General features: G+C 44.7%; 4 protein-coding genes across 7 annotated transcripts in view; all 4 read right to left on the reverse strand.

Moving 5' to 3' along the window:
- The window catches only part of znf800b (zinc finger protein 800b), a 16960-nt gene extending 4185 nt beyond the window's left edge, over positions 1 to 12775 (reverse strand). The window contains exons 1-9 of one of the 2 annotated variants that reach the window (XM_041072389.2): positions 11108 to 12775; positions 5391 to 5495; positions 4401 to 4725; positions 2433 to 2528; positions 1993 to 2136; positions 834 to 1014; positions 572 to 761; positions 270 to 432; positions 1 to 73 (exon numbers count right to left, since the gene is read on the reverse strand). The exon at positions 1 to 73 is cut by the window's left edge and continues 271 nt beyond it. In XM_041072389.2, the coding sequence (XP_040928323.1) occupies positions 1 to 73; positions 270 to 432; positions 572 to 761; positions 834 to 1014; positions 1993 to 2136; positions 2433 to 2528; positions 4401 to 4725; positions 5391 to 5495; positions 11108 to 11317 (1487 nt within the window). In that variant the 5' untranslated portion in view covers positions 11318 to 12775. The other variant, XM_055512151.1, reaches the window with a different exon arrangement.
- A 5183-nt stretch (positions 12776 to 17958) lies between these two features.
- atxn7l1 (ataxin 7-like 1) lies at positions 17959 to 39303 on the reverse strand. Of its 2 annotated transcripts, XM_029162787.3 has the most exons (12): positions 39120 to 39303; positions 38603 to 38677; positions 34150 to 34254; positions 28524 to 28722; positions 27999 to 28399; positions 26344 to 26426; positions 25046 to 25296; positions 24351 to 24564; positions 23580 to 23701; positions 22688 to 23224; positions 22149 to 22398; positions 17959 to 21351 (listed from the first exon to the last, which is right to left on the reverse strand). In XM_029162787.3, the coding sequence occupies exons 1-12, from the start codon at positions 39214 to 39216 to the stop codon at positions 21334 to 21336; spliced, it is 2352 nt and encodes a 783-aa protein (XP_029018620.1). In that variant the 5' UTR covers positions 39217 to 39303; the 3' UTR covers positions 17959 to 21333. The 2 variants fall into 2 exon arrangements, with proteins under 2 accessions (XP_029018620.1, XP_029018619.1); XM_029162786.3 differs by lacking the exons at positions 38603 to 38677; positions 39120 to 39303 and adding an exon at positions 29196 to 29306.
- A 1090-nt stretch (positions 39304 to 40393) lies between these two features.
- On the reverse strand, positions 40394 to 46475 carry sypl1 (synaptophysin-like 1). 2 transcript variants are annotated; one of them, XM_055511475.1, is made up of 5 exons: positions 43761 to 43781; positions 43106 to 43224; positions 42830 to 43034; positions 42567 to 42758; positions 40394 to 42201 (listed from the first exon to the last, which is right to left on the reverse strand). In XM_055511475.1, exons 3-5 carry the CDS (start codon positions 42965 to 42967, stop codon positions 42070 to 42072), a joined length of 462 nt encoding a protein of 153 aa, XP_055367450.1. In that variant the 5' UTR covers positions 42968 to 43034; positions 43106 to 43224; positions 43761 to 43781; the 3' UTR covers positions 40394 to 42069. The 2 variants fall into 2 exon arrangements, with proteins under 2 accessions (XP_055367450.1, XP_029018364.1); XM_029162531.3 differs by lacking the exon at positions 43761 to 43781 and adding an exon at positions 45177 to 46475 and having other exon boundaries at positions 40399 to 42201.
- Positions 46476 to 46627: 152 nt separating this feature from the next.
- Positions 46628 to 59457, reverse strand: nampt1 (nicotinamide phosphoribosyltransferase 1). Its single transcript, XM_029162530.3, has 11 exons — positions 59293 to 59457; positions 56077 to 56233; positions 54984 to 55087; positions 54768 to 54896; positions 52210 to 52368; positions 52006 to 52142; positions 50288 to 50513; positions 50077 to 50196; positions 49850 to 49990; positions 49596 to 49730; positions 46628 to 49455 (listed from the first exon to the last, which is right to left on the reverse strand). The coding sequence occupies exons 1-11, from the start codon at positions 59344 to 59346 to the stop codon at positions 49345 to 49347; spliced, it is 1473 nt and encodes a 490-aa protein (XP_029018363.1). The 5' UTR covers positions 59347 to 59457; the 3' UTR covers positions 46628 to 49344.
- Positions 59458 to 60948: the final 1491 nt, after the last annotated feature.

A 60948-nucleotide genomic window follows, 5' to 3' on the forward strand; every position in this document is an offset into this window, starting at 1 on the left:
GCTTTGGTGGCAAAGGTTTTCAGGCACACTGGGCAGGACTTCCCAGTAGGTGTGCTGAGAGTCCTCGGCCGACCTCCAGCAATAGGAACAACAATTATCAAACATTTATTTTGAAAGGCAAAAAGATCAGTACATGAAACTAATACAACCGATCACACTTTTGTACAACTGACTCAATGAATTGTGTGATAGATAAAGGAGTTTATTCATTATTTTACCCTTAAATAGATCCATGAACAAACACAATCTTTACTGGGCCTGACTCTTACCTTTCACCATAGACAGCAGGCTTGTAGGAACGGTCCTTGTCTCTGTGAATTTCCGGAGCTCCTCAAGTTTAGTTTGATGCATTTTGCGGCAGTGACGCCTGATGCTGCGACGAGAATTAAAGTCCTGGCCACAAAGGCAACAAGATATCGTCACATCCTCGACCTGAGCGCGACAAGGGCAAGGTGTTAAAGTTAGTTGATGTGTAGCGTGCAGGTAAAATGATTGCTTATTTTAAATATGTATGATGAACTGATATCATCTTCATATTTATTGTGTTGTCCTGGGTTCATAAGTCACATACCCCACTGGTGGCCTCCTCTTCCTCAGGCTGTGGCTGGTCCTCTTTAGTCTCCTCTTCAGGCTCCCATCTTCTCTGTCCCGGATTGGGCCCTGGGCTGCTGTCACCATCTTGCCCACCAGGCTGGCTCGTCTGGTTGTTGTCCTCCCCCTCCACTGGTTCTGCAGTCCACGCAACTGGACTCTCTCTGGCACTGAGAAAAAAAACAGAAGGCCTAAGAATCTGGATGGAAAAGTAAGTTATGTTTATGGCAGCAACAACATACCTGGGGGTACGTGAGGGAAACTTAGTCAGCTCCTCCTCTGTGGTGATGTACTGGTACACAGCCTTGGTGGTGGTCTGAATGGGCTCCAGTCGGACCACGTAGTCTGGACGGTCCGCTCTGGGATATATGGTATCCAGTAAATCCTTCACAGCTACACTCTGTCTGTCATCACCTGGTGAACCTAGAAAAAGACATCACAGCCACAGAAATCCCTTCAAATGAAGATCAGAGATATTAAGACTGTTAAAAGGTTCCTCTGTTTGTGAGCATGGTTGAATCATTTGAAAGGAAAAAACATTTTGTGTATCCATTAACCTCAACAATTAATGCCCAACGGCTCAATGGTGAAAAAAAAGACACCAATTAAGTCATTTATCACAATAACAACACAATACACTCTCAGGCACTAGTAATAGACTTCTGATTGAGATGAATAAAGCCACTGATGCAAGGAACAACTGACGGTGAAACAAAGTTGTTTTTTCACAGCGATCATTACAGTGAATAAACCTGAGCGAAATATAATCGACCATTTGTGCAGACATTGATTTCTCTTTTAGGGAGAGACGAGAGCTGAGTAAGAGCCTCAGACTACACCCAGTCTTCCTACCACCTCTAGGCAACAAAGAATAGACACACGGACACAGAGTCTGGCTAATGAGAAGCAGATGAAACACACACATTCCAGATTTAAGTTATTGGGTGTATCTGATGCGAGGAGAGAAAGTGCTCTTTAAGTAAGCGACTGGTGGATCGAGCATGTTACAGTCTTTATGTGGGTTTGCGTGCACATTAAGGATAGAGAGGATAACAGGAGAATGATGAGGAGGAGACAGATGGTCTAAGCGAGTGACAGAATGTGAAATTGAGATGGGAAGAATATTCTGATCAGGATTTAATGTGTGTAGACTATAACGATGTGCAGTGGTGCCTAACTTAAATCCCAACTTGTTCAGAGAGTTTTCCTTTGACATTTTTCTTTGCATGTCTTCAGCATCGGCATGCACAAATAAGTTCACCCCAGCTGTTCTGCCTGTTGGTTGTATTATTGAGTTCATAAGCGTTCGTGTGTTTTGAGCAGGGCTCAGGATGCATTAAATATTCCAGACGTGTTCATATGTGCATGTATGTCTGCATGCAAATGTGTTGTGCCACTTACCGTCAGAGTCAGGCAGGCGGGAGAGACAGTAGTACTCTTTATGTGTAATGAGGTTGGGCAGGCCTCTGAACAGACTGCGACACACTTTACACTCAAAGATGGTGTCCACTTCTCGCAGCAGCATGTGTTTCAGCTGGCTGGTGCCTGCAAGACCATGAATAACAAGTACAAGCACCTTTAGTGAATTCAGCAGGACTAAAATATGTACTATACATCATGTGCTCATTATATTTGCTTAGCTAAAGGAAAATCGACTCCTGAAACACGTCACAGATCATCCAGCATCCTTTTTCTTAACTTTACAGTCAATGTAAACAAATACTTCCCGCTGAACTGGTCACAAATTATTTTACTCGACATCGTTAGTTTACATTTTACACCATCAAATAAAAGGGAATGAGACTGTAAACTGACTAGTAAAAGACAACACAGATGCAAACCTGAGCGGAAGCATTCAATTATCTGCTGAATTCCAGACTTGGAGGTCTGCAAAGGCTGCTGGAGCAGGGGAGGATCGCCAGGTTCAACACACACACCTGAAGAGTGAGAAAGAGAGAGAGCATTTTTCTGTAATTATATCACAGTATGACAGTCTCTGAGAAAAACGACAGCATCATGGGATTCTCAAGCCCTGGCAAGACACCAAGTATATTGCGTATGAGTGCTGGAAGGGTAAAAGCAATCACAGTGGCACAATGTGGTCTGCATTGGACAGCGATCGACCTCATTGCCTCTTTGAGTGGGCACACTTGCGTTCCACACGTGCACTCCCCCACTCAAGAACAGGAGAAAGCAGGTCATCTATTTTTGCTCTGAACTCTACTCTAGTGTAAAATCTTCCGCTAACGCCTTTTTAGGCAGCTATGGCTCAGGTGCAGGGGGTGAGAGGCAAGGTGACTACATTTTGTGATCAGAACCTGCACAGTGTCTGATACTTCAGTGTGGGTGTCACATGGAACCACTTCATTAAGCAGAGCAGGAACGAGACCAGCAGGACCTCAATCAAGCAGGAAAGCTCCAGTCTCAGCGATGGCAATGATTCAAGGTTTTGTCTGATATGAGTCCACTTTATTAATGTTAATCAGTCGATAACTTGTAAATAAGGCAGAAATATACTGTATGTGCAGTTTAACAGTACAGTTTATTTATAACAACTATTTCAACCTCTAGTTTCTGAACTTAACTGCCATAAATGTAACAAACAAACCTTCAGGGTGTTGTTCTTACTTATTGATCTAAGTGCCACGGAACTTTATTTCTGCTGCATAAAACATTAAATATAAAATAGCAAGAGTGGGCCTTTGGTTCCTGCATTATTGATGCAATATGACTTGGGCCCCATGACTCATAATGGGCTAAAGAGATAGATTACCCCAATCCAATGCATTTCTTCCTTCAAAAAGATTATATTTTACTTTTATTCTGAAACAGAGAAAACAACAATAACACTCACAACCTTACTACACTGAAAAAAGGTGCTGTGTGTGTAAGGATGTATGTGTAGGTTGACAGCCAAAGACGGCTGCGATGCGTTTCAAGTGCAAAAGATGGAGATTATGAGTAATGTGTAACAGAATGCGTTCTCATTTTCCCTCCCCCCACATATTCTCCCAGGCAAACGGCTTTAATCCCAGCAGAAAAGGTCAGTAACACAGCGACCTCCAACCCCCCTACAAGAGGGTCAAAGGTCAACCAATTAGAAATGCTAGTCAGCGCTAACAGCTTCCTTTTACTATAGTCCTTTTTACCCTGTTGAAGTGGGATTAGAGTGGCATGTTTAACAGTGCACATAAGGGAAGCCGTTGAAGTTGCAGCATACCACGTACAGCTCCCGTAAAAAAATAAATAATAAATTTATTATTAATAATAAATAATAATAAAAAACAATAATCAGTACTGCAACTTAGCTTTTAACACTGGAATAGTTACACACCAAATATAAATGATTCATTTTTGTAATTCAACAGTCACCATTTTGTTTGTTTGTGCCACAAACCAAAAACTTGTGCAGGCTGAGATAAGGACATTTGTGAGTCCCATGTTCTAGCTCTTGGCAGCAATAGATGTACTTGAGCCTTAAGGCAGTTCAGTTAAAGCCCTTCATACCTGCAGGCATGAACTCCCTTCAAACAGTATTACAGTTATATAAAAGCATCTGTAATTAATTAGGCTCCAAATAAAAATGTTTGACAACATGGGCCATTCACTGATGTTCACTGTGCTGACGAAGGCCAAGGGCTGCTTTTACTTTTAGCTCTCATTTTCTCTGAGTGAATGTCATTTAATAATAAAAACTATTCCAACTTTGCTCTTATAATCTGGTTCTAAAGTATCACATAACAGGTTTTAGCCTCTACCTGAATGAACCGACGCAGCAGCAGGTACAGAGCGGGACAATCTTTACCCACCTGTGTTATGGCCGTGGCTGGTTTCATCAGTTTGGCAGCTCTGGTCCCTGGTTTCAATGGTGGTGTAATGGCAGCGCTCAGGCAGCAGAGGGGGAATGGGCCTCCACAGAGGCTTAGCCTGGGGCTGGGTCTGGGCAGCGGGATCTGCCTTTTCCTGGACATTCATTGGAGCGTCCTTCTGGACCCAGTTCTCCAACAGAGGCTCACCAGAGGCAGTAGTCGGAAGTTGGATTTGATCAGAAGACTGATCTCCCTCCTGGGGCAGCATCTGTGTTGGATGCTGGGTGTCTGACTGGCCTTCCTCCGTCTCCATCTGACCACTATTCTGTTGGAGAAAAGATGTAAGATCATAAGCATTTAATAGTAAATTCTGCTGCCTTGCAGTTTCAGGAATACGACATGACTACATAAAAACATGCAAACCTTGATATATAATTATTTCATGCTAAACAATATGCTGCTGCAGGTGAACATTTCCCTTGTCACACACATCCACCTTCAGCAGATAAGTGACTCTACACTACTCTTCATTGTGTGCACATACACCTGTCTGAGCGCGAGCTTGGTGTGTGGTTCTGTCTCTTGACCAGCCCTGCAGTCCCTCTAAGTACCCAATCTCTTCTCCTCTCCCACCTACCAATTTATCCTCATTTTCCTTCTGTCTCTGTCTGTCGCTCTCGCTCCTTGTGTTCCCGCTGCCCTTGAACAGGGATAAATGACTGCACTGTTCAGGCACATTACAGCGCGTCATCACAGGATATGTGGGCCACTTGGACATTGTGTCACCCCCCCCCCCCCCCGTGCACGCGCACTCACTGACACACTGTGCACACCGTGGCATAATCAAATCACCACTAAATGTCTTATGTGCTACAGATGCCTAGTGAAGCATTGTAGTGTAGTGCAGCACATGCTGCTCCAAGAAACACTGAACATGGTAGCAAAGAGACGTAGAAAACATTGATCAGATTACAAAAAGGCATCCAGTACCTGTCTGCGGAGGCAGTGAGAGCTCTTCCTCCCAGATGACTTCTGGGCCTTCACCATGCTGCCAAGGCTGGCCTGCTGCGCCACACGTTCAGTACCAGCACACACCTAGGACCAAGGGTTTAATGAAGGGTTATAGCTGGTGAGTGTTTATATCTAGCTTTTATGTTTGCTGATACACACATTCATACATATTACCTCACCTTCGCCTGCAACAAAATCCCACCGTGCACATTAGGCGTCCCTACAGTGATGCCTCACCTGACATGCTGCATCAGTAATATTGAACTTTTCTTGAAAGACAAACAGTATTGCTGAGCTAATATTTGTAGTCAAAGCATTTACGATCTATTGGAAAAACACTGCTGAGGTTATAATTTGTCTTTACTGGAGGGATGACCTGGACCTGCTTGGATCACTTAATTTGTGTGTCCTGTACTATGACGGTAATAAAGTGGTCCTGTATATACACTTTTGAATCAAATATGCTGCTTATAAAATTTAAATGATCACAATTCATCCACCTTATTTAAGCTAGTATATTATCATGTTTGTTGCTGCCCTCTGGTGGCTATTTTAAACACCTGAACAATTCACGCACATTAAGGAGAAAAAAAACCCACAATTTAGTAATAGAAACAGAACATATTTTAGAAAACTGTTGAGTTGAGTTCACACTTCCGGCGAAGTGAATCACCCTTAGATGCTTCGTGACACAGTTGATGTCGTACAATCGTGTTGTAGCTCTTCTGAATCCCCAGCAGAGGGAGACAAAGGTCGTGTATAAAGTGTGCTTCCACTTGAAAACTCCTCGATACTCGGCACCACCAGACAAAAGCGTCACAGAAGCGTGTGAACAGATCAGATTGAACATGAACAAGCTAAAGAAGCAAAAAGGTACATTTTTACAACTGCATGTACTAGATTACCTGCAATAACAGTGTTAGAGATAAATGACTAAACGCTGACTGTTCTGATTAGAGTTACATAGTAACACTAGTCACAGCTGCCTTAGGACTCTGTCAAGCAGCATTTGTTTTCTTTGTAGTCTTTTCTTCTGTAGGGTCTTAAGACCTCCCTTTGTAAAGTGTGAAGGACACAGTATTTAGGAAATTGACGAACAGAAATGATTGAAAATGAAGCCAAATATGCAGAGAACAAATGTGGGCAGTGTTATGTTAGGTGAACTGCATATCATTTATCCAGACACAGACACGTAATGTGACAAACCACAGCGGCATCATAACATCAAGACAAAGAAGACATGCTACAGGTGGTCTATGACCTGAGGGCGTTAAAGTTTTCCAAGAGAAAATAATTTCTGTTCTCACACAATTAAGATCAGACTTATTCATTTGTTACGCACCTACGTTCTATTTATAGCTGGCAGGGAGATTAACACTAGCCAATACCTACAACGGGGAACCAGGACCAGCCAGTCTTAGCCTGTCTACCACTACACACTCATATGGCAACGGGCCACTACCCCTTACTGCTTAGAATCATGGTACAGAACCAAGTCTTCTTCATTTACACCCACAGCATCTGTTTCATATGGTGATGGATATGGTTCATCCCGGGAATCTGATACGGACTGTACCACAGCGTCGAGATGGTTGCAAATCTCAACCCTGGACCAACGGCAGCCAATTAGTGTTTCAGTAGCAGATCTGCTAGCGCTCACAGCCCCCCCCCTGCGTGGACAAGCAGTACAGAACACTTACACTAGTTCCTTAGATCACAAGATGAACACACACAGGTTTAACCATCCAGTCACACATGCTAATAATATACTCACTCATACTAACAAAAAGGACTCTCCCGTTTCCATGGTGACAGACAGACGTGGTTGTGATGTAGTGACTCCCATTCTGACACAGGTAATGAGAGTGAAGGTATCCTGGACTCGAACTGAACATTAGGGGAAGCATGGCATTCTTTATCCAACCCCCAAACTGCACTCGGCCTTTTCCTTATTACCGAGTATTTGGAAAACAGACACATGGGATATTGGGCTTTTGTTCATTCGTAGTGTCCTTTAGATAAATTAAACCAAAACATCTAACACTTACACACTGGACAGCACATCATCAATGATAGCCTGCTCTACATACAGATTTCAAAAACACATCCAGACAACATCCTGTATCTGAGATGACGTTGAGAAAGAAAACGACTTCCTGTTGCATACGAGACAGTTTCAGATCAATAACAAAATTGTTTGAAAATGCCATTTCCTTCATTCTTCTTCAGTCTATTATGTGTTCAACAACTGCTGATGATGAGGGTAACATCAGAACAACGGTGGACAACATGAAGCTCTTGAAGACATGATAGATTTATAATGTCTGATTTTTTACTATCCAACAATAACTCTAAAAATAATCTTCTCCTTTCCTCTACACCAATATAAACTTGAACAAATCACCTGGTAACTGACCCAGCTTCATGAGTCACACCATCAGTACCCATTTCACTGAAGCTAGACTTTCCAGGAAATCTCTTGGCCTTACATTTTTCAGGTTATATTCACATACTGGACCAGCACGATATTTGACATTTGCTGCAGAGAACGTCTGATGCACATCCTAACCATAATACTCAAATATACTCAAACAAAGATTCACTGTCTAGTGCTACATCTTTTATAAATATGTTTACATTTGATCTCCAATGATAATCCACAGTGAATTCTGTTCCTAGACAGAAATCAATTTGTTTAAGCCATTTCCATTTGGGAACAGATCTTCACAGATCTCATTTGCTCCTTAGCAGACAACACATAAGGAAGAACGTTCGCTTCACTTAAATCACAGCAATAAAGACCAATAAAGAACCATAAGTCATTTTTCATTCAGTTATAATATTGTTTTTAAACGTTTGCATGATCAAGAGCTGATACTTGGGAACCAGTTGTCAGTTGGCCTCTCAGTTAATTCAACTGGATGCACATGGATGGTCTGGCAGCACATCCTCCTAATGAAGGGAGTCCACAGTCTCTGACATGATGCTAACTTCTTACAGACCAGCGCTGACAACTGACCTGAAGACAGGTGTGATGTGACCTAATTACAGCTCATAAATTTACCTCTTTTTGGCATTAGCAAATAGTAGAGGTCCTATGACCTTTCACCTTTCTCTTGCTTTATTTGCAGCTTGCAAGACAAGTTATTATTTCTAATCTTTCAGGTTAGTGATGATGAACATACTGTGTAAGCACATATTTTACTATATTGTTAAATCATAAAATACATTTGTATTAAGAAGGTGCTGCATTACTGATATAATACAACCTTAATGCACAAAAGGCCCAAAGTACCTCCAGTGAAACCACATTACACTTAGAGTGAAATAAAACCTATCAGTGATGGGAGCTGTTTCTAAAAGTGGACATTTTATCACTATGCTAATTCTCTCACTAGACTTGTAGACATGTATACGTTTATTAAGCTTCTGCTACAAACCAGTGTAAATGACCACCAGTTAAATACACTGGCTAATTAAGTAGGCTGATTCACTGTAGATGACAAAAAAAAACAGTACAGTGGCTTTCAATGAATTGGTCTCACTGATGATGACGCTGTGTGTGTGCTTTAAATAATCTGATATAAACACACCAGTTGCCCCTGCGTATAGAAATATTACACTACTATATTGGGAAACACCATTAATCCATACTGCACAGATTTGTTTTGAATGGGGAAACACCCGAGGGTACACAAATTGCAAATTAAGTTGTGAACAAATATGCAACGCTGAAATACTATAGCAAAACAACTGAGAGCCAAAACATCTGTTTCTGAACACATTTCTGTAGTGAAACATGAGACGAGTCAAAGTCCAGGATCCACTTGATTTGTTGTAATAGCGTTCATCACCTGATCATGCCACAACACAGTCAGGGACCTTTTTCTAAAACTCACTAACATAATTTCACATAATACACTGAGTGTGTAGTCTTCATGAAAAGCAAGAATCAAGTAAATTAATGCAAAACGAATAGGAAGTGGGAGCAGATCTGAATGAAAATACGGAACACCTAATGAAGAGTTCAGACCAGGGCTGTGAGAGCAGCACGATATTTCACTTGTATATGATGAGAGGGAACTTCAGATGGCAAAGTAACAACGCAATTCCTGTGGTCTGGAATCCTGCCCTGTAACAAGGGACATCTATTATGAGTTTGCTGGTGTGTTTTCAGCACAGGCAAACTTTCTCAACAATCTTTCCTAACAGCCAACACAGCAAACACTTCTTTGGGCTGTGTTCTTACACCTGCCAAATAATTTGTGAGCTCCTGCAGGTGACTGGACTGACTCAGCCTGAACCACGAGTGGACATGGTAGATGACACTGATTTTCTAGTTGCCTGGTTTCCATACTTAATAGTTACATGACCAGGAAGTCAATGGGTTTGTTGATTGACTTAACCTGCACGCTGGCTTGACAAGCTGACTCAGTGACTGAACACAACAATACATCATTAAACTGACTGAATCATACGCTGACATCATTAAACTGTTGCAGTCAGCTTCCACTGTGTTACCTTAGAATGTTCATTAAAGCAGACAGCCAGGTTGCATCCTGGTTTGACACATACACTAAACATGGGTGGTTTTAAGGATGTGTTAGGCCTAGAAATGCAAATGAGGTGTGTGCCAATAACATTCTCTCATCTTCAATTAGTAAAGTATCACAAATATGCAGCCTAATACTTTGACCAAACTTTTTATTTTAGTCCGGGATTAGTGGACTAAAGTGCCAAGTGACAAGTGCGGATTTGTTATCCGCACTTGTGTCCTACATACCCATTCATATTCCTCCTCAAGGTTAGACTGGCCATCTCCATTGTGTCAGAGTGGAACAGAGATATGCTCATTCACACATGTACAGCATGAACGTCTGTACATTCCAACTGAACAAGGACTTGGTCTCAGTTCTCAACCTGAACCAAAACCAGAACCCTGAATTGTCAAACATACAAAAAGGTTGAATATTGTCTTAGGGTTTCATACTGTTTTAGCTTCACATGTAAATATACTTATCATACTATAAAAACACACTACAACTTTGTTTCAATTAAATAAATTAACCTGCACAACTCAAAATGCATTAGTTCTGCACATCTTATACCCATTAAGGTATAACTTCAATTATATAAACATTTTACTCATATAGTGTGTCTACGTGCAACGGTTTCTACATTACTTGTTTGTCAATAGAAGCACGTGACCATAAAACCCCAGCTCCTAAATCTAAAACTGGACATATTTTGTCTCCACCTGACTTCTACGCATATCCCGCTTCGATCGTTTCAATACTTTCTGCTTTATGAACAAGTTCTGGGAGCTCCGCTGGGTGAAACCGTGCGCAGTGTCCAAAAGCGCAACACCAGCAAACACGACGTTCCTGGAGATAAACGCCCCGCTGATCTCCACACCAGAAACGCACGGCGAGTCGTGGATGAAACAAAACAACGCGAGTGTGGATCCAGTGACCCCCCCCGCCCCCCCTTCGTAATCCATCATTATTAATAACGGCGCTGTTAGTCGCGGTTTTACGGTCAAATCATCGCGATCCACGCTCGTCCACGCATGAGCGCCTCCGCCACAAGCACATGCACCGAGCACCATGAGGAGAGGACCGGACGGATGTGCTCCTCTCCGACTGGCCTGGCGATTCTTAAAGCGCTTCAACCAGCGTGTGCACGCATCCACTTACGCATCCGAGACGGCGCGATGGAAACGCAACCATCCCGACGGCGCGGCGCGAGCTTCCGCGTTCACACACAATCCGAAGTCGGTGTCCTGCTGGAAAGTGGACGCGCACTGGGGGTGTTGCCGCCGGAGTCCGTATCTTTGCGTTCGCTTTCAGCTGGGGCAGCGTTAGCACACACACACACACACACACAGTCTCCATTTGCAACTCCATCGCCCCCCATGGGCGTGCGAGGCCGCGGGCTGTGACGCAAATGGCACTAGGTGATCTGCAAATGACAGATCTTCCTAATTCGGCGTAGGCGCCACGAGGACCGATCCGGACGAGCACACACTACACGCAGACGGATCCATCCGACGCGGGGTGGCGAGTAAATAAAGGCGGACGAGGAGTTCGCTCTACGGAGATGCGGTTGCATAACTCAGGAAACTTAATAAAACGTGCACAGGGAGCGCGACGCGCCGTCCCCGTGGCGGGTGTTCGGGGGTTTGTTTCGAATGGATCGTGATGCCACGGAGCTCACGGCGACTTTTGGCGAGAGGAGGAAGCACGCAGAGCGCGTGCACGGGGAGCCGAGTGGCCTCGCTATGGTGGATGCGTGGTGGCCAGTGCGAGGACGCATGCACGTAGCTGACGGGGACAGACAGGACAGCCGGAGCGGGACTCAGGAGCACATTCACAGGCCATAAAGGCCCGCGTGAATACTATTGTGCTCCTTTATCCAAGAGTCCCCAACTATTTACAAAAGGTTGGCCAACACACACACTAACCATCGCAGCGAAATGGTGGCGGCGGTTACAGCAGCTGCCACTGTGCTCTGCGCAAAGCGGCAGCACAATCGTTGCGCAGCGCCGGACTTCCCCAGTTTCGTGCAAACTATGCGCTTCGCCCAAAAGACTTTTATTTTTCACCTCTTTCACGCTTCCCCCGGTCGGCGAGCGGCGACGCGGCGCGCGGGGCAGCCGCCGTTCTCATGGCACGATTTGCATCGCCCCCATTATCCGCGAAAATCTCCTTTTACACGGTCATATTGTCGGGAGTAAAAACGCCAGTATTTTGAGCAACAAAGAGGCAGCTTAAGTTGATCAAAGGAAAAGCCAAGTATAAAACGCGCCCGTCAAGCCGGAGGAGAGAGGCCCCTCGCAACGATTGCAGCATGGCAGGGGAGTGCGGCGTAAAAACGAGCTAACCCCGACGAAATACACACAAAGACAAGGTGCAGCGCTGCCATTAACACGCCGTCACCATTCCGGCAATAACACTAAAGCATCCCCGGCCATGTGGACCGGCCCGGAGCCGCCGAGGACGGCGTTATTGTCGGTGTAAAAGCCTGCGCCGTGCGGCTCCGTGCCACCTTTTCCAAGAGGCAGCCTGGCGCACAGGACCGGTGACCCTTCCATCTTTGCGCGTCCTTCCACCGAGCGGAGCCGCGAGCGATCGCACCATTTGACGACGTACAAACGGATCGAACACGTCGCAGCACGCGATTCCGTGTCGCGCGAGGCCGGCGCCGCGTGTATGCGGCGTTACAAGTCCCCGAAACTCGTGCTCTCCCCGCCGCGGCCAGGCAGAAACAAGAGGGCGATGACGCCATTTTCTGCAAAAACAACCACGCTCGGAGAGCCGACGCGGAGGAGCTTTAACCCGCTCCGCCGCCTCTCCGTGCGGCTCGAACGCGTTCGAAACAAGTCCTTACCTTGGCTCTCCTCGGCGGGCGGCGGAATGGCGTGTTTGCGGGGGCAGAAGCGAGCGGCTGCGCCTGCTTCGTGTCCGGAGATTGTTTATTTCGCCTCCCAGCGTCCCCGGTTCACTCTGAACAAGTTCCTCTGCGAGCCGCTGCCTTTGTGCACCCAGCGGAGCCGCTCGGCACTGAACCGGTCCCTGCGCAAAGGTGCGCCTCTCCGTCCAATTTGAGCCGAGATACCGGCACTTTGGAGGGAGCTCGCGGAAAAGGGAGGCACGGCGTCTGTTTTGATGAAGGGAGGCGTCCGCACTTTGCCAGCTTTCAACCAGAACCCGCGGGCGCGGAGGCGATTTAGCCCCCAAAACGCACAGCCTTGCGAGGACACGGAGCTCTCCACGCGAGTCCACGGCGCAAACGCAAATGGAGAGGGCTGCTTCCACCCGCCGAGAGCTCGAACGCAGCACATCGAACACTTTTTACGCCCGTTCAATAACGTGCCCACTCACTTTCCTAAGTGAACTCGTCAAAACGGAACAACCAACAGCCAGAAACGCGCGGTTAAAGCAAAGGTGATTCCCATGAAATAAAAACACACGTTGTGTTTCGTATAGACACACGTTCCAAGACGCACCCCAAGCAGCTCCACCTGAACCCTGTGTAGATGGACGACATAAACTAGAACTTGAGTGAATCACGGACACTAGTTGCACTGGCTTTGTTTTCAAACATCCTTGGGGGAAACGTAGAACATTTAGAAAACATTTACTGCTTTAACTGATCCACAGTAACCAGTGGACAGTTGTTGTGTTAACTCCAAAAACAAACTTTTGTGTTAGAATTTAACATACATTCACAAAAATCCACAGTGGCGTGGAGAGGAGCTTCCAAAACATTCTACAGTTCTTAGACATTTTTAATCTGAATATTTAAGATAGACAATTCCATTTAACACCACACTAGAAAAACTAACATTAAATTACTATTAGCTCGCTAAGTAGCGAGCTAATTTGTATAAAAAACCGTTTATCCTCACTTCCCTCTTATGTACTGTCAGCATAAGTCATAAACAACTATACACAGATCGCTGTGAAGTTTTATTAGTGATATAAAAACAAGACATGACTAAAGTTTACAAACTCAACTTTGTCCAATTTCTCACCAAAGCTAACTAGCTTAGCCGCAGCTAGCTAGGTTAGCGCACATTTGAAGTTAGCTCAGAAAGACAGTGCACTGCAGGCTAATATTCTTTAGAAAAACCTTATATAATTTTAGCTTTTACAAGTACACAACACTCTAAAATAAAACAAACCCTTACCTTGTGTCAACCCCGTTGAAAAGAAGCCAATATGTCCAGCCCATGACTTTGTAACAGACAAAACAGCCAAGTAAAGCTGAGTAAACTAAACTAACAACCAACTAACGAGGATGTGAATGAAACTCCAGTAGTTACAATAATGAGTGACAGCTGCTACGAACCTATTCTCTACTGTAGCACTGTGTCTGCAGGTGTGCTGATGAAGCCAGATCACAGAGGAGCTCATTTAAAGTCAAGTTTTTAGTGTCAAATAAAGTTTGTTGGTCTCTGAAAACCATTTTTTTGCTTTGGAACTAATTAGAAGTAATATTAAAAAAGTAATTAAAATCATTAAGTACTTACAGTGTAGTACATTAGAAGCACTGTATAATAGTAGTGGTTGCCAGGGCAACACAAATAACTGGAAGCTTTCTGTAACTGTGCACAAAACTTTTTTTTATTATTTAACTAAATTGTTAAGATACAAAATTACACCTGTTATTCTGGGATGCTTTATAAAATATGACATTGAGCCCTTCATAAACACATTAATCAGGCTGTGCAGCATGTAGACATAGTTATACAAACTCTTCCTACTAAATCTCAAGCCTCGTCAAACTGAGGAAAATGCTCAAGTCATTGGTTGCAAAGTGTGTTTAAAGTGCGGCTGAGAATTGGAGTTCTGTAAAAGTTATAATCCTTTCCAGATCTTTCCTTCAGGCTCATGAGAGCCCCCCAACAAAAGATGCCCACCACTATCGCCTATACACAATTAAGTTAAGCACCAGCATTATTGCATTATCATAAGAATGCTGTTTGCAAAGGGGGGAGAACCTCCTCGGCATTCATGGGTATGGCCCAAAAGAGCAGGGAGCTTTTATCTTCCCAATTACATGCAGGCTGCATTTATCACACCACCTAGTGACACGTTTGGACACTTCTTGTGCACGACAAATAATTTGTTTACGCCGGTAATTCAAACAAGCAATTTTTTCAAATTATAAGTATGCAGCCTAGAGGTTTGGAGGCACCAGAAAAAGAGGCGGGAGATTAGGACGCAACTTGATTCCAGTGGGATCCACTTAGTCAAAGAAAAACATGACGAGCAAATTAGTGGTAAAATACTTGGTTTGTCCCTGTTAGACTCCTTATTAGAGGAAAATAGTATGATTGAGGCATTTAAATAAAGTGTACAAGCCTCAAAATAATCAGATTTATGATCATATTCCCCATTAATTAATGACTATTTACTTGTTTTCCTTAGTCTCAACAGATTTATGAACATCAGTGGAAGTTGCACGTTGGCTGCTGTAATTAAGACCTGAGCAGTAAATTGTTCAAGCCACAATGCCAATCTGAATAAATAAAGACTATATAAGCTTTAGAACACTTGTTGTGCATTTGGGTTGTTTTCAACCCATGTGTGTCCGATGAGAGTTTGGGTTGTTAAAGGTAACTGGCCACAAGGTGTCAATGTTGTTGGGAATGTATTTATTTGTCTGCCCCGTCGGTCCGTTAATGCAAAAATGAGATGGTAAAGGAGCGGGTAGAAAGCGGCTGCTGGATGTTATGCTCAAATAAATCTAATGAATGCAGCGATTTGTCTGGAGAGCAGTATTAGTCGGCAGCGCAGCCATCTGCACATGCAGCCACCGCCACTGATTCAGTGCCGTTTACTACATTATGTTTGCCCAAGCAGTTATTTAGACTAGTTTACACAGGCCTCTCTAATTTCAGCCTGCACACATTAGGCTTCAGCCTTAGCATTGTCTGACATTCATCATAAGACAAACATGAGCAGTTTCTTGCATTTCATCTGTTGTACCTTGTCTTCAAGCACTTTCTCCTATGTGGCACGGACCACAGTTGTGTGCGCTATATATTAAACACAATCATAATTAAAGCTACTAAATATGGAAATATTTTCACCCAGAAAAAGATCTTGTGATGTGTCGAGCGTAATGTTGATCAAATAAAAGACTGTACAGGAGTTTTTGAAGCATCCAATGTCAACCGCAATCACAGCGCTGAGCTTTCTTTCACTTTCACGTGGTGAAATGAACGTTTCACCCACTCGTTTCAATACTGACCTTTGTCACAGATAATGATGAGTTTGTGCTCTATGACAGGACTCAGGGTTTAGTCAATCTGCATCACCTTTGTACAGGTGTTTTCATGGAGGAAATGTTAAAATTATAAAATGTTTTTGTTGTGAGCGGATCATTGAATCAGGTTTTTTCTTTGAAGACTTTTTAAAGGTTGCACAAATAATCACCAGCATTTCATTGGAGCAATTCTTTCCTCTCTGTTTTCATTATGATTTATTATAAACAGACATAGTTCCAAATGTTTTAGCTTTAAAGAATGTGGGAGCAACGTTCACCAGTGCTTCCATGCGACCTCTTCATGTTCGTCCTGTTTCTGACTGGCTCAGTCCCTAGTCACTAGTCTCCAGGGGTCTGCAGTCATATCTGAGTCAGTCCTTGGGAAGAATTAGCTGTTCACAACAACTGTAACGTCGAGCGCCCTGCAAAGAAGACACAAAAGACAGTCCTCAAGACAAAAAAAACATGCTCAAAGAATATTTTTTCTTATAAATCCTACTGTATACTGAGGTAGCTTCATGTCCAACAAGTTATTAAGAAGTGATTTATCAAATTAGTTACAATAAATCTCATGAGCAATAAGCATTGCAGAAGAAGAAAATTAGGCCTTTAATGAAACTTTGGAAGTTAAGGAAGAGATTCTTCCATTCAGTTCACACAGTTGCTAGTATATTAATATCATGTTCTCATATTCTCCTCACATCCTTCCATACAGTAGAGGACACTGAATGTTCAGTGCTGACCAAACGCCTGATTACTAACTGTGCTGTCGTTTCTCAGGCCGAGTAGCTGGAGTAGAGCTGATAAAGCCTCAGTAGCCCATTTCCCACCATAAACAATAGTGACATAAAACCAGAGCATTGAAAGACACGACAGAACAATCTGACTTCATATTTAATCATAGACTAGAAATGAGAAATAAGAGAGCACATGTTCAAGGTGCATCATGAAAAAGTAATTCACCGAAGGAAAATTTCTTCCTCTCCCAATATGCATGTCTTTAGTCTTTTAGTGCTTAGTGGCTGACAAAAGGTTCAATATAATATTATCTCAGCTCCTAAAACAAGCATAAAAAGGGATTCCCCACAGATCACTTGTTCTTCTTAATTACAGTATGTGCTTTGAGAGATGTGTTCCTGGCTTCGTTTTCCTGCCAGCGTGGTGATTCAAGTGTCAGGAAAAGAGATATTTTGTTTGCGTTATCAGCGTCTGGGGGTGAACTTTGACCTGGGGAGTCGCATTTTGTGGAGAAGCCTCAGTCGCTATCAGAGACCTTTCAAAGTTCAAGACAGGCTTCCAACGGCTGGAAGGTGAGCTCACGGTGTATCATAGTTTATCAATGATGTGCACTGTGAAAAAAACTGTTGACTTTACTGTAAGTGTATGATCCTAAACAAAATATCCAGGAACCACTAATTGTTAGTAGGATATATCCTCTGGACACCATGAACAGCTGTATCAAATTCAAAGTCAAGGCTTCTATTATGAGGAAAACTAATAGGATTAACACGGTCTGCAGAAATGATTCTCTTCTTCTGACTGTTGTTGACATACTTGAGTGAGGACAAAGTGAACAACATCACCAGAATCATGGAAAAATATAATGAGGAACAAATAAAAAGTCAGGAGGAGAAAAGCAATGGTCAGCATCAGTCATCAACGATGAGCTGCCTGGTCAAGACTGAACACAAAGCGCCAATCATTTTCCACTAGAGCATACAAAACATGCATCAGTGGAATCTGACATCTTGCGATCCAAGTAAAACAGAGCCCACTTTCAATCGTTTAATAAAAGCTTGAATATAAGACCATGTACAGCGTTTACATTGTTTTGATGGGAAATCCTTTTTTTTGATCCAGCTGCAGGGAAACTGAACAAACCCCTAAATTCATAAAAGGCATCTTTCAGACATTCAACATCCACCACAGTTTGGATCAGTTACAATAAACAAAAACAACACGCTGCTTTAGGGGTCGACTCACCAACAATACACTTTATGTCTTCTTTTACTGTAGTTGCCAAAAAACACTTTTACAAATATATATAGATTTGTTTAATATTTCAAATATTTATATAAATAGAAGATTGATTAAAAATCTGGGCTTTATGACAAAGTGCAAAAAAGGAAGAGGGAGGGTTAAAAAATCTTAATACCTCTAAAATATTAAACAGCATTAACAATATACAACCACCCTGAAATCAACATCCAGGAGCTCTGTCTTCATTTTAGCTGCAACAAACTGTAACTTCTGATTTCTGTCTATGAACAGTAGGCCAGGGTGTCGTTTCGCCCCAAAAAACATCTCAGCACTCCGTCACTTTCTTCTGTAGATACACGTGTAAGGAGACAGATGTTCCACCTGCACTCTGGCTTTAAGCTGCTTAACCAACACAGACCATCTATATACGGATGCATCCGTTGGTCCTTCATAGCAACTGTGTGGTGATTTTTTTCCATGTGTGAGCAGGGCAGGTGGCACAGGCTGCAAAGGGAGAGAAGACTGAAAAATGCATGTTAATATTCTAACTGTAGGCATGTTAACTGTACAACGTGTGTATCCGGGTAAACCATGTGTACCTCCAGTAAAACAAAGACCACCAAGCTGGCATCACTACGCTGATCTAATAGCTGTAACGATCTCACACTGATGAATAAAGTGTCATCAAGGGAAGCACTTTGAGTACTTGGAAACGCATAACACAAATACAACTATGTACAATTCATTCATCGTTAGTGCTTAGATGATTGTGAGAAGAAAGACAAATCCTAGAAGATATTTCCCCTGAAACAGTTGGCAAGTACCAGGTGTGAGCTTTGCTCTTGGCTTCAGGGTGATGTCAAACTAATCAAAATGCTTTCAGTTACTTCAGCCTCATCAGCTACACCAGATGAATGGTACTACTGAGAGGTTTTATGCTTGGTTGGTGGATGTACTGTGATGGCATCCATCGCCAAAATATGAATACTTCTTTCCTGGATTTAAAAGTTGTCAGAGGCTCATGGGAATGACTGAAAGCATTTTGACTTGTGCCTGACTGGATGTAACATAACGACCAAGCATAATCACACTGAGACTGGACCAATGGGTCCTGGAAGATAAAGGCAGTTTAAAAAAAAAACAAACAAAAAAATAAACACAGTTTTTACTATTGGAAGAAGTATGAAAAACAGGTGCAACCACAGCTGGACAGGAATGCGGGTGGATGACAATACTAATCAGGGCCTGGTTTCACAAAACCAAACTTCATCAGTTGTATGACAAATACATAAAGAACAGAGGAATTTCTATCCTCCTTGAATCAGGAGGGAGGGGTGCGATGAGGTCATTCAACTCTGACTTTCATTATCAGTATATCAGTAATTGTTTGAAATACAACGCAACTGGTGAAAGCTCATTTTTCAAATAAAAGTGTATATAACCATCTGTTCTCATATCACCAATGTGCTAAGGTCAGGTATTGACACCCGAGCCATCTCCATGGCAACTGCGTAAACGCCATCTATTGCTTAAGACTGCAACTAGGTACCGGTTCCAAAGTACATGGTCATTCTAAATAGGTTTGAATATATAGTTATACACAGAGCGCATAGAGTTTTTGTCTGACGTTCATGAGCTCTACCAACAGATGCAGGCAGTGTTGAGACAGTATCAGGAAGAATAAAAGGTTAAACAAAACAAGTTCCTTGTTTAAAAATGTACTGGCTGTGGCTTTAACAGCTGTTGATACTGTAAACAATTAATATGTAGCCTTGGACAGGACAGGTGGAATAAGGCGCAATAATCTCTAACCTGTCTTGGGAATAATGTTCAATTTGATAATGAACAACATTTTGAAGGCTTTGTGAAACCAGGTTAATTTTATCGATATTAATAAAAAGGTGTATGGGAAAGAACCCGCTCTTCTTCAGCTCATGAAAGGGGGCAATTAATAAATAAAAAACTAACAACAGATATGTACACATTTTCAATAATATGACAATTCTCATAATACTTTTAACATTTCTTCAAAATGCCATAGAAATTATTTTTTGATCAAAAAAAAAAATCTATTCTGTGACTTAAACCTTAATAGTAATAAAAAAAACATTTAAGAATGATAAATTATTGTACAAAAAAAAAAAAAGATCCAACACCGTAGTAATAAATTGTTTTTGGATGTCCTGGCACACAGGCAGGAGTTTGTGTTTCTTGCAACAATAAACCAAAACAACACAATCTTTACATAAAATTCTTCCTATTTTGAAAATACAATGCATTGACACAGTGTCCTTGGTAACACAGACACTTTTTTTTCCTCCCTTGTGTCAACAGGTCCTTGTGTGGCACTGCTGGAGACTGCTCTGGAGTCAGTGAAGAAGGAGGCAAGGGGAAGCAGGGGCAGTAAGTGCACTTTGAACACAGTCATGCTGGGACAGGAGAGAGGGTGAGGAAGTTAAAACGAGAAACAGACTGTTGTTTGCTGTCGGACACAGAAAAATAAAAGAAAGAAGAAGAAGAAGAAGCCATGAGGAAATGAGAGGAAAAGGTTGGATAAAACCCAACTAAAACTGCTGGTGTCTCTTCCATTTTTCAAGAAAGAAGAAAAGCTGAAGTTTAAAAAGAATATGGGAAGAAGGGGCATTTGCGGTGGCATAGCTGGAGTTTGAATCCTACAGTAGTCGTGTCAGTAGGTCCTTCCACAATTAACTCCCCAAAACAACCACAGGCCTTTTTCCTTGTTCTGCAGACCAAACACAGAAAACAGGAAAACGGACTGAACTAGAAAAGAAACTCTGTCTTCTCAAAAATTGTACAGTGGTGGCATTATTAACAATGTCTGGAAAACTCGGTGACGCTAATTCCCTTTTCAGAGTTTTTGGATTCTGTCTAAAAAGACCATGACCACAGTGATGCATTGCAGCTTGTCATAAACATGATCCATAATTAGGGACAGGGGAGCGGAGGCAACGGTCAGCCTAACTGTGACTCCAGAGCGCCTGTGTCATAGTGTGTGAACTGATCCGTCATCGGGTAAACACGGGTAAAATCACGAGGACGTCGCTGCGTGATTGGTGCCGTCAGTGAAGTAGTGGTGAGGTTAAAGGTCACAAATGACAGTGGCCTGCACAGCTGCCCAAAGGTCTGTCCATGAAACAGGTTTCTATCAGTGCTGCAACTTGGCCTGCAGAGAGGACAATAGAGGCAAATCAACGGGGTTGTAAAAGAAATTCATAATTTCTTTACAGGACACACATAAAGCTGAGCAGCGAACAGTTATTTGCTGATTTATGAGACAGATTAATGCTCCGTAACTGTGTCATATCCATATATCTTGTGTTTTATTCTCCGTGCATCATTACTGAAACTTGGCAAAAGGCTTACATTCAATCTCTAATCGTTCGTTTGAACTCAATTTTTACAACAGATTCACATCCAGTGGGTGGACATTGTAAAATCCCTTGTGTCTGACCTCCTGCCTCAGTAAACGAAAATATGTTAAAAATAAATGTCACAAAAATAAGCCCCTTTTTACAGCATTATAATTTACACCAAACTAACAGAAGCCTTTGAGATGAGGCTGTCTTTTCCTAAAACGTTGTAGTAAAAGCTAACGTCTGTGACTCTGTTAAGAGGCTGATGTTAAGGATACAAACATCTGCTGATTAGCACTAAACACAAAGTACAGCAGAGGCTGGCAGGAACATCACCAGCTTGGCCCTTAAAATTTTGAGAAGATTATTGTGCTGCCTGAACAAATTGGGGGATCTCCAAAGTCATCAGGATACCCCCTCTGAGGGACATGGATGCCCGAGCTTCATAACAATTATTCGGATGGTTGCTAAGAGGTTTCTGTCTGGACGAAAGGGGAAGAGCAACAGTGCTATGTCTACAAATCCTGGCACTGCCTGTTTTAGTAATGTGTGTAATAGACTTAAATATGCTCCTAATAGTGATAACGTGTGTGCATATAACACCTACCTGTCTCGAAGAGTCAGGCCCCAGAGACAGTATTCCCCCGCTGTCGCCGCTGTTCCCAAAGAGGCCGTCCAATCCACCCGATCGGCTCAGCTTGGCCTTCCCCCTGTAGGAGCTGGGGCTTCTCCTCTTCCTTCCCTCTGCTCCTCCCCCATAAGCCAGTGGCCCGGAAGGGGGGGCCAAGAGGTGATGGGGGGCAGAGACCGGTTCGCTATCGGGTGAGTAGGGTCTACTGGTGGGGCCAATATCACGACTGGAGAGGAGATGAGGAGAAACCTAGATTCACTGAATTGCACTTCAACTGGTCACTATTGACACCATGTTCTCACTTTACACACAGTTGTAGTTTTAATGAGTCACCCTCTCATTGTAAGCCTAACAAATATTTTATTTACATTATTAAACATTAAACCAGTGAGATCCACTAGATGGAACTCCATGAGTTTGAACCCCAAGTAAATTGTTTACCTGGGTGTAAAGATGTTTTTAACAGTAGTTTCAAGCTTTAGTTGAGGAAAACCTTCAGTCAAATAAAAAAATACCTGTTCTGAGAATTGTGGCTTTGGGACACGACCGATCTCGACAGCCAGTCATCTGCACTGTGCCACAGCCCGCTTCCCCCACGCCCAAGTCCCTTTTTCTTGGCTGGGGAGGCAGCTGCCCCCCCTGATCCTTGTAAGGTTTTATGACAGCTGCTGCCGTTCCTCTTGTGATTATCCACAGCTGGAAACAAGGAAGATGAAGAGGAGGAAGAGGTAGAGGAAGAAGAAAGGGACGAAGGAGAGTAGGAAGAGTTTTTTCTTTTCTTAGATGCGACTACAGAGTCTTGAAAGTCTTTGGAAGGGAGGCTGGCTTTGTGCGTGCCGTTACGAGCTTTGCCCAGCGGCTGTGGGGGGTCCCGGATGCTGAACACCCCAGCTGTGGACGTGGACTGAGGGAAGGTGGCGGTGTAGGAAAGCGAGTTGGAAGGGGAGGAGAAAAGCGGGGAAGGCGTGGAGGTGGGAGATGGAGACTGTTGTGAAGTGACAGGGGAAGTGCCAGAGGAGGAGAAGAGGCTCTCAGGAGCCAGCGGCAACTTCCTGAAAGACAAAAGACATTTTCAATGTCAAACACGAATGAAGCTGTTTCATTGCTTGCTTAGATTAAACACGCATGGACGCAGGCGTAGCATGACTCTCCCGTTTCACAGTTTTTCAGAAGACATGTTTGACCTTAAATGACCTTTTTTTCTTTGGCTACATTTACACAGGACATTAAATTACTTTCTATCAACTTTAACTTTTTTAATAAAACAGCTCAGCACATTTGTCATAGTGACAGTGAATCATTTTTCATATAGTGAAAGCCACCTGTTTGAATGTCACATAGCAAAAAAATGAAAATACTCAACCAAATCAATGAAATGTCCCATAGTGTACATTCATGCTGTCTCACCTCCACATCTGGGCGTTAAGGTGTTTCTCCACCATGCTCTGGAGCACCAGCCTCATCCTGTCCCATCGCCTGTCGAACACATAGTGGCCTCGTCCCATGAGCCGGCTGCCAAACACGCAAAACTGAGAGAGGATGAGAAAAATTATGGATTTGACATGAGAAAATATGTCCCAATAAACAAAGAGGAGGCAGATAAAGGCAAGAAGAAAATGAGTGAGAGAAGAATCAAGGACATAGTCAGAAAGGTGCATTAAATGAAAATAGACATTGATGACAAAAGGGAGAAAAAACAGACAGAAATATGTTTAAATATGCACTGACTGATATCAAAGTCTTTTGCTATAGGTTTTATATAAAACTAGGTTTGCTGTTTACCCTTCCTGTACAATTGTCTTTGCTTTTAGCATATTACTTCATCATTCTAAGACAGATCTTGATCTTGACATTTACCTCTCAGGTAGGAATATGAATATGTGCATTTCCTTAAGTGTCTAGATCCACTTTAAAAGGAAGGATCTAGACACCTCTAACTGCAGATTCTGAAATCAGATTAATGCACAGCCCTTCTCTTTTTTTTCCAATATTGCAATGATTACACTGGGTAAGAGGTTGAGCTGAAGCTGAACAAAAAATGATTCCACTGAATGACACATAAAAGCAGATCCTGTAGTGTAAAGTTGAAAATAGTCTTGCTGAAAGCCGTGGGAGTTTTAATGCCCTGAGGTTACGGACTATTAAAATGTCTGTTAGTGCCACATTAGTAATATTTACCCCTAACGGCTGTGGGTGGTGATTAGAGTAGTGAACGGCAGGTCTGTCAGAGTCTTCTGGAGTCTCTGCGTCTGCTTCGTCACTGGAGAGCTGCCCACCGTCTCCCGCTGCCGTCAGCCAGCTGTGGGGTGACGTCTCTGGGTGAGGGGCTGTAGCGGGGACTGGCGCTGGGGGCAGAGGGCTGGAGGTGGAGGTGGTGGAACTGCCTGGAACCCTGGGGTTTATCAGACAGAAGATAGAATATAATAGGAAGCCATGTGGAGAGGCAGAGGGATAGAGAGACTGAGAGTAAGTATAGAATAGGAACAAATGCTGTCATATCTGCCATCACGATGTAATTCACATCTCTTGCTTCACTGCCCAACAGAACAGAGGATCATGTCATGAACAAACACTTGACACAGTTTCTCATTCCTCGTTTATGGCACCCCCTGGTGGAAAACCCTGAGCCTGAGCCCAGTACGTTTCATCTCAAATGAGCTTAACAGATTAAGCACAAAGATTTTGCACAGTTCACGAGTTTCAGCGGCTGAAGTTGCTTTATAATTTAAATTAGTTGGTGGCTTCTTCCTTTTTAATCTTGTTTACTTGTTACTTTTTTTACCCTGAATTAACAAAGCCAAAAATAATTTCTATGCGTATCTATCAGTTTTAATAAAAGGCATGCAGTTGTTGTGTGTATGTTGGTGCTGTACCTTGGTATGTGTGCATTTGCCAGCCGTAGCTTCAGTGAGGACAGAGGCCGTCCGTTTGGGCAGTGAGGCTTGCTGGGACTCTCCTGTGACGCGGCCCCATGGCTGCAGCCTTCCTTCCCTTCCTGAGATCCATCCTTGTCTTTCTCCTTTGTGCCTTCCTTCTCCTTTGCTCGCCCCTTGTGTTCAGCTAGGAGGATGTCAAAATGCTTCCTCCTTCCGGGCACAGCTCGCCGGTAGGTCAGCGAGTGAGTCTGTGATGTAAAACAGAGGTAAGAGGAAATCCTCAGAAATCTCCTTCTGGAAACACATTATGTGTTATAGGTTATTTCCAGCAAGAGTTTCTCAATGAAAGTACTGATCTGTGCAGAAGTCAGAGTGTAGCTGTAGCATACTTCAACAGGGCTCTACTACAGGGGCACAGATCACAGCTGCACTGCACCCGCTGGTACCCACGTCACACCAGACTAGCATGGGTAAACACTGCCTTGTGCATGGCGAGCTTGTCTATCCTTGCAAAGTTGTTGGAAGGTAACCAACCATCAAACATTTGGTTTTCCAATAGTCCTGCACAAAGTGTGGGTCTGAGGTCGCTAATGAAAGGTTACACAGGACACGGCTTGTCGAAAGAGAAAATGCTTATGGTAATCATTAGAAGGTCATAGGGACTGTCAAACATTTCTTGAATCTTAAGGACCCATGCGATACGTTCATCTTTTTTATTTAATGTGTAATTTCTACTCATCATTTTCTAAGTCATTCCTGACCAGGTTGATGTGATATTTGACTGAGATTTTGATAAATGTACACAAGAAAAGAGAGTGGAGACATGTAGACGCATTCTCGCCCAAAATGCACAAACATCAGCGCGCCAGACTGACATATCTTTAATGACTTAATAACAGCTTCAAGTGATTAGTAAAGTCTGCTAGAGCTAATTAAAGGACAGTAAAATTGAGTATTACTGCTGAAGGAGCTTCATCCAGCATCTATAATTACGCCATCAAGGGAAGAGTGGGTCTATAATGTTTGAGCATTGTACGAACTGGGAAATGTGTGTCAAGTGCAGGCGTATCGCAGAGACAGACAGGGTCATAGCAGTGGTTGGAGTCCTTCAGTGGCGATGTAAGTGTGCCTTTCTAAATGATTACGCTTATAAACAAACAAAGCTGCTTTCCTAGTCAGGCAGCATTAGATCGGAAACAGGAAGACTGCTCACAAACCATTAGTGTCTCCACAGAAAATATACAGAGGTGGAGTGTATGAGTGTGTGTGTGTGTGTGTGTGTGTGTGTGTGTTACCTTGCAGGTGAGAGACCGGGTGCAGGGTTGTTTAGTCTCAGGATCCTGGACTCCACAGTGTTTGTTAGGATCAAACACTCTCCCTGTACAGATGGACACACACAGACATTAGACATTATTAAAGGATCAAATCACGCTTGATGGGAGTGGGAGCTTTACGACACCGTGAGGGCGTCCGTTTTTTATCCCACAGCAGATCATCCACATATTGCTTTGCTCGTTCACGTGCCGAGATGCGACACGAGGCCACTGCGGTGTAATTCCGTGCGACATTACTAGTAGCGCTTCCAATATCAAACACAAACTGTCCAGATCCCACACGCTGTGACTAATCATTCACGACAGGGGGCTCTAGCAGGCTGACAGAAGTCACCAGTGACTGACAGCCCAGGGTCTCCCTCCTGCTTTAATGAACGAAATCCAGAGGGAAAACACACTTGATGATAAAATGCAACCCTTAACTTTAAGACCCTGTCAGTTTTCAGCTAATGTCTCTCTGATCGTGATCTTTCATCCTGAGGCTATAATTCCTATGAGGTATAAGACAAGTAGCAAAACCTTTGTCTAACAATTTGTTCAACCGAAAGCGCTGCATTATTGAAAGGTCTGACATGGAAATAAGAAGTAACACATTTAAGTGTCTGTCTGGATAAAGCTTTTTAACTTAACCAACTGTATTAGACTCTAGGGTAAATAATTATTTCAATTCCAACTCAAACTGAAATTGACCTTCTGCTGATTTGCTATGTTGTGTCATGTCATGAAAAAGTGCAGTTAAATCTCTGCTCCATACAAAGTATCTGACCAACAACAACCTTCAGTGGGCAGGTTATCCTAAACACCGTGGCTGTCGGAGGGCTGTAATCTTGTGCTCGCCTTCACTATAATCCCTGTAATCTTTCTGCGTTCGCAGTATGGGATGACAGCCCCAGCGGTGCAGAGTGGACAAGAACGCAGGCAACAAGGCCTCACCTCTGAGATACAAAACAAACTCACACAAACTGAAACCTACTGGACGAAGAAGATAGGAAAGAAAGATCAGACTGCTGATTTAAAGAGAGAACCAGAGGAAAAGGAGATGAGTGTACGTAAATGTGTAAGGAAGGGAGAGAATAAGGACAGACTCTGTGTGTGTGTGTGTGTGTGTGTGTGTGTGTGTGTGTGTGTGTGTGTGTGTGTGTGTGTGTGAGAGAGAGAGAGAGAGAGAGAGAAGAGTAGGTCAAGGCGGGAGGTGGAGAGCAAGAGCATGAAAAAATACAGAGACACAGGAGGTGGGGAAAATCTCTCAAGAAGACAAGCAGCTTCTTGGCAGTGGGAGGTTGTGAATTAGAGGGTGTAAATCAAAGCCTCAGAGCTCAGCCGAGGCGCAGCACGGACGAGGAAGACGAGAGAATTAAGGAGGAGGGGAAGAGCTAAAGCAGGCGATAAAGACGTGACATCAGCAACTGGCCTCAGAATTATCTACCACTTATTTGGAGCAGAGCGCTCTTGTGCATTAATGTTAGAAAAGTTTGGAAATTAGACAGAGCCCATTATAAACAACAGGAAGCTAACTGGTTGCAAAACAATCTTTCTGGCTGCAGCCAAATTTTTAAGTTGGAAGTCCTCCAGAGGATACGGAGATAAATTATTCACCGTAATTTCTCACGACTGACCTGAGAGTCTTTTGTATGATCTGGAAGCCGTTTTAGTTCCATTCTGGTGCTTCTTTTCCAAAGGAGACGACAACACTGACGATGGCAAAGCGACAGATCGGTGGGAAGGCGAAGGAGACGGGGAGGGCTTCCTGTCCAGCGGGGAGGGCGAAGGAGTCGACGACGGCCGCCTGTCGAGCGGAGAGTGCGCCGGGCTGGGCCGCCTGTCCAGGGAGGATGGGGGCGTGGCAGAGTGAGGCGTGGACGGCCCGCTGCTGCCGCCACGGCCGTTGGTGAGCTTTTCGCCAGAGCGCTGGGGGCCCGGGAGAGACAGCGCTGCCGGCCTGAGGCGCACGTGCGATGCTGAGTCGGCTCGGCCGAGGCAGGGCATCTTTTCTAAGCTCACAACTGGAAGCGATACGCTGGGGAGATGAGTAGAAAAGGAGAACAGATGGTGTCTAAACACTGCGGGACTAAATAAATGTTTGAGAGCATGATGAAAGGGTTCTGAGGATACGCGGGCAAAAAAGCAGACGCTTTTCCTACCATGTCTTGTTCCGTGCCCCCTTCGGTGGGTAGACGGCGAGTGGAGCCTTGGCGAAGCGGGAGTGAGGGTAATCTTTAGGGACTCTGAAAGCCAGTGTGTCCACAGGACTAGGAGCTACAGCGGGGGCCACCACAGGCGCTTTGGGCTTCATTGGTACCATGGGACTCCTGGAAGGAACTGGGGAGCTGTGCCGCTTCTCTGGGATCGATAGAAGTAAAAGTTATGACACGTACAGACCCTTGTCACAGTCTTGCATTAGTAGTGGGTGCTCAGTAGCTAGATACTTTTCTGGATCTGATTTGGACCAAATTAACACCCATTATGGTACTGAGACGAGACTAGAGTAGAGAATGTGCTTTTTAGATGCCAGATGGCTGTGCTGTTATATGGGAGATATGAAACATGTGCCAGAACCTTGTACAAAAATAATAAGTATTTATTAAAATGCATACTTGTGTACTACACTCTAATTAGCAACTTCTTTAAAATTATCTTAAGTGTCTTTGTGAGATAAACTCCACCAGTCTGTCACATCCAACTGTTAAATTTACATTTTAACCCAGATCTGGCCACAATCATAAAGTTATAGGATGCTGAGACACAGAAGGAAACAAAAAGTGGGAGAAATCACGAGGCTGCAGGGAGGAGGGAGGAGAGGAGCTCACACTTACGGTTTTTGCTATGCATGTCTTTGGGAGTAGGTTGGGAAGGGAATAGGGGTTGCGGTCCTGGACTGTCTGTCTCTCTCTGTCAGTCTCACAGGGAAACTACACCCCAGCTACCTGAATGAAAACAGAGGGTTGAACACGTCAAACACAGAGAAACATGAGGGGAATACAGAGAATATTTGACTTTTATAGTGAGTGTGTCATGGTGCTGTTTAGCTAATAGCAGGTTTCTGATACTGGCTCACTGCAGGCAGGCAGGCCAACCATGTTTGTTTGCCTAAACAGCACATGGAAGTGTGCTTCTGGTGACAGAGGGAGGGGGGGGAGGGTGTTCAAGCTGCAAGTAGTGAAAAAATGTACCACTGCTGCATTCATAGATCCATAAACCTATATGCTGCACGTGTGCTTCTGTCCAGTGTATTAACCATCAGCAGTTTGCATGCTTTGCAGAGTCTGTGTGTGTAGAGTGTATCTATATGAATAATTTGTAGGAGTATAGTTCGTATGGGTGGCAGGTGTGTAAATAGGCCAGTGGAAGAGGAGAACGAGAAAGGCAGCTGTATTCAGACTAACAGGATCAAAGTCCAGAGCCATGCAGCTACAGCAGTACACATTTCACACCTTGAGTCACACATTATTCCTCAGTTTTACGCCTTAAACGCTGTCATTTGATCAAACTACACTCTGTTATGGGCACATTTTATGTTTTGATTTTTAACATTTTAATAATCTTAAATTATTGGCTAAATAGATGAATGTGTCTTAACACAAAATTCACCTGAGTGAGTGAGGAGCGGGTCGGGAGCTCATCGTCGTGATTTACAGAACATGGACAACTGTCCAGGCAAGGTCACTAAACCACTTGACCGCAAGGACACCCTGACTGCTACGTTCAGCGGCCTGCCTGTCCTAAGGACTGCTTAAACCCAAGCTGCTGATTGGCTGCTGACTGGTGTGGGCGGAGCACAGCATGATGAGGCTCAGCTGTGTTTGTTTACATTGCGAGAGGAGGCATGGCAGAGAGGAGTATATTAATAATAAGGCTATAAATATCCTGGAAGCAATACGTCACAATGCATAGCTGCAAGTCATGGTAAAATTATAGTAAAGCATATTTTTCACATATATAATCCCTTAAACATGCAGCTGTGTTGCATCCAAGGCTGGTAAACGCTCACAGTTTTGGGTTGTCATGGCAACACAACATGCCCACAAGAAGCACGTTTTCCAGGTAAATAAAAGTATAAAACAGTGACTGTCAGTGCAAGTGATGCAAAAAATTGTCACTGTGAATAGAGCCCAGAGGCATGAGTATCTCAGCCCTCACTACCATCAAGAATGACTCGACATTAGCAGGATGGGAGCATTCAAATCACACTGTAAACAGCTAGCGGCCATGAAAAGGACCACTATGGAGGGGAGCTGCAGCTGAAGATGCTGCACCGCAGCTATTCAATGCATTAAGATCGATACATGATAACGACATGAAACTGAATTTGCATAATGACAAATTATTTATTTATTTTTATTGGTGAAATGATTTAATAAACGATTAAAACAGCTTTGACGTCCTGCGCTTGGCTTTATCTAAAAAGGGCCTTGGTTCAAGGAAACGGCATCTGATGAGCAGTAGCAGCTGACATTTTTAACTGGCCAAGCTTTAGCAGTAAGAAACCACAACAGAGGAGCGAGCAACGCCACCAGTGAAGGAAACTAGGCAGAAGTTGTGGTGAAGAATAACAACCCTGTCAAACATCATGTGAAATGAACAACTACACCACAGCCCAGACACACACTTTTACAACAACGACAACAACAAACCCAGATACAAAAACACAGCAGAGGCCAGAGTGAAATGAAACGGTCCCCCAATCGCTGTCAGAGCTCAATTAATCTACTGCTGCAGAGGAAAGTTGAAACGCAGACCAACAGCAACATCATGACCCTTTCATCATGCACCCCACTTTACTCACACACAGCAGGCCCACAGCGGCGGAGCAGTTCGGAGACAGACTGCAGACGAGTGATGGGAAGAAGTCATACATGACAAGTGGAAGGAAACATCTGAGCACGCTGCGAGGAGCGAACACGCCGCGAGACTTAAAAGTCCACGTACGCATAAGAATCTAAAGCATAGGCTGCAAATTCTCATAACTGAGTCAACAAATGACATGGACTTGAAGTAAACATTTAAAAAAATGGGAAAATGGGCGTGATCTTTTAAGCGAGTGCTAAAGTCATCCAGTGATTCTTTATTTACACTCACAAGCATTACACCAATTTCCCTACATACTAATATTTAATCTCCTGCAGAAAGCAAACACTGCCAGCATAAGGGCTTTATCTGATAAAGGCCTAGACGATAACTGCTTCCTTAACCGTAAGGAGATTTGATACAACAAACCAATAAATACAGGCTTGCATATAAAACACACTACATCTTAGCCTGTTTAAATAAAATCCAGGGCAGGTATGGAACCTCTACCCTGAACATTTTCTAGGTTTAAGTTGCAAGCACTTCTTCCTCACACTAGGCTAAGCTGAGCAGCAAACTGGGCATGTATAACTAGGAGCCACTGGCCCCCGAGGCAACCAACCCCCTCCTTGTCTGTGTGCGTGTGTATATGGAAGTCCTAGCGCTGATTCAATGCACAGGTCAAGCATAAAGCCAGATCCCATGATGGATGCTTTCACAAATCTAAATACAAGGTCACAGCCATGAATGTAACTGCCTCCTATGGTCACTGCATAGGAAGTAGAATGTTCAGTAAGCAAACAATGTCATGCTTCAACATACAACAGTAACTGTCTATATTCAGTGCTGCACTATTAAAAAAATCTAGTTGGTCCAAAAGGCTACAGTCTGAGCTGCGAGAGAAACTGGCAAGAGAGATCTGGTTTTATCTACATCAGCTTCCTACCCAACCAAATCTACCTGAAGCTCCATCGTACCTTCAAGACCTCATTGTACATTGTTATCTCAGCAGGTCTTCGCCTGGTTGCTACGGTTTCAAAACTTTAGAAACTGGAAAGGACGCAGAGCCTTCATCTATCGAGTGCCTCTCCACTTTAGAAACTTCCCTTTTGATATATCTCATAACTAGAGCCGGCTCGGTTGACTCTGAACCATCACTTAGTCATGCTGCTATACATTCTGACTGCTGGGGGACCTCCCTTGACGCGCTGAGCTCCTTTCCGCTCTCTCTATGCCACCGTTGCATAGCTTGTCATTAACTTTGCGTCTACCATCTCCAGTAGTTCTGCTTCCTCCTCCACACATTTCTGAAGCTATCCCCAGCATCAGAGCTCCATCTCTCCGGTGTGCAGTTTCTGACCCAACCAATCGTACAAGGCTGCTGTTTTTATTTAGTTCCCTTCCCTCTACACTTGCCACTGATCCCGCTCAGCCATGCTTGCTCTGGTGGGATTTGAGCTAACTATATAACTCTGCAAGGTATTAACTGTGCTGTGCAACTATAACTTCATAATGCACTACAGTACATAAATAATCTAATATGATTTGATGTGAATGTGCAACAATAGAATGAAATGAATAACATGATAAGAGTATCTTGACAGGTAGTTCCTAGAGGCAGTGCCCTGAGCAGAGGTCATGAGCCGCATTTTTCATGTCATGACAGACTTGTTGGGGATATGATGCTACACAGCATGTGACTTGGCCTGCTGGTCCACTACAACGCCCGCTTGTTTTTCCTTCTATTGCCCGAGGATCGTTTGGTTTTATGAGGCACTCTCAAGAGATTCCCCACTCCTGACCATGTGTGCGTGTGCACGCATGAGTGCGTTTCAGACCTGTTGTTACCCGACTGCGTGCATGTCAGCAAGCAGATAGGCTGCCAACAAGAGAGGGAGGGGACTGCATGGGGCAGGAGCAGGGACAAAACAACAGCGGCTGCCAAGAGTGTGTATGTGTGACTATGTCTCACAATACCACTGACCTCTTTCTGCTGAGAAACAGAAAGTGAGAATGTGAGCGCAAGCAACTGCCTGTATCCTCTTAGACAGAGAGAGAGAGAGAGAGAGTGAGAGTGTGTATGTGTGTGTGTGTGTGTGTTCATTAAGCGTGACCATGTGTCTCCCCCTCGCTCAAACAGACGGCTCGGGCTGGTGCACGTGCCGCCAACAGAAGAAAGCAACAGCTCACTGGCAGATGCGAGTATGCTGAGTGGAGCCACAATCAAAAACAAAACAGGCCGGTGATGGACAGGGCGAAGGACCAATGGGGGCTGGGTGCAACACCGCTGCCATTTTACCAGCAAAGTTTTGAGCTCATCTCCATTCTGGATTTAACACTTTTTTTACATGTATATAAGAGGAAACAACTGCTAAGCAATGCGTCAACAACATTACTAGGACTCCTGGCTGAAGCTTACAGTTTCCATAGCAACAAACATCACATTTTATGGAGTCATGGAAAGTCTACATGTGTAAAAAGCAGAAATGCTGTAATGCATTGATAGACTTTTGTAGATTGAAGTTCCTCCACGAAAGCAGGTTAGATGTGGATGAATCTATGTATTATTTATTTAAAACAATTAGAGTTGCACAGAGAGTAACAAATGTCCTGCGGTCACAGAGACTGCGGCTTTCGGGATTTTCTTCATAAGAGTGCCTGTGCACAATGCTTCTCTGGTCAATTATTCTGTCAATTATTTAGTGCTTTTCAGCCATTTTGAGCATGCTGAGGTTTGAAGGGTTAATCATGTAGCTCTTTGTTTGTGTGAAGGATGAGATGCAGGCAGGTTATTTTTAAAAAGGTGCCATGTTGTGATAAATAAATATCATACTATTGATCTAACTGGCTGTGCTCGTGTGCAGGAGCATGTTTGTTCTGTGAGTCTGTGCAACAAGAGTGTGTGTGTACGGTTCACTGTGTGACTGAGGGGTAACAGTGTGTGTGTGTGTGTGTGTGTGTGTGTGTGTGTGTGTGTCTTACCATAGTGTGCGAGGATGCCCTGAGGAGTGACCACCTTGTTGCAGACATGACAGACAACCAGATAAAAATCCTGCAGTGCTGGAAACTGGCTGTAGAGAAACATGTCTGCAACAGACAGAGAGCAGAAGCCAGAACTGAGAAAACAAGAAACAACACGATCATAACTTAGGCGTCACAGTGACTCCGCTCACTATGCTGGTTTCATATGTGTATGACAAAAGTAATAAATATAAAGCGAATTATTATTCGCTTACACTTTTACTCATTTCATCCAAAAGCAATCACATGATTTAATCTTAACCACATTACATAGAAAAGTTTAGTGTCTCTCACTGTATAATAATGTCCAAAATTGGGTCTAATACACTAATTGTTTAGTTTATTTTAGTCTATTACACATTTGTTAATTATTCAGCTGTGAAAATATCTGCAGATTTGTCTACAACTGATCGACTTATCACTTTTACATTAGTAGTAAAATGGTTTTGAAACTGCGACCTTTGCAACTCATCAGCCACATGGCCTCTCACTCCCACAGATCGGTGACCAAGCGTCTGTCACAGCTGAGTGTCTCACACAATAATAGAAACTCCGTGATGTCACCACCATGCAAATCTGGGAGCATGGACACAAAATCCAAGAAAGACCAATGACAACATTTTGATTTAATCACGCTTTCGTATGTGTGTGATTGATCTCATGTCACTCATTGATATCCACTTGAATAATTACAAAATAATAGAACAACATCCAGGCTTAACATTTAAAACAACAGAGTCAACCCCGTCTTCCTGGCTCAGAGGTTTCCTTCAGGATGGAGGTTTCATCCTAAGATCCATCCACAGTAGATGGTAATCACTGATGTCACCCCTATCCCTTTCAAAACCAACACAAAACTTGGATGATTACTGTGTATTCACATCAGGGAGAGAGACAAAGAGAGCTGAAAAACAATCCTCTAAAGCAAGCCCTAGCTGCTACAGTGAGCGTACTACACAGCATAAGCAACATTGTGCCTGGAGTAACGAGAGAAACCGCCCCCACTCAACAAAAGTTTAACATTAATATAAACAGAGAAAAACAAACGTGGCCAATTGGAAACAGCTATTATCTCTTTTGGACCCAGGTTCACTCAGGGGAATTTGGGATGTGTGTGTGTTTTTCTAAAATATAAGCTGGATGTACATGCATGCAGGTATACAACAAGGTATCACTCACTCACACACTGTGGGAATATTTCATGACAAAACTTACTGACGGAGAAAGATGAACAACATAGTAAGGTTAAACAGAGACTGAAAACGCTGTTGGTTGGAGTAGCTGTCTCGCAAGTGGTTTGGTTCCTCGGTTTTCTGTCGTTCCTGTCATCATCTGAGGAAATGAGCATGTTTTCCTTATAATAAACTATCAGAAGAAGGAAATTAATGATGGGAAAAAAGTCTGCTCTCTGGCACACGGCAAATTCTGAGGTTTACAGTAACAGAAAAGGACTTCAGTGGGTGTATTGAAAAAAAAAAGGGCAAGAATGCAATTTCCTCTGCATCTGCCAAATCAAATGCAAACGAAGTGCATAGCCCATTTCTGCAGCCTGAACTGTGTGTATGAGCGAGAAGCCAACGGCAGCAGTCTGCCAAATGACTGACGGGCCAGAAAATGAACCATAAAAGCAACCAGTCACCGGCGAATACGCACAATTGGAGCTACTAAAACAATCTATCAACAGATGCCAATTACCATTTGAACAAATGAACTTCCCACTGAACGTGTAATGTGAGTGAAGAACTGGCAAATAAACAGATGGTATTTAAGAAAAAGCCATTATTAACATGAAAAGACAAAGCAAAAACAATGTTAAAATTCATATGAACCAATATGATTATGATGAAGATTAAAATCCCTTCATGTCATCTTGTTGTTTCTTGTTAGTGAAGAACCCCACTGTCCTTAAAGTCGATAGGCTTCCTCAGCCTAAGTGAACTCGCCACCTGAGCACATAGAAAGGCAGCGACCTGAGATGTCCTGTGCACACGAGGTAATGCCACACAGTTATTGTATGAATGGCTGGTGGAATGAGACACAGTTCTTGGAACAAGGTGTCACTTCGCAATAACTACTGTGACACAGTAAGGAGAAGGCCACAACAAAAGGTGTACACTTAGGTTGTATTTTTTTTTGCAAGATAATTATTATGTACAAAGATGTCTGCCACTAAATTGTGCTTAGCAGCAGAAGCCTGGCCCCTAACGTCCTGTGTGCAGCCCAGACTACAACACAAGTCTGACACGGAGTCCAGAATGGTGCTAAGGATTTCAGAGCATTTTCTTTTGAGCCGTCCTGTTCACAACAGCAATCAAGCTGCAAACACCCCATGCCACAGGGAGGACTTCAACAAATGCCCTGTGGGAAGGCGAGACATGATTTTACAACATATAATCCTATTGAAGGTAAGAAATTTATACTTCTGAAACACAAAGTGCCGCTACACTGAAGTTACAGGTTATTGAATGCCTTTTCAAAATCATCAGATCATCAGGAAGCAATTCTGGCTCAATATAAAGGCCAGCCTGAAAAATGAACTCCTGCCAGGGAAACCATTTGAGGAAGCCGTTTGTAAAACAAACCGTAAAAACTGTTTTACTAATCACTCTTGCATCGAGAGTAAATATACGTAAGACGTCTTAAAGTAGATGGCAACATATTCAGTTTATCATATAAGGTTGTTTAAAAAGTTTGGTTGAGTGACATAATGACTAAAATGATCCTCAAAAATGTCCACATCCTGTTTTTAATGACCTGTTTGGAATCTTAAAGCCGCTGATTGTTGACATTGTTTCGTCTCCATGTATTTTTAACCGTCATACAGTAGAGCGACGTGTCGGTAAAACAGTTTGTTTGAGTGTATCTGAGGATTGAAAGGATGACTGATTTCTGCTCTCATCGTTCAAATCTGCAAAGCACTCACCCGTTTGACAAATGACTAATTTTGCGTAGTCTGATAGATAACAAGAAATTTTCCATACCCTCTGCAGAGGAGGCTGCACCGCGAAAACTTTAGCATCATAGCCTACATAATGACTGCTGCTCCGCTGTGTTTATTGTTTCTTGCAGTTGAGGCCATTTTTTAATTTCTAATATGCACAATATTTACTTAACAACAAGTAAAGGCTCGCTATCCATCCTGAGAGAGTAGCACATATACAAATAGCAGCATTACGCCACTGCCTGCTTCTAGTGGGAGGATGACTGTGTCTTCCAGACCAGGCACACTAAGTTGCTGTTGGTCATCCTCTCTCATCTGTGAGAAACTTAGAGACATACTGTGGATACCAATCATGACCTACACCACACATCCACTGCTGCAAAGCTGGCACCACCATCCACAAACGCGTGCGTGCACGGAGGTGTCAAGTGACTCAACATGCGATGTATGAATCACAATACTTTCTGCCCAATACAAATTTACAAATGAGGCATTTTAATATTTCACCCTGCGCGTTTGTCAAGTTGATTGGTGTCTAAGGTGTGTGCGTGTCTGTGAGTGTGTGTATCACTCTCCGCAAAGCTTAGTGTCGTGTTGCCAACAGATCAGCGATTCTAGAAGCGCCGCACCAGTTTGGCTGTGAGGGAGGAAGATGAGGCGTGTGAGCGAGCATGTGTGTGGGACGCGAGGGAGGACGGGCCGTGGGTTTTTTGGTATTTGACCAGTGAGTGCGAGAAGAGTTTCCCCACTTCTGCGTGCATGTGTGTTTGTGCATGTGTGTGTGCCAGCATGCAGGCTGCAGCAGCACACGCAGCGCGTCAGGGATGACTGAAGTGTGTTAGTGCAGCGCGTGGTCCTGTGGGTATTTATACCCGGTGAGGTGTGGAGGAAGTCCTCTGGCCCTGTCCCATCAGGCGGGTTAAAGATGGAAGCACTGCTTTCCACATCTATACAAACTACACAGATTAGCTCAGTAGGCACCGATAACTTAAAAAAACCTTACCTACGATCCACATTTGGCGATTTTGATTTGATTTGATTTTGAAAGTGATTTTAATAATTTGTTTCTAAATTCAACACACTTATCTGGATAAGAAAGCTGCACCTTTTAACCCCCAGACATTGAAAAAAGCATAAAGGCACAATCACAACAACTAAAGCCTCCTTGTTTACATCATAATTGTTCTACAATTTCAAGTAAAAATGCCAACACATGATGCAATGACTCCGTCTAATGTGAGGATTTGATGCTAATCTTTGCCATAGATAAGAGTAAACAAACATATTTAGCTGTGTTATTATATTATTATGTTATTATAATGGGTTTTTTACATTAACTGCAAGAAGAATGTAAAAATAGAAATCTCCTGGCTTCTTTAACGCTGCAGAGCGTGTGCAACAAAACAATAACAAACGGACGGCGGACGTGACAGCGTTAACGATCCATTAAGTTAGCTAGTCTGACTTCCTTACCTTCTGTGTCGAGCTTCACAGCTTCGGCCAGACAGTAAAGCTCTTTATCGCTGTTATCCAGGGGAGAGTCTGCGTCTGGACAAACACAAAGCAGCCAACTTACCAAATGCGCAGCAGCGTTCACAACAAACTTTGGGGCCACGCGTGGAGCCACGCTGCTCCGGGGCTGGCTATCGGGTTAGCATTAGCCATGCTAGCTGGCTCCCTAAATCAAGAGGAGCTGTCAAAGCTAACAAACTTAACGTTACAGCTGGACAGTCGGGGGCTTCGCTGGCGCCCGCGTCCCCTGTGCAAAGTGCGCCTCGCGGCGGCTAGCTCCGCCGCCGCCCCCCGTGCGCGCCTGTCAGCGCTAGCCGTTAATATTGCATTGAGGTAGTAATATTTGTGACAGTTACTTTGCTGCGCTCTGACACAGGCTGCATGGAGGCGCTTACTCAACTCAATCACACAGTTGCACCACGCACTTCCCCGACACTTTGTCTGCAAAAACAACAACGCAGCCGACGCGCGAACTTACTGTCAACAACACGTAATTTAGCCGCACTGACGAAGGAAGACCAAGGCTCGAAAAGGCAGGTATCCGGACTTGGTATTTGGCGATCCAGTGTCGCCATTGCTCTTCCTTCTTGTTGCTTTGCTGAGAGCCGTTTTTGCTCGCTCGCTCGCTCGCGCTCTCTCTCTCTCCCTCACTCGCTCGCTCACTCGCTCTTCTTCGCACGCAGCAGACGAAAGACCTAGATATGCTGACGTCGTTGTCGGCTGGCTTCGGCTCTGTTCGGCGCCAGTCGGAAGAGCGCCCGCTGGAGAGGCCGAGCGCCACACAGGAGCTCTGTGGGGGTTCACAAGTTCAGGCCGCGGACGTGCTGAGTAACGGAGTACTAACACATTCTCCAGTAAGTGTCCTGTACTTCACTGGAGTATTTTTTATTCATTCCACCAGATGCAATTTCTCAATAAAGCTACAATCAGCTACAATCAAAACTACAAATGATGTTGTTTTCAATATAATTACTGGTACATTATAATGAAAACCACAAAGTGGTTCAAAACAACTCCACCTTTACCAGCTGTATCCTGTAGTAACAATACTCTAAGGCCTTTATTTTAATTGCTATTACTACTTACTACACCACGTGTTGCCATAATTTCCATCTCTGTAATTTGTCAAACAAATCTGGTCTAGTCCTGCATTTTCATGCTATCAGATCAATAGTGTTTCATTTAGGCTGAATTAGGAAAGAAATAATACAATTTCCTTTACCATCTATAATTTTCTATTTTTGTATTAGTGTATAATATATAAATATAATTTATTATTTTTTATTATTAATTATTATTATTTTATTGCTAGCAGTAGTTTAGGCACCATCTAAAGTGAATGGTAAACAGAGAAACAATAACTCGCTAACTCACACATTACTGAAAGTTTGGCCCCTGAGCGATTCAAGGCAGCGGCTCTACGCCGCCCTCTGGTGGCTGAAAGCAGAATCTGCATTTCATGTGCATACGAAGGCAGTTTTAACGTGCAAAGACTGCTGAAAGACTGATCCCACCCACCTAAATCTGATTTTAAATCAGATCATTAGTGTTTCACTCAGATATTAACAGATAAACAGATATTAGCAGTTCTTCTTTGTCTTTGACATAATATTTGTGATACCCTATAGGAAAGAAATACATATCTTAGGCCTTAATCAAGTAAACCGATGAAGGGTGGGAATAAATCTTGCTTAAACGCAGATGTTACACTTTATAGTAAATCCCTCATTGACTGGTGCTGAATTCAATGAATATGCACCCCGATCATAATCACATCACACAGCCTGAATCAGATGAAAATAGGGGAGGAACTTTAGAGTCAATGACAACATTCAGTGAAAGCAAGGAAATGACACAACATGATCAGTTTATATATCAGCCCATAGACGCATTGAAATGAAGATCCGTTGGTGAAACCTGTCTTTCCTGTCTTTTATACCACGCCACCAGCATGTGTTCTAATTATTCTGCTTTACATTCTGTGTCTCTCTCATACAGAGGAAGACTTAACCACAACACACACTACTGTGTGTGTCTCTTCAGGGGTCACAGCAGTGGTTCTGGGTCACAAATGCAGCGTTGCTTCATCTTGACATCTTCACACACGATCAGGGTGGAAAATGTACAGAGAAAATAGACTTTTGTTTTTCTTTTTTTTTTAACGAATATAGCACTCATCCATCCGTGCATTCTGCTCATCTGAGCTCAATTAGTCGTGGAACACACTGAAAATAAGCCTAAACAAGCATTTTGGGAAAAAAACAAAAACAAATCATGAATTTTATTGGAAAAACACAAAAATACTGTGCATTCACAGAAAGTAGGCATCTTGAATAAGACAGTTTGGCAGGTTACATGCATATGAACGACTGAGAAAGCTGTAGCTTAGTCGGACAGCGCCGTGGTGTAACCAGTACACTACACACAGCTGTTATGACGTTTATTTCTCAAACTTTAATCAGCAACAGTTTGACACGAACGAAAATCACGAGACGACTGAAACGGACCATCTAAACATATTCATATTGAAATATAAAATAAAATGTGACACCGCTTATAAAACACAACAACAGCTCATTGTCCGGTGACTCACGAGGATTCAATAAAGCTACACGATTGGAAAAACGAGACAAGATTATTAGTTCAGCATCAAGTGGGGGACACGAGAGATGCTTCTAACAAGAGACGAGACGAGCGCTTTGGCAGAACAGCTCAACAGTGACGCAGAGACACTTCACTTAGTTCAACTTTCAACAGGCGGCGTGAAGAGAGAAACGTCCTTTAACTGGTACCTTGGTACAAACTAAAGAAGCCTCCAGAGAAAAGAAAGAATTCACACTTTGCCTGCAACAGTTTCCTGGCGTAATTAAAAAGGCTGCTCTTAATCAAGCATCCTCCATGGGTTCACACTCTCTCGTGTGTGTCACACAGAAACCATGGACGCATTTAAACAAATGATGCCTTAAAGCTTCAAAATCTAACTAAACGAATATTCCTGCAAAGATGCACAAAAGGGACAGAACCTTAAACATACAAGACGTGCAACACTCATTGTCTTTAGCGGAAGAAATTCAAGCTGCAGCCTTAAGCCAGAGCGAAGGGAACCACCTCCATCAGCACGAGCTGCATGCGAGGTCCAACCGTGAGCGCATCTGGCCGCCGCCTGCGCGTATCTGCTCCGCGGAGCACGAAGAGCGCCTCGATGAGCGCGACCGTGGGACGTGGGCGATACGAAGGCCCGCGTGAGGCCATTAAAGCTCAGGTGTATCTGCTTCTCAGCTTCAGGGTTGAGGAAAATTTTTCTCTCAGATCGTACCTGCTGCTCCACTGACGACGTCCACATCCAGTAAGTGGTGTAAGTGTCCTCTCCATTAACTTGGTGTGTGTGTGTGTGTGTGTGTGTGTGTGTGTGTGCGTGCGTGCGTGCGTTAGATGGGGGCAGGGACCTGTTGCCTCCCGGGCCCCGTCTGGGAGACGAACTTCTGAGAGTGCCAGCGGGTCTCCTTGTAAACGAACCAGGCGTTGCCCGCCCACACGAAGACGTTGAGGAAGCCGAACACCTACAAGACACAAGCGAGCGCTCACCATGACTGAGGGAGTGGCCATGAAGTGACAGTGGGTGAGTTGTATCTGCCCATCGTTGGACTAATTAGGGACTTGGTCTGTGCCATGATCGCGGCTGTTTTTATTGCTTTGGACTTGTGACACAGAATGTCGCGGAGCACATACCAGCCGAGTCTGAGCAAAAGGAAAGCGTTATGAGCTGGTGTCTCATGACTGTGAGTCAGGCTGCTTCATGTTATGGTGCTGCCTGTTACGAGTGGGATTACACGAAACCGAGCTAAACTGAACTGCAGGGGAAAGAAAGTTGCTCATTCATTCACGGCACCTTTGATTCCCACATGGAACAGAGACCGGGCCTCACCACAGAGATGTTGAGGGTCCGCATGTTGGCGAACTCGGTGACCGCGCAGGTGACGTTTCCGCCCGTGCACAGCGCCAGCGTGGCGCCGATGCCCTCCGTGTCCGTGGCGTACTTCACGTTCTGCAGCCCCTTGGCCCAGGCGGACGCGCACACCAGCCACAGGAAGACCAGGACCGCCGTGACCAGGAAGTCCTGGGAGGCCGCAACAGCTACATTCAAGGGAGAGCCAGGGAAGGAGGACGCTAACGGACGCCAACACTCACGCAGATGGGGCCGAGGTCGGAGTCCTTGTAGACGTGCATGTAGCCCAGGTAAACCAGCAGAGCCAGCATGCAGTGCAGGAAGCAGATGACCGCCACGCCCACGAAGAACTCTGCCGCCGAGGCCGCGTCTCCCACCATGTGCGTGGTGGCGACGCTGCGGTTGCAGAGGGTGGCGTTCCCCGGCACCAGCGGCTCCTGGCTCAACCTGGGCACAAGACAGGGCGTCACGGCGGCCGGGCCGGGCCGGGCCGGCGCGGGGGCCGCGCGGGCGCTCACCTGAACGGGTAGTGGAAGTTGGCGCTGAGCGTCTCGTTGCGCCCGTCGCCGCAGAAGAGGGTGACGACGTTGGTGCCCGTGAAGCCGCCGCAGCTGCTGAAGGCGAATATGGCCGTGAGCTGTTGGGGCGGACGAGACACACGTAAAGACACTGGACCCTTTGAGTTAAGAATATAATAAGGGTCTAATTAATTAGTTAAACACACATTTAAGCACGCTTTTATTGTAGATACTTGAATTTAAAGAGATAATGTTTAAAACGCTCTCTGAAACGGGCTTACATGGCTACACTAATCCTGCCATTCAGCCCTTGAATTCTTTCTTGCCGGGGCAGAAAAGCAACCGATTCAGCGTGGAGGTCATGTGACACTAATGCTCCTTAAAACCAGCACAAATTCTTTCGGTCAGGGCGTCTGCTACGAAGCTTCAGCGTCGAACGAGCAGCGGCAGAAACAACGGTCGCGTACCTCATTCCTCCTCTCATCAGGCCGGACACAAACAGGGTGAACGAACAGGGGCTCATGGTACAAACGCTCCGTTGCTGCATCATGCATGTGACGCACATTCAGATCCTCACAAACAAAAGGTTGTCGCCTGCAGCCACAAACCACAAGACCCACATGTGAGTGCACCCACAGTGCACATCCACACACACCTCAAGGCCTCTCTCCAGATGTTGCTCCAGATGTCACCGACTGCCGCTTCCTGTTTTCCCGGCACTTCCTGCCCCGTCGCTCTCCTCCGCTAGCAGCTCACCTCGGAGCGCGATTAATCACCGGCTTCATGCGTGAACCCCTCTGGACCAAACCTCGGGGCGCGTGTTCGTCCTTTTGCTTTTGGATTTCGGTCCGGCAGCCTGACAACGCCGCCCGACCTGACCTCATCGCAGCTTCAGAGATAGAGCGCGGGCGAATCACCTTCATCAGCGTTCAGCGTGCTGTCAGAAGGGAGTCGCCCCGTAGCGCCTGTTACTCAGAAGCCTCCTTCCTGTTTACAACAGCATGGAAGATAGTATCTACAGAGGTCTGAGCGTCTAAGCTGAAAAACAGGGACACCCCTCACACAGTTTACACGCTGCACTGGACGGAGCCCACCTTGCCTTCCACACTCCGTCCCGACCAGTTCATCCAAAGCAAAGCTAATAACTTCATTGACAAATATCTAATATAAATATGTTTGGCCCGTTTTTGTCTTGTTTGCTGGATTTCCAAATGTTAAAGGTTTGTGCCGTTTCCGATCGAACTAATTTATTTCCCCAGAGCCAGAGCTCATGTCGGACAGTGACAAATCCAGACCGTTATTAGCGAACGGACAACGCCAGGCCTTGTGGCGCACGTGCTCCCACGGCACGGCTTTAACGGGCCTGCAGCAGCCCACATCTGCCTCTGACCACACTGAGCCGTCAACGCTGGGTCAAATATGCCAGTTTTAAAGCTGCAACGGGCTGCACAAGCACACACAGCCGTGGCCCCCAGTCAGGTGACTGGAGGAACTAGGGGGACAGGGAGAAGCTTTGGCCCAGCTACTGTGTCTGACCCACTTACGTAGAGCAGATCTTACACCTTTGAGACACAGGTGTGTGAGTGCGCTTGTTTCACCTCCCTGCACTTATTCCGAGGTAAATAATTGGTGAGAAATGCATTAATCTATAACTGAGTGAAGGACAGGCCCAGTAACAGCAATGAGACATAACTGCTCTACACTCATTTTCCCCCACATTTGAAAGCAGCATCAATCAAGTAAATTATATGATTGTCACTTTGCTGGAAATGTATCCCTCAACTATAGAGCGCTATGATGATTTTCAATATGAATGAGACAATGAGCCAAAGTAGAAAAAGTTCATGCTCGGTTTCCGTTAATCTGCAGCTCAATCATCATTTGTGTGGATCATTAATATTTTCCACCTCAACACGCTCGTTTTGGAAACAAGCGTCCCGAAACAGACTTTTCTCACGGCTGGAAAACGGACAATCGAGCAGCGGAGGAAGAGCCGGAGCCTCCCCGTCCTCTGGGTCTGACACACACGCACGCACGCACGCACATCCACCACATTCGCCTTTAGACGTACCCACTCCACCAGTTTGACGAAGCCCAGAGGCTCCTTCAGCGGCGACAAGTTGAGTCGAAAGCCGGTCATCATAATTGCGCTTCGGATCCAAAATCTTTAACCAGTTGCTCCCAAACTGTGGATGTTGGTCGTACAGGGAGGGTAAAAGAGGGGGGGGGGTCTTAGTGACGTGGTTTAATGGCGCTACTGCAAAAAAATTACCAGCCGATGTTATTTAAAACTTGTTCAAAGATCCCCATTTTGACTCCAAAGCGACGGAATCGGTGGCGTGGTCGTTCTAAGGTTGTAGCACACACTTTCACGCGCCCAGAGACTTTTTTACTGAGTGTTTGTGGAGAAACTCACTAGTTCTGTTGGCCACTTTTTACAGTGTGGCAAGAAAACGAAAACCAAACGACCTCATTGCGCTCAGTTTGGTGATGCGCAAATACGCATGCGGACGAAACGTGCCAAATTACGCGTATGTTGGAACTTTGACGTTTTTTTTTTATTGCTTTTTCCATGTTGGGATACATGGAACAGGCGGTACGGGGCCAACGTGTTGCTGCGTCTGTTAAGAGCCACACTGCTGCAAGTCGACGCTCAAACGCCCCAACTAAAGCTCGACACCATCCAACAGAACCACTGCACACAGCCCGAAAGTAAAACGTATCGGAAGCGTCTTTTTGGGATCCATCCGACGCAGCACGGAGCTGCCTCCTCCTTGCTGAGTCTGCAGTTGCTGTGTGACGCCTCCATGGGTCATATGACTCATAAAGTGGAAAAAAAAGACGCTTATCCTACAGGCTGCAGCCATTAGTTCATATTAGTAAAGGACCATTTCACCCAAACCGACACGACTCGTTTATCCACAGGTAAAAGAGACACGAGCAGTTTAACGCAGTTTACTGATCGAAACGAGTGGAATCCGAGAGGAGAGGTTTGTGTCGAACACAGGCAGGATGGTTGGACCAGTGACTAAACACTGGAGACAGTTCTGAGTCTCATTATTCCTGCCACAGAGAGAAACGCAACTATGGGAAAAGAGAGAAAGTTAGTCACACGCAGACCCATGGAGGCACATTAGTGGATGGATCTGATTCACGGACGTGCCTACGACTTTACACCAAATTGTAGTAACCTCTTTTCTTAATAATGTTAGAGGACCAAGCACAGAACCCTGCAGAACTCCAAAGCTATTTTTGTGCATATGGAAGATTTGTTAAGCTAAATATTTAGTATCAAGTATTAAAGTATCAAATGTATATTTCATCTAAAGTCTATTATAATCTAGTATATTTATCACCTTTTATTGCCGCTCTTTCTTGTGTCTTTCAACACCATGATAATCACAGCCTCTCAGGCAGTAGCACAGCACATGCAATGTTAATATCTGAACTAGCAAGGTCTAATATTAAACTGATCAATCAATAGCCTAAATCCATTCTACACAAAAGGAGGCAAAATAGAGGTTTCAACTGTCAGGGTGGCATCTTTAATCAACGTACTGTCACAAGTTAGATTAGTTAAAATATCAGTTGTGTGGAGGAGAGAACTGGGGACAGCCAATATACAGACGAGTCAAACAACAACATGAAGAAAGAAAAAAATTACAAACACAGTTCCAGTCATTACACAGGAGGCATCCGCTCGCTGACACTCACACTCTCACACACCAGCGCTTAAAGCTCGACGCACCGCCAGATGAGCCGAGCAGCTTAGGATGTTCCTGTTGGTACAAAAACGCTCATTCAGACAAAAATAATAGAATCTATTGTGGTTGTTTGTCTGTCCTGCCCTCGCTGCTGTCAGAAGGCAGTATGGCCGCATCGCTTGGAAACAAACAGATTCACTGCAGGATCTCTGGCGTTTTACTCCTTTGTCGTATAAAATAATATTTTGCTCCGAGGTAAGAACTGAGACAGTATCAAAATGGTAAAATCAAACGTTTACCGAGTGCTCCCCGTTACTGTAAAACAAAACGACAACTAAGTCTGGAACAGTTTCAACAGCTGTGGAAATACAAGAACACATCACTTGTGTCACGTCGGAGCTCACGACGACCTGCGTTCTGTCTGCGTCCGAGCAGGTCGGGCAGAGCCCGGAGGCCGGGGGTCAGTCGGTGACATCACAGGTCCCGTCAAGGTGGTTCCGCAAGGTCACAGAAGGTAAACAGGGTCCACGTCCACGGGGAATGTGAGTAAGGCCACTACAGCTCTAGAAGCTCCAGGACGGAGGGGGCACAGGGTGGCACAGATACACTGGGCAGCAGCTAGAAGCGGCTGAACAATGACGATCACCTGACTCTTAGGCTAAAATAGATCAGCTAAGTGGCAACGTGAGCACAGTAACATTTATCCTCTTAATGTCATTCATTTGCAGGGATTCCCTCCTGAACTTAAGGCTTGAAAAGTTTGGATCTATCTAACTTCAAACTGACATGTTTCACTAACAAAAAAAGTGTTGAACAGCTGGTGAGACACTTGACTCTGACTCCAAGTAGAAGACAGACCAAGAGGTTAAATGTAGCTTTAGTGCCTGCATCTCGCATCAGAGCATTGATGGTAACAACATGGAGCCTAATGGAAAATGTGTAGTTTCCTACAGCAATAATTAGCTTCAAAACCCCCTTTGTTTCCTGTAACGTCACCATCCCGACCCCTCCGAGCTCTGCAACAAAAATCTCTCTGCATTTAGAAACGGACGACTCAGCGACGTGACTCAACGCACATAAAAACACCGCGAAGCTCTGAGCGGGAGATAACGAACTCCTCGCATCCACGCTTCCATGGAAGCACCTCCGCTTTTGTCTTTTGCTGCTTTTAAGTTAAGGCAGTGATATCGAGGGCAATGTTTTACTTATCAGCAACTGAGCTCTACCACCTGCCACAGTATGGCTAGTACGAGTCCTGTCCTTTGAGGTTTGATTTACAGGAAATAAAAATAACGCACACTGGTTGTCACGCTGCACACCAGCAGAGTGAAAGGAAGAGTCCTCTCCCGTCTTCCTAATCTCCGCATAAATTAACACAACACAGTCGAAAAGGGAAGAAGAAGACCGGTGCACAAACACAGGAGCGGTCGCACGCACACACACGGACACAACCAACATTTAACACACAGTTCAGCGTCTTTCATAAACACATAGATCACATAGAGGTGAGGTCACATCATTCCGGGGAAGATGATTCCTTCACCGGAATGAATGAACTTTATTTTTTTTAACATCAACTCTTGGTCTTATAAAGCAAAGATTGGCTTTAAAAGCGCCCAGCATCATGAAGACCCCAGTCACTTTTCCTATTCCAGTAAGAAAATATAATAATGTCTCAGCTTAGTTGTGGAAAGATTTGAGGCATGTCAAAAAAATAAGAAGAGAAAACTAAATCTGTGATGAGATTCAGTGAAATTAAAACAGTTAAAAGAAGCGCTGTGGATGAGGTCTTCGCGATACAGACGCGCCGTGGGCAACGTTACGGGGAGAAAATGATCATTTCTATACCGTGAGAGATGCACCAACAGCAGAGTCAGAGCCACACAGATTCAGGCAGGACTGGACAGACGCTGGCCTCCTATAACTCGGCCATTACTGAAGAAAAGCGGGGAAACGAGGGTTGGTGGGGCTCTCTGCTACCAAGACATTAGCTGTTGCTCACCAACGTTATCAGTGCACCAGTATATACAATGATCATCATTTTCTGCCTTTACATAAAGGACGAAGCTAAAGGAGTCAGACATTTTGGAACACTTCTGTACACAATACATGGGGCAGGGCGGGTTGGTTTAGGTGTAGGTTTATATCAGTCTCATCGGGTTCCTTCTCACTTCAACGTACGAGGGTTCGCTCATAACGCAGCTGCCACGACCTCTTACACACAGACATGTTGCCCATCAGCAGCCAATCGCATTCTGTAAGTTGCAATCTGTCATTATAATCACCGGATGTTCAGTTTAGTGAGTTGGCAAAATCCCTCCTCTGCCGGAGAACCAGCAGCTGAGGGTGGTCAGGGAATTTTGAAGGGGGTTTTAGGAACGTTTTAGGGGCCTGTCAGGCTTAGAGATTCAAATCGATTTGCAGTGTACACTACCGCCACGTTCTGAGGTGACGTCGGAGGTCGAAAGGTGCAGAGTTTAAGGGGGTCGGGGGCTACTGTAGGGTTCAGTGGGTGGGACTTTAGTGGGGCTGTGCTCAGTGCAGATCTTTAAGCTCACTCTCCTTGAGCTTAGCATTGTCTCTGACTTCATCGAATGTGTACATCTTCACGATCTTTCCGTCCTTAAAGACCGTGTGCAACAGGTCCTGGAGAATAGGATAGACAAACAGGTTTGGAGAAGGGTTGAGGAAAAGGACGAGAGGGTAAAAGACAACAATCACGATGAGCGAGAGTCTGCATCAGCATTGGTGAGGATCATTATCTTGCACTGGGATGTCGGTCTCACCAAGCCGTACTCCTCCAGGTCGCCTTTGCCCTCCTCTAGGGTGACGTACTCTCCACTCTGTGTCCGGTGCAGAGACAGGCGACCTTTCTTAGACCTCTTGTTGGGATCTGCCACTGGATCCTTGAACACATTCACCTTTTCCCACAGCACGAAAAACAATGTTACACTTCAACTGAAATGGCATTTGAAAAGTCATCAGACCATAAATAAAAGTAACCTTTAAATTCAACAAAATAGATATTTCCCATCCTCACCCCTAAGCCATTAGTGACAACATAGCTGCATTTGAAGGAGCAGTTGAGCAGATCTCGGGTCAGTTTCTGCAGCAGAGCCCCCCCAGATCCAAAAGCAATGTTCTCAATGGACCACCTGTGCTGCTTCATACCCTCCACTATCTGCAAAGAATAAGCACATAGAACATTGTTGGTACGTGTTTAGTGGCTTTGACCTGTTTCTTGGGACTTTACTGATCGGCGTCTACCTCCTGCAGCGTGTTGATATCAACCCCGTCTCCTTGTATGACTCTGATGTAAGGAGGGAGAACCTTGAAACCTTTAGAGTTCTCCTGTGGAATAAATTTCTTCCCCAGGATCTCCAAAACCTGACAGAAGTAGAAAAAAACATGAAGAGGTTTGTGATAAGAGCTGTTTGAGGATCAGTTAAACACAAACAACGTAGCCGCGTGAGCTGACCTTCAGAACAGTATCAAGTGGGTTTCCAGAGTCCGGCCGGACGACCAGCGGAGCGTCCGGACTGCGCTTCTCTATCAGCTCCCGGAGGTCTTCTCCCCAGATTTTCTCACAGGCGTTGTAGATATCGTAGCTGTCGCTGACTATGGACACGGGGACGCTGGGGAACTGCTCGATGATGTGCTTGAAGGCATCTTTTTCATGGTCCTTCCCCCACGCTGTGATGGTACTGTGGAGATCAGAGCAGCTGTACAGTCAGGTCTGTTACACATTGGGTTGATCGGAGCTAAATATGTCTGGTGGAACAGGTCAAATGTGGGTGAGAAAGCAGGCAAACGGGATTTGATTCATATGGAGGAGGTGGCTCTGTCAAAATAAAAGACAAAACAGACGACGCAGAAGATATGTATGAAATAATGCTTAAGGGCGTCCAGAAGAGGGCAGTGCACTCCAGGTTTTGTAGATCAAAGCAGACGTCAGACCTTCCCTGGTGTGTTTGCTGATCAGTTTTCGTTTGGATTAAGGAAGTTGGTCACGATGCCAGTCTCAGCCAGTTGATAAATGCAAGCTCAGCATAACACGTCACATATTGGAAAGACGCATCGTTTCTGGCATTCAACTCTGCTATAGCTGCACCTGCCAGTTAAGTCTCCCACTATTTAAACGCGCAGGTCTTGGCTGCAGGAGATCCTGTAAACCAGCTTTAGTTGTGCAAGAAGTTGCTTATTGAGCCCAATGGTGAGAGTGCTGGTTTACTGTGGGGCTTTCCAATGTGCTCAGCTCAGTGCGTCTACACTCCACTGACCAGGCAAATAATGAGCTACATATTGTAAAAAAAAAATGAGTTAAATTTGATCTTGATATAAATATCATTTCAATTTTTACTTTCACTCTAAGCACAAGTTCCCTGAAGGTGACACACCGCCCCTCTTCAATCCCCACTTCCTACTACACACAAGCCCAAGTGGAATTTCACTGCAGCTCCTCCCCTCTGGAGGTATAAACCAAACAGATTTTCAAACAGGGATATTACATAATGGTTACTATGCCAACGACTGCCACCATCCCATAATGCAGTGGTGCATGGGAGAAGGGTGTGCTGGAGCAGCAGTAACTGCTCTGGTGGTGAGGATAAAGCAATGGTGTGTGTGTGTGTGTGTGTGTGTGTGTGTGTGTGTGTGTGTGTGTGTGGGGGGGCCAAATGAATCGGGCCATCAAACGGCAGAGACGCGGCGTGCGTCAGGACAGCAGCCAATCGGAACCCTCGCCTCCAGCAAATCACAGCCTGACTCCCAAACAGAGATAGATGGAGTGAGCAACGAGTGAGAATGACCAAGCTCTAATCTGGGAGGCAAATAATTACTATGACCGCCAGATATTCAACAGAGAACGACGCTGCTGCAGAGCTATTTGGATGTAACTGACTGATGACTCTCTCCCCTCCTGGATATGAATAGAACCAAGTTGTTTCTTCTGTACCTCTGAGGTTTGAATATGTGAAAGATGATAATTAAGCTCCAGCAGCCTCTCTGCCTGTTCATTTAAAGCAGTTTTGAGGACTTTGGCAGACATCCATCATTACAGTACACTACCATAGTAACGGTTACAGTGGAGCTGAACTACTGCCCTACATCCTCCTGCATCTTCTGTAAAAGAGAAGTTGGCAGAGGAGAGATACTGTACTTTAGTGTATGTGTGTGTGTGTGTGTGCGCGTGCATACCTGTGCTCTGCAGCGGGCACTGAGAACCCTGGCACCGGGTCCTTGGTGCCGTAGTACTTCTTGATGACTCCAATGCCAGCAACTGTATCTGTGCCCTTGAAGTTGACCAGGTGGGCGGAGGCCCCGATGCCTGCAGTCTGCAAACAGAGGCCAGGTCAGGACAGAACCCGTTTCTCCAACTTTCAAACAATTGTTTGCACGTACCTCTTGTGAGGAGACGCCCCGGTAGCCGAAGTCATGTAGTTTGTACTCCAGTCCCTCCAATTTGCCAGATGTCTCCACGAGGTACTTAGCGAGGATCTTCTTCTGCTCCCTGGAGTTCGTTGCCACCGTGATGGGGTACCAGATCTGAACCAGGATGGTCTAAAAGGAAGGAAGGGCAGTTCAGCCTGGTTCACTCCAGAGTGTCAGAACATCCCAGCAGACATTCAGTGGCTTTCATCCTCCACCTGCCGTGATGAATAAACTATCTTTTAAACATAGGTTTAAAAGCCTGAGCCTGTGCAAAGCCTGGTTGTAAACACACACAGAACCATCCCACTTTCCCAGTGCTACTCATCTGGCACTAAAACCCATAACTAACCGGCTCACTGTGATCAAAGAGCTGCTCAGTCACACAAGACAAACTACGGGAGGAGAACATTCCTTGATGTCCTGGGTCAACTCTGGACCCGAGTGACAGATTTCAAAATGAAAACAAGTGGATTATCTGTACTCAGGCATGTTTTGAATGCACACCTAGTGTTTCTCTAAGGAAAGCGTCACTTTCATCAGCCGCATGTTCGTCTCATTACATTTGTGATTATACAGGCGCCAAAACTGAAAGCAAATATAATTAAAACATAATTAGTAAATCTAATTAGTGAATCATGCATCACTTCTGTTCCTATGGAAAGAGTTGAATGTAAATATGTACCAGGTCCTGCACTCTAGAGACTCTGTGTGTGTGTGTGTGTGTGTGTGTGTGTGTGTGTGTGTGTGTGTGTGTGTGTGTGTGTGTTTTATGCTTGACCCTGAGCAGGTCACATGCCTCCTCGGACCGACTATAATGGAAACCATAACGTGGACACGTGTGACCACTGGAGCAAGGACAATGTTCCCACATGCGCACGGTCATGCGTCTCCTGCCTCATATGTTAGTTAATGTTTCAGAGGCTTCATATGCAGAAAGAAAATTATTTAAGTGCAACACATAATAATCATGGAGGTGCGATAGGAGAGATGACGTGTCATGGCACAAAAATGGGACAGCTGCACGTTTAAAAACGAAACCCAGGAGGAATGAGAGCGTATACGTACGCACCGCCGCTCCTGGCGGGTCATCACCCAGGAACAAAATGGAGGGAGATAAGGAACGAGAGCGGAGTGGATGGGAAGGAGGAATGCAGGGAGACGGGGAAAGCGAAGCGAGCCGAAGATGCTGGAGTCAAGCGGAGCGTAGCACAACAGCATAACAAGGGAAAGGGAAAAGGCAGCGTGAGAAGTGTGGCCCAATAACACAGCCCAAGGACACCGGGCTGAAGGCTACGGCTAATTTTAAGTCAGCCGTGAAGAACTGTGCGCGCGTGTGTGTGGATGCATTTTATCAGCCAAGTGTGTGCGTGTCTAAATATATCTGGACTGTGTGAGCGTGCGTGTGTTGTCATAGTGCTGCTGGCTGTAGGTGACCTCTTCTCAAGCAGCCATTCATCTTTATGGCGGCTGTAACTGTCATTACAGCACAGAAAACACTGGACAAGGCAAATTAAAAATAGGAAATTATATGTCACTGTATGCAAACGTCCTGTTTGTACAAAATGTCCAGGTTTATATTAGTAGACATCAGTGCAGGATGGAGCCATCGAGTCACTGTGGCCAGTCTCTTCATGCAGCATGAGGTTCATGAAATGCTTATGATCCCAGGGAGGAGTTGCGCTTTACATAAGCTCAGTGTAATGAAAACACACAGAGGAGGCTCCAATTACTGCAAACGCCTATTCAGCTGTACAGCGTGACCTGTGGCTGCGATAAGACAGTCACGCATGTGTTCATTCTTTGAAGAACCATGATCAACAGCTACAGCTGAGCTATGAATCACAACAAAGCAGTTACTGTTTAATCTTGACGCAGAGAAAATCCCTGAGGGCAAATAATTCATATCGAAGGCGTCAGACGTCATTATTCTACCTGCTGTAATATTGGTAATAGTCAGCCTGACATCTGTAGTAACCAGGACAAACAGAGGACAACTCCCTGCTCCTAGACAGTGTAGCTCGGCCAACATGTCTGCATCACACCGCTGACGGTGATTTAGGAACACACCACGAGTCCAGTTTAAAGAGCTGCTCCGCTAGGCAAAGTGCCAAGTTTAAAAGTTGAATCTCATTGTAATAAAAAAGACGTAAATGATTATATCAGGTCTTTATTAATGGCTAAATAAAGCTTATCATCAAAGCCAACTAACAGACTTCAGCGATGCTTTAGTAGCAAGACCAGTGGCACATTAAACGCTGTGCTGTTATATGAGGCCATTAGAGAACGGCATTTATACCCGCGCTTAACGTGACAGAGCTAACCCAAAACAGAGGCGCTGCCGTTAAAAGGGACACTTCACAAATTTAGTGCGGCGCTCTCAGAAAGTCAGAGGACTCACAAGGCCCCGATTAAAAGCATTAGTTGGGTTCCCCTGCGGTGCGTGAATAAAAGGCCGACCAACGCGTACGTCCCGTCCCGTCTCCTGGGAAAGGAGCCAGCGCCTGGAGCCACAAGATAAACCGCCTCACCTCCACCCAGTTGGTGAGCCAGTAGCACTCGGGGTCCGTGCTCTCCACCGTGAACAGGACGTTCCCTCGAGGAATGACGCTGCCCTCTGGCACTGCCTTGATTTCGATGGGCAGGTGTCCGTCGTATTTCTGCAAGCGTATGCACAGACCCGGGTTAGACTCATCACTCCAGTGAGGATCATCACCTTTAAAATGGTTTGCTGGAAATGTTCCTACCTCCAAAATATAATTCCAGCCTTTCTCGTTGAAAACATCGTCCTGGAAGTGTTCCCTGTATACTTCCTTTGCCTCCTGGATCTTTTCTGGAGTCACTACCTTTCCTGAAGGAGAGGAAAAGTTAAGGAGTCACACGAAGCAAGAAGAGATGTCAAATAGACGGTACAATAACACTACACAACTCCACAGTCCGCCGCTGTAATTCAATTTGAAGCATCCTGTGCTCGATGACAAAGTGTCTTTGTCCAGACACCCGCTGACCATTTCCTGACCGACTCCTTTCATTTCCAGTTTAGCCAATAAATGTATTCCGTGGTAACTCTTCGTTATCATAGAAAGGTCCTCTGTGCTACCTTCTTCAGTCCATTTGAGAAGAGTGAAGATAAGCTTATCTTGAGCGTCTGAGGCCAGGATAACCTAATCTAAATGAAGCTAAGCTACTGTAGCTGGATCTACATTCATCTGAAAATATGGAAAGTGTGATGTTCATTATTTGAAGCACAGACCCTCTACATAAAGAAAAACATGAAAGGGTGACTCTTCAGTCTATGACTCGGCAAGTCAAGGTGCACACTTTGGGTTTGAAGAATGCGTCTAACCGCCAGCCTGACCATGGAGCTACTCAGGGACGCTCTTCACAGACAGCTGGCCCTTCTCACTCAGACGGCGAAACAGCAGCTGGGCTTTTGTCTCCTCGCTCGCCCTCTTCCCAGCACCTCTGCTACCTCACCATGAAATCCTCTTAGCACACAGAAGGGAGCGGCATTCTTCCTTTCAGCCCCTGCGCTCAGGCTCTCGTCCTCTCCAGTGACCCCTCAGGATCACAATAACCTAAACCCTCACTTTGACCAACTTCAAATAATTAGAGCAGACAATAAAAGCATTTGAATGACATTTCGATGGTTTCAGTATTCTCTCGACTTGCTGGCTTTGTTAAAGGCACCGCCACTACAGGCCACATTGTAAAGCACCTGTGCTGCAGAACAAATAGCCAAAGATGCAAATGCTCCCCTGCTCTGACTGGGAAAATGTTCCCAACGGCTCCATGTTGTGGTTTTGCCCAGCTTTTCTGAACCTGATACTTCAAACGTACCTTTTAGGTATTTGTGAAGGATGTACTGTAGTCCGTAGAAAACAATTTGGTCATATTTGACTTTTCGGCTTTTGGTGGAATCCGTCCTCTTCTCCCGACACTCGAAATAGGAGTATACTTTACTCGTGTTGGGGGGATACTGTTTGTAATGTGTTACCTGCAGAGACAGAGAACACACAGATGCAGAGTTGGTCTTGGTAAACTGTAACAGCATAGGTTGAAGATGGAGAACATTGACTGCATCCTCTGTGACATACCCCTGTATTAGTGAACAGGAACAGCTGGCTTAGTTGAGCCATTTTATGCGTTTCACAACGCACAGCGTGAAAAACTTCGAGTTTCAGAAGAAATGATATCACATCTTGTTAAAATGTTGAAACAGCCTCTAACAGATTACGCAGTAGGTCTTACTTAAACACAGACAGAACCGTGCAGCGAGCTAAGGAGCTATGATACTGTGGTTCTTTATCTCTGACTGGAGCAAACATTCCAGTGCAATGCAGGGACTGCAAAGTACAAAAAAATGTCACAACAGAAGAGAGACAGACTTTTTCTTCACACTCACGTACGTTTGTGTTATTGAGACAATAGCAGTTTTAGTTTTTTTAATTTTTAATGCTCTAATCTACCAGAACCAATGTAATGAAGGCCAAGCAATACTGGACCCTGGCAAAGCTGACTGTAAAGCCAAAATGTCAACATCAGCAAGGCACCTGGTAACCGTCCAGTAGCTTCACCACAGTTAATGAAATGACACCTCCGACTGGTTCCCAAAAGCAAAACTCACTTTAAATCACATGAATCAGCTCAAGGAAAAGGAGAAGTGAACCCTCAAGGACAAAGACAGAAGATTAATGTCAGCAACGAGTCCTTTACTTGACAGTTAATGGATTAGCGTTACAGTTTGTAAGGAGAGAGGAGACGGCATAAATGTCAATGAACTACTCAGTATCTCTGACCCCGATCTCTGTCCTTTTGACAACTCAAAATAGACTCAAAAACTCAACACGACACTGGGCCAGACCGCGTGCGTGTCCACATTCCCTGGAGTGCCGATGTACACTCATGAATACCGACAAAAGCCACATCAGCCTGGACTGGAGGCCCTTCCAAGAGCGTTATCGGTTTAGGATCCAGCGTGTAGGCTCGATGTTCTGGGAAACTTCTACTAAAAGGTCGGAGGCTCGTCCAGGATGCTTCTTGCCACTCTCTGATAGATGCCTTTTCTGATTAGCATCTCTCAGATGTCGTCCCCACTCTCCTCCATTTGGACACGATGTCACTCTCTGTTACTTCTACAGTACTTTCATTTCGTGTGATGTAAATGTGTTCACATGGTAAGCCTTGTCTCCATAGCTACTCCTCTGTGGCATACGCTGTACACCGGTGCACTGGTAGAGTATGTTTCATTTACAGCGTGTTTCCAGAGAGTGAACGCGCGAGGCTCTGGCCTGAGCTTTCACTCAAATTAAACAGGCAGAACATAAAAGCACATACAGTAGGTGCAGTTTGCCTTTTGTCTTGGAAACAATGTACGTCTCAAGTTGCCCCGCACGTCACTCAAAACCTGCAGACAGGTGCTCACTAGCGCGTCCGAGCCTCCGTGTTGACAAGGAATATGAAGATAAACACTGGAGCCGCTTTCAAAGAAGCGAGAGAGAAAACAGTGAAGAAATCTGCGTAACTCAACAAGCTGCTAGAGAGACGACACCAGTGATTTAAGCCAGGTGTGACAACATGAACGCGCCACACCTAGGGAAACAGACCTGATTAATGTGAGCCTAGTGCTTCTATTTATCCTGTTTCAGCTAATCTTTGCCGCTTGTTTTCAGGCTTTCGCTAACTTGGCATGACTCAGGGCTCTCGGCGCTGTTGTACATTACACCAACGACACTCACATCAGGCACCAGGAACAGGAACAACTTCAGCCTCTCCTTTCTTTGTCTTATTTGTATTCATATAAACATTAGAGGGAAAAATATTTTTTTTTCTTCCCAATCTGCGCTCTGAACTCTATTACAATTGCAATTATTACAATTACAAATCTTCTTTCTTTAACATTTAACCCAAACAATCCACAAGCAGAAAGTGTCATTCATAAATGTGTCACTTGAGTGTAATTAGATTATAGCACAGACAGCTCAATAAACCCATTATTTGTTCTTGGTTACAATTTAGGCATGAATAAACCAAAAAGGATTATTATTACTTTCATTGTGCCAGTCAACTGAAACACCTGACACTTCATTTATTCTGATTTGGTAAAATCAAAGCGATAATACTATATACCTGGTATATTATTAGGTAGAAGGTAAGCAACCAAGGTTTAACAGCTCACCCATGCAATAAATCTATCGATAAATCAATAAATTTAAGACTCTGATGAAGTGACACTCATGAATTGTCACAATTCATCTCTCTACGCCCATATCTCCGCTGGAATCTTCCGGTTTGTCTTTGTCCCGGCAGATTTAACCTCTGCTGGCGCCCCCCCCCCCCCCCCCTCCCTTCCTCCCCCTGTCCTTTATATCCCATCATCGCATGACCGCTTTACATGGCAACCACTGGATCTGCGCGACACATCACTGCACGTCCATCTGTCCTGTGTTTACACCGCCTGTGCTCAGTGAAACACTGCTGCTGTAACATTCGCCATCACATCCGCGCCTTAATACCCCCTTTCAAAGCAAAAGGTGAAGCTCTGCGTGCCGAGCCCAACGGGGCGGGGGTGGCACAAGGTAAAATCCCTGGATCCTTTCGGTTTTGATTTCTCGAAAGTGATGACTTTCGTCTGCCGGGACCGGCCGCCAGCCTCCTCGTTGACACATCGCCCATGTGCAGTTGGTCGAGCGATTCCCGCAACACTTACTAGCTAGAGGCTAATATTAGCTTTTATATCTCAAGCCCTCTGTCTCCCCTTTGCGCTCTCTATGAGCTAGCAACCATGCTAATTCGGCTAGCGACGGCGGCGGGGTGCCTGCCCCTCGGCAATAACGGTCCCGGGTCGGGCTTGGGCCGCTCACGGAGGGATGGCGGCTTCCTGGATTTAACAGCCCATCCCCTGGATAATTCGGCCTGGTTTGGACGGATAGAAACCCGGCCACACACAGCGAAGTGATGGCCTTGGGACCGCTTACGAAGCCCGCTTTAACTTTACCAACGCTCAGACCTCAGCCGCTCCTCTCCCTCCACCCGGAGCCGGCACTCGTACCATACCTTGTATGAGTCGGTCGCTAACATTATGTTGAAGTCGGTGTTTCTGTGCTCCATCTTTCCCCTTGGTTCAGTCAGTGGCAGCTGTCAGTGTGTTGGGTTGCGCGCCGTGCTGCTGGGGACTCCAGGCTGCTAGTGACCACCTCCTCCTCCGCCTCCTCGCTCTTCTTCTTCTTCTATGGATTGACGGCTGGAACATAGCCCACACACATTACCGCCACCTTCTGGATCAGAACCGAATTACAATAATTTTAATTGTAATGATTAAAATCCTGCTGTAAATTGGGTAATGAAGCTTCTGGATGTTGTGTTTTGCTAATGCATCTATAATCTTCTGTAATAACCGAGAAAAGTCGTTGTTTATTATATTTTTCTTCTTTGTTGATTTAGCACAAAAGAGGCCACAAAGCTTAAAATTATTTAACTGTTAAAGCGTACTTTAGCCAACAGACAACAAAATATTTTAAGTCAGATTTGTGTATATATATACAACATATTTTATCTCTGAATGTCGTCTCTAAATTTCCACTGCCTTCGGCTGCTTTCGATTTCGCTCGGTGAGATGTACGGCAGCCAGTCAGCGAACCGGTTTGACCAAAGATTGTCTATATTAACGATGATGATTCACTTAAAGATAAATGTTGATCAACACCTGGACATGGTGTTTTATTTCATTTAGTTACTGAGAAGGCTGGCTGTAGTATATATTTGGTTGATGTCTACTTATGATACAGCAGCCTAAAATAATGTGTTTCCTTTGTGGAACATCACTTAGTCTTTGTGGTACTATAAGCGCATCAGAGTGGGAGCTCTGCCAGAAGGTCATAAAAAAGAAACAGCGACCGTATGCAGTTCTCAAACATAACAGAGGGGGGCAGCGTTGATCACCAAACGCTGTCACAACGTCAGATACCAAATCTTTTTGAGGTGTAAGTGCTCGTGCTCATGCACTTTCGCTCACCAAGCAGTTTATTACCACAGCCGCCTGTTCATGCACTTCTCCATTCAGCCATTAATGTGACAGAAGTGCAAGTGCAATCAAATCAGGTGCCCCAATCTCCGCTCACGCAGGATGGCGATAAAATGATGCAGGAACTATTACCGTGATGTGATTTACAGAACTGAAATATGAGACAACCATCAAGTGGAGCCTCATCTGTGCAGACATAAAAATAAACAGACTTTACTGAGCGCATCCTGCTGCTAATATTGATCAGCCAGCATCAGCCCAGGCCTACCTCACACAGTAGGTGCTCACTGTGTGTGGGCACAGGGTCTTCAGAGCACTGGCAATAGGCCTGTGAATTCACCTCCCCTTATAACAAACAATAAGGCTCTGCAGAAAATACAGTTTTCAGACTGATCCACTCACAATGTGTAAAGGAGAGATATCGCAGATCTTTCCTACCTGCTGCTATCAGACTTTATAATCAGAACTACTAACTTCTTCCCGGTCCATAAACTCACCCCACTGCATCAGTGACTAAAAACTTCCTATGTGCAATACTCAATTTTATATAGCACCAAATCACAACAAGGTTATGTCAAAGCACTTACAAAGTAAGGTTTAGGACCTTACAGAACTTAACCCAACAGATCCACATACATCAAGCCTTTATTGACAATTTGACAGCAACAGTGGAGAGTAAAAACTCTCTC

This window comes from Betta splendens, chromosome 9, assembly GCF_900634795.4.
Source record: "Betta splendens chromosome 9, fBetSpl5.4, whole genome shotgun sequence".
In the NCBI taxonomy this organism is placed as follows: domain Eukaryota; kingdom Metazoa; phylum Chordata; class Actinopteri; order Anabantiformes; family Osphronemidae; genus Betta; species Betta splendens.

Excerpts from the sequence above, each read along its gene's own strand:
- atxn7l1 (XM_029162787.3), bottom strand. The coding sequence starts at position 39,216 with ATGGCGACACTGGATCGCCAAATACCAAGTCCGGATACCTGCCTTTTC. Across the intron at positions 28,723-34,149 it reads GGGCATCCTCGCACACTATG|AGAAGCGGCACAGCTCCCCA; the intron begins GTAAGACACACA and ends TATCGATCCCAG. Across the intron at positions 23,225-23,579 it reads CTTAACGCCCAGATGTGGAG|GAAGTTGCCGCTGGCTCCTG; the intron begins GTGAGACAGCAT and ends TTTGTCTTTCAG.
- sypl1 (XM_029162531.3), bottom strand. The coding sequence starts at position 45,248 with ATGATGACCGGCTTTCGACTCAACTTGTCGCCGCTGAAGGAGCCTCTG. Across the intron at positions 43,035-43,105 it reads AACTTCCACTACCCGTTCAG|GTTGAGCCAGGAGCCGCTGG; the intron begins GTGAGCGCCCGC and ends TCTTGTGCCCAG. Across the intron at positions 42,759-42,829 it reads CCGACCTCGGCCCCATCTGC|GACTTCCTGGTCACGGCGGT; the intron begins GTGAGTGTTGGC and ends GCGGCCTCCCAG.
- nampt1 (XM_029162530.3), bottom strand. The coding sequence starts at position 59,346 with ATGGAGCACAGAAACACCGACTTCAACATAATGTTAGCGACCGACTCA. Across the intron at positions 55,088-56,076 it reads CCTTCACAAATACCTAAAAG|GAAAGGTAGTGACTCCAGAA; the intron begins GTACGTTTGAAG and ends CCTCTCCTTCAG. Across the intron at positions 50,514-52,005 it reads GTGCCCGCTGCAGAGCACAG|TACCATCACAGCGTGGGGGA; the intron begins GTATGCACGCGC and ends TGATCTCCACAG.